Source organism: Lissotriton vulgaris, chromosome 6 (assembly GCF_964263255.1).
Source record: "Lissotriton vulgaris chromosome 6, aLisVul1.2, whole genome shotgun sequence".
In the NCBI taxonomy this organism is placed as follows: Eukaryota; Metazoa; Chordata; class Amphibia; order Caudata; family Salamandridae; genus Lissotriton; species Lissotriton vulgaris.
The window spans coordinates 783,479,786-783,551,874 of record NC_141694.1 but is presented as its reverse complement, the minus strand read 5'-3'; positions in this window follow the sequence as shown (position 1 = coordinate 783,551,874).

Below are 72,089 nucleotides of genomic sequence, written 5' to 3'. Positions count from 1 at the left end.
TGGGAACCGGAGGTATGATTTTTCAAAGTTTTTAATGTTTCTTGAGCAAAAAAGCCATTATCAAAAATGAGTTGACCCAAAAGACAGTCATGGACCAGGGTACAATATGGTATGAAAAAACAGTGGTCCTAGACCTTGATCATAAAAGATTGAAACATAATCCTGAGAAGGCGGTATTTTGATCTCTTATCTGATTACTCTAGATCTAAATCCCCACTTAGGTCGACTGAATCTTTGTTGCCTGTCATAGAGTAAAAAGCAATCCACTACTAGGTTAATCAAACCAATAATTGGCACGACTCTGAAGAACCACTTACCACGAATACGTTTTGAAGTTTTATTATAAAGCCAAAGATAACTGGAGATACAAACGTCTCAATATAAGGTTCAAAAGATATACTGGCACCAAAACAAACATGAATTCTCTGAACGATCTTAGGCGACAGAAGAATATCACCAAAACCAACTCAAATATCAGCAGGTTTACAAGAATAGACACAAGTTGTAACTTAAGCATCATTTACAAAAGGAGAGAAAAATCAGGTTAGACTGTCCCTACACTGGACTAGGTGACATCCCTACTTAGCAGAATCTTAACCTAAAAAGGTGTCAGCCGTGGTGACTTCCAAAGAAGTTCACTCACTTTCCCTTAGTCTCTGATGTAAATCTGTGCATCGCAGTCATGTCCTCTCTGCCTACCCATCCGCTCTCTAAGGGTCCTCAGGCCATCTGCTCTAACTCCACCCCAGGGTGCTGTCCCTAATACAAAATCAACAATTACAGTTGAAACGCCCCTCAGAGACGCCCCTCACGTACACCTCTCACGTGGTTTCGGTTCTGGCTTTTTCCATACTGATACTCCTCTGGGCTTCTTGTTAGCGTTGCCCTTGCTTCCCAGGCTTCTTCTCGGCACGCCGGTACCCCCCAGGAAATTCCTGAGGCCTCCTCCAGGCCTGTGCCTGTCTCCCCGGACAGAGCTCTATTCATCACTCTCTTGATTGGAACCCCCTCACACCTGCAAACAGACACCCATGAATTGGGCCCCAAATTCCGACCTCCAGTTTATCTCTCAAGTCGTAAAACTTCGAACATAGACGGCAATTTATGCCTAACGAGACCGCAATTTTACTAGCACATGCAGATCAAAGAAGCGACTTTATCTTTCCAGGCCTACTAAATTACTTTGCAAGAGCCCTGCACTCTGTGAACCGTTATGTCTTAAACTAAAACAATTCTACCTATTACACTCTGATTATATGAAACACTTCTACAAAACATGATTTCTAACGTATGATCAATAATATTCTAAATAATAGTAATCCATCTTATGTGAAAATGTAAAGGCACGTTTTCGTTCTTCATACATTGCCATGAGGCCTGCACATTTCTACCTTTGACAGCATTAGATCCTCTTCTGCAACAGCCACATAACATGGAGTCTTAACAGCACTCTAGCATTTCTAAACATTACTACATTAGCTTCACACTCTAAAATATGCATTCTACATTGATTAAACACTTGTAAGTATATGTATTTCTATATATTTTCGACACTTTTAAGTGCTTTAACTAAATTTGTGCATCTAACATGTAAATATGGTGTACTTATACATTTTACTCAAATTGCGCTCTCTCAGTTCCCCCCTTTGATGACCTCTAGGGGTCATCACCACAACACCATCATTGAAAGTTTTATTTTAATCAAACAGAACTTGTTGCAATGCTCCCTCGTTTTATCATTTCTAGAGCCCTCAGACTCCTGTATTGGTTGTCCTGCATTGCAGCTAGTCTCTGCTCCTGTTCCCTCATGGATCTTTGCAACCTATTTGACCTATACCATTGGTACAGCCTCACTAATCCCCACAATATGGTTATACAGATCACTATTATGATGATAGGCTTCAGTATGTACCATATAAAGCTTTTCCCTAGATTGGCGAACCAACCTCCAACTTTACCCATTCCGTGACCCACTTTTTCCCACACATTTACTTTTGACAAATCTTCAATTTCTCGGTGTATTTCAGTGATGTTTCGTATGTACTTCTCAAGAGGTTTTGAATTGTCTGGAATGTAAGTGCAACATTCTTGGACCTTCAAAGCCTTACAGACTCTCTTTGGCTAACAGAACGTCTAAAGCAAGTCAGTTCTGAAGAACCATCGCCCTTATCGACTGCATCTCTCCCTCCACCAGCATTAAAGATCTAGCAGTACTGGCGGATAATCTATCTACAACTGTTGCCAATCTCCTGATCTTGACATCATTCAGTATTAACCCCAGAAGAGGGAACATAGCGCCGAATACATCTCCAACTACCTCGGCGTCGCCTACATCCCTTCTCCCTCTGGCTTGAGCTTTTCCCTCTATGATTTCTAAATCCTTAGCATGATATATTTTGGGGAAGACAATTGCCAAATAACATGAACCGTACCAATTATCCGGCAGTTTCACGTAGGCATTTCTTCCACAGACAAAATACACATTTGGGATCACCTGCATTCCTTTTAAGAAATCTTTTGTGTAGTATTCTAATTGGAAGGCATGTTCACAACTTACTTCTCCCACGAATACATTTTCATAGTAGGTCTTACCCCTATATATACATAGCTTCCCTTTTTGTGTTCGATCTAAAGCTATTGGACCGTTACTACCCTTTCTTTTGTGTGACTTTTCCTCCTCGGTCCAATCTGTTTTCCATTGGCTGGAAGCCTTCAGAATCTTCTGCCTCAGGTACCGATCATCCACCTGCCCTATAAACTTTTTCTCAATTTCTGATACCTTGCAGGTCAGATTATTTCTTCGGGCATGTGAAGTATCTAAAGTTTTCCAAGGAATGAAAAATTTCCCTAATCGGTCCTCACTCTTATAATAGTCCCATTTATTCATATGCTTGTAAGCTGGGACTTCTGGTAACACAGCATCAAAATTTGAGAAATAGTATTCAAAGCTATCTCGTCCATAAAATATACTAAGCAACAAACTACATGTAATCCCATAAGTCAATGGGAGATGATGATACCTAATACCTTCGTCTACAGAGGCTGGCAATTGCATACAAACGTAGCAGTCCTTCGCCTCCATAGCGTCAATGTATTCATACAGTAGCTTGGCATAGGCGTTTGATTTAAAGTTTCCCTGTGACTCATCTACATGTAACCTACGAGCTTCTGCTGCTAGCAAAGCCTTTTCCTTCACTGTATTGTCCTCCTTTTTGACAGCAGTAGTAGGTTTCGATGTTACCACAACCTTTGCTTCTGTTGCTTTTGTTTCGTTTTCATGTCCCACTATATATGATACAGTAACTACTAAAACTATAAGAAAAATTACTCCCGCTAAAAGTGTACCTATTATGCATTTCGCTTTGCGGTTCGAGTTGCCGGCCTCCATGTTCTCTAGACAGTGTCGTTTTTAGTTTCCTTTCCAATGTAAAGTCTTTTCTCTTTATTTCTTCAACAGTCTCTCTTTGCTCATTCAGTCTTTCTCGAACTACACCTCAGGAAGCTGGCAATCTCTTTTGACATCAGTCCTTTGAACTGTAACAACAGACAACCCTAGCCCTTCTCCGTCAACTAAATGAAAAGGTCCCTACATTTTTTCTTCTTCCACTTGGCGCTTGGTTATCTTCTCAATCTTGCTTATTTACAAAAGTCTTTAGGTGTCTACAATCACCTGCGTTCCAGCAGCTCTAATCACGTATTCTAACAGTTCTAGGCGAAGAATGGTCTCCTCGAGTACGGATACTGTTGTGCCAAAAGTCGGAAATTCTACTCTGTTTAAAACCAGTTCTCTTATTCTGCTCAGGTAAGGAGGATTGGGAATAGTGAGTGTCAGTAACCCTTCAGCTTCAACTCCAGGCACCAACAACGCCACTTCCAACTTTATGATGGGATCAGTGCTGGTCACTGTCACTTCCCTCACCCTCCCGGATCTCTGTGCACAAGACATCTGCTGCCAGGTAGGTCCACTCAGGAGTGGTGTATCTTCTGCAGGGCACACGCACCCTCCTTGATCTCCTTGGACCCTCCGCTTCTGGATTCTGTGCACCTTCGTCCAGGTCTGAGTCTTCGGATATAGGAGCATGGGTTCTCTCTGGAGTTGACTTCAAGCTCGGCCTCTTCCTTCTTTCAGGCCAACTGGTCTCTCCACGCCTTGTTCTCCTGCTTCTTGTCCTCACACTCGACTCTTGATCACTTGCAGCTTGATCAGTGTCTGTTTCGTACTCACAGCTACTTTCTCCTTCTGTGGCAACGTCAGTTTCACTGTCGTCCTGTCCTTCTTCCACTTGATCTGACACGCTCCCAGCTTCCTCCGACACCCCCACAGCTTGGCTGGTCCCCTCTATTGATTCTTCGTCCACAGCTGGATTTTCATCTGAGAGAGGAGCTGTTTCTTCCAGGGGTGCTGGAACTCTCCGCGTATGGGAGGCGTGAATCCAGTTGGGCAGCCCTCCAACTTTAACAGCAGTATTCGTTGTTAAAATGATCTGATAGGGTCCGCGCCAACGCACGTCTAAGCAATTCTTCCTGACGTGCTTCTTCACCACGACCCAATCACCAGGGCACAGGTCGTGGCACAGGTCTTTGGACGATGGAATTTCAGCAGCCTGCACCTGAAGAGACACAGAATGAATGGCATCAGAAAGTCCCTTGCAATAATCCAAGATCAGATCATCTGTGATATTCAACAAAGCTGCAGTTGGAACTGATGGCAGTCTCATTGCCCTCCCCATTAAAACTTCATGTGGAGAGAGACCTGTTCTCCTGTCTGGTGTACTACGTATACTCATGAGTACTAATGGCAGTGCATCAGGCCAGCTTAAAGATGTCGATGAACACACTTTGGCAATTCGGGACTTTATCGTCCCATTGATCTGCTCCACAATTCCTGAAGCTTCTGGTCGATAGCTACAGTGCAACTTCTGATCAATATTTAATGCTGAGCAGAGCATCTTCACAACTTCGCTGTTGAAATGTGTTCCCTTATCTGATTCCAAAGAGGCCGGCACCCCGAACCGTGGTATTAACTCCCTAAGCAACAACTTTGCTACCGTGAGTGTGTCACACCTGCGTGTAGGGTATGCCTCGACCCATCTGGAAAATATGCAGACAACCACCAGAACATACCTGAGGCGGTTACATTTTGGCATCTCAATAAAGTCTAGTTGCATCCGGTTGAAAGGACCCCCAGACCTCCCTATGTGACTCAATGTGACTGGTGTTCTCTTTCCCACATTCAATTGTTGACAGGTTACACATCGCTGACACACTGCTTCTGCGGCTACTCTAAACTTGGGATTATACCAGGTCTGTCTAAATACCCGAAGCATAGCATCTCTGCCTAGATGTACCGGGCCATGTATCTGTCTCACCATTGGACTCACTAACTCATTTGGTAACACTGCCCTTCCATCTGCTGAAACCCAAAAATCCATTTCACTTTTTACACAACCTGCGGTTTCCCATGTCTTTTTCTCAAAATCTGTTGCATTCTCTTGTATGCCTTTTAAATCATCCCAGGTGTCTACAGTTTCCAGCATCATAGTTAACTCTGTTTTTTCCTGTGTCCCACCCACTTCTACCTCTGTGAAAGAGTATCCCTGCTCTGCACAGTAGCGTGCGACCTCATCAGCGTATCTGTTTCCCTGGGATACAAAATCGGTGTTTTTAGTATGGGCTACACATTTGACAGCGGCAATTGCTGCCGGACCTTGCAATGCTTCCAATAATAGTCTTACAAATTCCCCATTTCGAATAGGTGAACCTGAAGAGGTCATGTAACCTCTTTGAGACCACAATTGCCCATAGTCATGAACTACCCCGAAACCATATTGGCTGTCGGTGTAAATGGTGACTCGAATTTTGCTACCTGCTAAACAGGCGCGTGTCAATGCAATGATTTCAGCTACCTGAGCGGAGTGTACTCCTTCCAGGCAAGCGGCTTCCACAACTCCAGTAATGGTGCAAACAGCATAAGCGGCTCTCAATTGACCAATATTGTCTCTTACACATGAGCCATCAACAAAGAAAATTTCATCAGGGTCAGTCAACGGCTCATCCACAATATCTGGTCTCGGTTTGGTGCATAGTTCAGTTACATCAAGGCAATTGTGATCTTCAGATTCTTCATCTTCTATATCATTGGGGAGTGGCATCAAAGTAGCAGGATTCAAGACAGAGCATCTCTTAAGGGTCACGTTCTCCGCAGCAAGAATAACTTGCTCGTAGCGCGTGAGCCTGTTATTTGTCAAATGCTGTGTCTTGGTCCTGGTCATTAACAGTTCTACAGAATGAGGTACATACACCACTAACTGGTGTCCCATTACAATACTTTCACACCTCTCAATGCTGACACCCGTTGCAGCAACGGATTTGAGACATCCGGGCAACGCTGCGGCTATTGGATCTAAAGTAGCCGAGAAGTATGCAACTGGTCTACGGGCATTTCCATGAATTTGGGCTAGTACTGACAAAGCACAACCTTCTCTTTCACAGCAGTAAAGTAAGAATGGTTTTTCGTAATCCGGCATTCCCAGAGCAGGAGCACGACACAAGTCCTCTCTCAGCTGCAAGAATGCCATCAAACAGTCCTTGTCCCATGGTACCGGATCACTCACCTCCTTGTGCGTCAGTTTTTGTAAGGGCTTTGCTTTCAGGGAAAAGTTAGCTATATACTGTCGGCAATAACCAACCATTCCTAGAAACATCCTGACCTCTCTTTGTGTCGTGGGCGAATTCATTTTCATGATCGCCTCTATCCTGTCTGGTGACACCTTCCGTTTCCCTTTTTCAATTCTGTGACCCAAGTACTGTTCTTCTGTCAGACAGTACTGTAATTTGCTCGGAGACACCTTGTGTCCGTTCTCAGCTAAATGGTTCAGCAAGGTGATGGTGTCTATTTTACAAGCTTCCTCTGTCTCTGACGCAACAAGTAGGTCGACTATGTACTGGACTAGAACCGAGTTCTGTGGCAGTACTAGACTTTCAAGATTTTTCTTCAGCATCTGGTTAAAAATCGATGGGCTTTCTGTATACCCCTGTGGGATACGACACCATGTTAATACGCGATTTTCCAGCTTAAATGCGAAAAGAAATTGGCTCTCTTCATCTAATGGGATTGAAAAGAAGGCCTGGCAAAGGTCTATCACTGTGAACCACTCCGCTTGGAATGGTATCTGAAACAATATCACTGATGGATTCGGTACCACTGGACAACACAAAACAACTATGTTATTAATCTTTCGGAGGTCCTGAACTATTCTGAATTTCCCACTAGGTTTCTGCAAACCCATAATCGGGGAGTTACATGGACTACACACGATTTCTTTCAGTATTCCCTGTTTAATCATGGAGTCGATCACGGGCTTTATTCCTGCAATCGTCTCCGGGGTCAATTTGTATTGAGGCGTCCTTGGATATTCAACATTTGGTTTTATCATGATTTTTACTGGCTCCACTCCTTTGATCAGTCCTATCTCTTCCCCAGTGAAATCCCACACTTCAGATGACACCGTATCTCTTAAGTCTCAAGGGAGTTCTTCCACCGTCAAGATAGGATACAACTCTATGCATACCTTTGAATTTGCAACCTTAAAGGTGGCATCATCGTCGTTAATCTGTACCTCTACTCCCTGAGGCGTGCAGTATATTGTGCAATTTAATTTGCACAACAAATCTCTTCCTAACAGACACACAGGGCTAGAATCACATACTACAAACTGATGTTCATCGCTGTATTTTCCTATTCGCACTAGTACTGGTTCCGTCAAAGGGCTAGTCATTCTCCTATTTGCAACTCCTACCACTTGAATTGTTTCCCCTGACATTGGCAGGTCCGGAACCACTGCTGATCTCAGAGTGGATCGAGTGGCCCCTGTGTCCACCAAGAAGGTCGTAGGACACCCTGCCACTTCTGCCTCCACATACAGTCCCCTTTGGTCCACCTCTAGAACTGCCCCGAGGGTACAGTCTTCCTTTCTACTCACACGCTGTCCAGCCAACGGATCAACATAGTAACACTCTTCTCCTCCTACAAAAAGTGGCATCTGTCTATAGGTCTTTCCCCCTGTCACTATTCTGGGTGGTTGAGGGAACTGGGCTCGAGGAGCTGAGGTCCCCCATTTGACCACCTTACCCTTGGGCATTGTCGTCCCTTTTACTGGGCTGCTCTGAGCTTCCTCCTCCTCTATTTCTAGTTCTCCATTTTCAGGGTTATAGGGACACTCGCGTTTCCAATGTCCCACCTGGTGACACTGGTGACACTTTGTTGTCTTTTTCAAGGTAGCCAGGTCTACTCAAGGTCTCGGATTTTCCTCATTGTCCCTATTCTGATTATTCGACCTCCTTCCCATGGTCCCTGTTCCCTGTTGCTGCTGCCCACCCTTTCCAGCTGACTGCATCTGAACCAACATCAGCTTTTCCTTAAGTTTTTTTGCTTTAGAATCAATTTCATCACTACAATACCTTGCATACCTCAAAATTTCATCTAACGGTTTGTTTTGCCAGCAAATTAAATGTTGCTGAATCATCAAGCAAATAACAGGTCTCAATCCCAAAACGAATTTCGACACAAACTGTCCTATGTCTTTGGGATCCATTACATCTAGTCCACTGTATTGTTTGAACGTTTTCAGTAGTCTCTTATAATATTCATGGACTGTCTCCTTGGGTTCCTGCCTAGTTCGATCTATTTTCACCCAATCTATGTCCTGCGGTGGCACCTTATCTTTCAGCCATGTCATTACCCTTTCATATTTCTCCATGACTCTTTCTGACGGTCCATTAGTCTGAGCATCCCTCTCTGGTTCAGATGTGGGCCATTCTACGCTAACCTTGCATGCTGTCCACAAGTCTCCTGGGACTACGATATCAAATAGGGTGTTCAAATCAATCCACAGTACTTTAGAGATTTTTACAAACCTCTCTACCTGTTTGTACCACTCCACGGGATTTTCTCTCAGTTTAGGAAAGGAATTGGTAAATGCAGCCAAATCTCCCCTACTCCATGGCACATGCACATAGCTCCCATTCGCTACTTCTCGCAAAGGGTAAGCTTCCATCCTCTGTAGCCCTCCCTCCGGGGACATCACAATTGTGCTCCACCTGACAGTCCCTTTCTTAGACCACCTTTCTTCCCACTTATCCAGATCTCTCCATGTCCTTATTCCTGTGATCAGTTCTCTTATGTGTGTTTTCAATCCAATTGTTCTCCTCTCTTCGAGGTCCTGATCTGAATAATGCAACCTATGGTTACCCTGTAATGCCTTTGTTCTCGACAAGTCTACCATGTACTTGTCTGCCAATTCAGATAATTTCTCATGTACTGCTCTCGCTTTCCGAGTGATATCCTTTGCTATAAACAGTACCTCGTCTTGCTCGTACATGTCAATCCTCTCCAAAGGCAACGTGCCATCTATTATCTCACCCAAGTCAGATTTGAAACTGGTCACATCTAGCCTTCTTGCTTTTATCTCAGCTGTCAATGTGTTATTCTTAGAGGGTCCATTGACATCTCTCCCATCCCAGCTCCGAGCCCTGCGCCTGGGCTCAGGCGAGTTATGGGGAGTCCTCCCATGTTCCCATCTTTCTAGGTCCCATGCAGTTCCGTCCCCTCTTGGCATGTGATGAAATGATACTCTATTTCCCACAGTCTCACTCTGTCTATTCTGCTCGGTCTCCCTAAATGCATGATAAGACCCTCCATTGTTCCCCCTGGTTTCGCAATTCCCTTGCTGTCTAGTATCACTCAACACATGGTAAGACCCTTCGCAACTCCCCATGTTCCCGCGATCCCAGTGTTGTCTATTATCGCCAGGTGCATGGTGAGTGCACTTAAAACTGTCTCTGTACTCTTGTGTCCTTCGGTCTCCCTCGCTGTGAATGAGACGAGACGCCCTTCCACACTCTACACTTCTATCCTCTTGCTCCTGTCCATTTCCATTATGAAAATGACGTGTAGCCCCTCTACTCTCCTGACTTTTGCCATCGCACTCCTGACCGCTTTCACTAGCCCCGCAGTGAGACAATGTTCCATCACCTCGACTTCCCCACTCGGCTTCCGCTCCTGACCTATTACTCTGGGTTCCCGTGTTAGCATCCCACTCTCTCAAGTCAGCCCTCAACTCCTTAAAGGACTTCGGCCGTGGTCCCCTCAGATCCATCGGTCCTCTCGGACCCCCCTGATCTATTATGGGATCCACTGCTGGATTTAATGGGGTGCTCCGATCTCTTGGTCCTGGCAACTGCCTTCGAGAATTAATCATATTGTTCCTATTTTCCATTTCTGCTCTCTCTCTGTCTAGCCGTACCTGTTCCTCCTCTCGTGCTTTCTCTGAGTCATAAATCGATACTATAGGACCTATGGTAACAGGTACTTGGAGAGCGTCTGGCAATTGATAGGACTTGGCACGCTCTGTTTCTGGCACCTTTTGTACCACGAACCTTCCGACTACTCTCTGTACTGGACTAGGTTGAGCTGTTTCCTCACCTTTGGCGTGTATTCCCTGTCTGTTATAGGACGTGGTCTATACTCTCCTATGCCAGCCCCATCCCCCCTTTGGAGCTCGGCACCTTCCATCCCTCTATTGTACGGAGGCGGTCTGTCTATCAACAACCTATTTATCAGACTGTCCTCTGTCTCGCTCTCATCATCCTCCTCTGGTGGTCTTTTGTCTCCTGCAACTTCTATCACTGGATACAGTTTATCTACTTCAATAGTCTGCACTCTCCACTTTTTAGCTTCCTCATCCCATTTGGCATCCTGCACTGCTCTTACCGATCGTCTCACTCTTTCTTGACGCCTGTTCTGGTTCCTGTCGTGCACCGCCCTAATCCACGCATTAAGGGCTTCAAACTGTGTTGGTCTGGGCAGAGGTCTCATTGATGTCATAACTGCTTTTAACTGGTGCAATACTTCTAATCTAAACGTTCCGTATTTCGGAAAAGTCAGTTCCTCGTTCCCCTCTGTAATCTTACTCCAATTAGAAATCCACAGTATAGTATGCATCCCAACATTCGTAGCCATATTATGAGCTGGTGTACCCTCTGGCGGGGCCTCTTCCCCGTCAAAGGATTCTCTCCTCTCAAGCATTTAAACACTTCATGATCAAATCTACCAGTTTCCTTATTTCCCTGCGTTTGTTTACTTCCTGATGACAATCCACCAATCCCAGCGCGGTTCTTGCTAACTGGCCTATCACAGCGCGGTTCTTGCCAACCGGCCTATCCCAGCGCGGTTTCACACCAACCGGCCTATCACAGCGCGGCTCTCTCTGACGTCACTCGTCTCCCCTTCGCAGCAGTTCCCCTCCTTTCTCAGCTCGTATCCCGGTCATGCATGCGTCCCATTCATACTCTGAAAAATGATTACTTCCGACCAAGCGATCACTTTTCTTGACTGTACGCCCACAGTCTAACTGTAATTGTCACCTCAACTGACGAAATGTCTTTCCGTAGACGTCCAGACAATCGCCTTAACTGATAGGTTACTTACACACAGTAACTTCCGACCTGCGTCCGTTACCCATACACTCACTCTTGCATTCCCCCTATCACGGTCCTGCGGGCGATCAATGGTACCTCATGACCCCCTTCACGATGGTCGACAATTACTCTGGATGTCCGATACACCCGAACCACTTAAGCTCTTCTCTGAACTTAAGATTTTCACCAGGTTGCGCGCGCTCACAACCCTGCCTCAATCACACTACAGGCATTCAACTCCGCATGACATTACAACACAAATACAACACAAAGCACCGCAATCTGACAACGCATGACCCTTATTATACTCACTCTCGACCGACTCTGCTGCTTTTCTCTCGCACCGTCAGCACCTTCTTCGGCAGGTGATTCTTCTGCTGGTCATCTCTCGATCTCTAGGGGCCTCGGGGTAATCTTAACCTAGTCTAGATCACCTTCCTCTAGAAGGCAACCATCCTAATTCTGCTACCAACTGAGAAGGCGGGATTTTGATCTCTTATCTGATTACTCTAGATCTAAATCCCCACTTAGGTCGACTGAATCTTTGTTGCCTGTGATAGAGTAAAAAGCAATCCACTACTAGGTTAATCAAACCAATAATTGGCACAACTCTGAAGAACCACTTACCACGAATAAGTTTTGAAGTTTTATTATAAAGCCAAAGATAACTGGAGATACAAACATCTCAATATAAGGTTCAAAAGATATACTGGCACCAAAACAAACATGAATTCTCTGAACGATCTTAGGCGACAGAAGAATATCACCAAAACCAACTCAAATATCAGCAGGTTTACAAGAATAGACACAAGTTGTAACTTAAGCGTCATTTACAAAAGGAGAGAAAAATCAGGTTAGACTGTCCCTACACTGGACTAGGTGACATCCCTACTTAGCAGAATCTTAACCTAAAAAGGTGTCAGCCGTGGTGACTTCCAAAGAAGTTCACTCACTTTCCCCTAGTCTCTGATGTAAATCTGTGCATCGCAGTCATGTCCTCTCTGCCTACCCATCCGCTCTCTAAGGGTCCTCAGGCCATCTGCTCTAACTCCACCCCAGGGTGCTGTCCCTAATACAAAATCACAATTACAGTTGAAAAGCCCCTCAGAGACGCCCCTCACGTACACCTCTCACGTGGTTTCGGTTCTGGCTTTTTCCATACTGATACTCCTCTGGGCTTCTTGTTAGCGTTGACCTTGCTTCCCAGGCTTCTTCTCGGCACGCCGGTACCCCCCAGGAAATTCCTGAGGCCTCCTCCAGGCCTGTGCCTGTCTCCCCGGACAGAGCTCTATTCATCACTCTCTTGATTGGAACCCCCTCACACCTGCAAACAGACACCCATGAATTGGGCCCCAAATTCCGACCTCCAGTTTATCTCTCAAGTCGTAAAACTTCGAACATAGTCGGCAATTTATGCTTAACGAGACCCGAATTTAACTAGCACATGCAGATCAAAGAAGCGACTTTATCTTTCCAGGCCTACTAAATTACTTTGCAAGAGGCCTGCACTCTGTGAACCGTTATGTCTTAAACTAAAACAATTCTACCTATTACACTCTGATTATATGAAACACTTCTACAAAACATGATTTCTAACGTATGATCAATAATATTCTAAATAATAGTAATCCATCTTATGTGAAAATGTAAAGGCACATTTTCGTTCTTCATACATTGCCATGAGGCCTTCACATTTCTACGTTTGACAGCATTAGATCCTCTTCTGCAACAGCCACATAACATGGAGTCTTAACAGCACTCTAGCATTTCTAAACATTACTACATTAGCTTCACACTCTAAAATATGCATTCTACATTGATTAAACACTTGTAAGTATATGTATTTCTATATATTTTCGACACTTCTAAGTGCTTTAACTAAATTCGTGCATCTAACATGTAAATATGGTGTACTTATACATTTTACTCAAATTGCGCTCTCTCAATCCTGCAATCGTTATTTGTGAAAACGTTTTAGAGCCTCAACACTTTTTAGGCTCACTGCATTAATCCATTCATTCTACTAAGCAAAACAAAAAGTGCAACAACCAATGGAAATATGTTATCCAAAAAAGGGGAAGGTTTATTAATTACTCCATTGTATTTCAAGATAACATAAACCTGTTACTTGTACAAGTGGAGGTACAGACAACAGGTCACTTCTGAGAATGTGCAAAAGTGGGGTGGAGATAGTGCTCTGGTGAAGAAAGGGGGAAGTAGAAGTTTCAAGAGTGGTGATAGAGGAACAGTTGACAGTTTAGCTTGACTGATCATACAAATCTCAGTCCTATTGCAACCTGGCCACATTAGCTTTAAATATCAATTATTAACCTCATTATGCATTACACAATCTGATTCTTGTGTGGCACGTTTTGAAGGTGGGGGAACTTGTGGTCCAGGTAGGGTATAGTTGGGCGTTGACGTTTTGACCCGACTTGGGGCTCAGGGGTGGGTGGGGGCCTCAGCCTGCGGGTCTTCTTCAGGAAAAAATGAGCAGCCTGGGTACCGGTGACAGACCCAAGGACTCTTGTGGGTGGTGGGGACACATCAAAGTCTAAACAAAATAATAGACCCTCTAGAGCAATCAAATAAGTGTGTGCTGAAACGAAAATTTATACAAAAATCCTTTAATTTATTTATATTTTGTTTTTAGTATATTTTGTTTGTTATTTATATCCTTTAAGCAAAATTCATTTACTTTTTTGATTCATTGTTCACATTTAAAAAGAACCTTGATGTGTATTACATGATATCAAAAACATAAGCATACAGTTAATTATTTGCAATCAAAGATGTATAGAATTAATAAGTGAGAACAGACAAATTTACATAAACATAAATACATATACACATTAACCCAGTGATATACGAAATATTCAGTTGTTGGTATAATTGATGAAGGCAATGCGGTTGAGTGGAACTACGCGCGTTTCGGCCTGAGGCCTTCGTCAGGTGACCGTCATTCGTATATTACACATAAATAAAAATAAAAAAAGTGATATAACCTAAACAGAAAAAACAAGAAAAAACATATATAAATATATCTACAGCTCAGACACACATCTTCATTACAGCTATTTACAACTCAGTTTACATTTCTATATTTTTCGGGTCTATTGCAGTTGCTATAACGATATATATACACTTTTGGTTTTTTGTGCAACCACCAAATTACAGTTAACGCCAGACCATCTAATTTTTATGCTTTCCAGATACATAAGTACATATTTGTTGATTCTTATACCATATTAACTAAACTCAAGGTCACTTAAAGTGTATCTCTTTCACTAACAGTTCTAATTTTGATAGTTTTTTTTGGGGATAGGTTCTGTTACCAGCAGTTCCACATTAGGCACTAGAATTTCATGGAGATAAAAGAGAGTCCAAAAGATAGATATAGACATAGATACAGAGAAAAAAGCCTTATACATTCAACACAGAGATAACTTAACTGATGAGGAAAAAGAAGGGGATTAGGGGTGTAGGTGAGGTAGATTAAAGACCATTTCTACTTACACAACAAGGGACAGGTTGACGTATCAACACTTTTGCTTCTTATGGTGACACATTTAATATCTTTTGTCCACTGTTAGATATTCTGAAAAATAGACATGTACCCATTTTAGTTGATATCTGACTGTGTATTTTTTGTTATAGTATTACCTATTCTATAAGAATACCTTATTTACTCCTGCCACAGGGCTTTCTATCCACCAAATCACATTTTGGTTATGGTGAATCTGGTTGGTTGAAGAGTAAAGCGAATCTTTGGGATCCTTAATCCTGAAAACTGGTTCTAAGTTTAGGCGAGAACAAGAAAGATTACTATTTGAAAATCTGTTCATGCGATGTTAGTTTTTTACTAGGTCCATATTTGATTATATGTTATTCATGCCACAAGACTCTCATTTATCTATTGGGGCAGAGCAATGTGCAGTTGAATACAGATTTTATATCAAAGAAAAATCCTAACATCTTAATATGTCCTAATACTAACTTGATTTGTTTGCACACTTTGCAGTATTAGTCTCTTAACCACACTTTTATTGAGGAATTAAAGCCTACCTTAGATATCTGATATTTGTGAAGTATTGTTTTCACAAGGCAAACCGCCGAAGAGGTACAAGATTTTAAGTCACTTTCTTTGTAGTTAATCTGAATATAAAGAGATATAAAAAAGGACAACTCTATTGTACTATATTGCACTAAAACAATACTTCACAAATATCAGATATCTAAGGTAGGCTTTAATTCCTCAATAAAAGTGTGGTTAAGAGACTAATACTGCAAAGTGTGCAAACAAATCAAGTTAGTATTAGGACATATTAAGATGTTAGGATTTTTCTTTGATATAAAATCTGTATTCAACTGCACATTGCTCTGCCCCAATAGATAAATGAGAGTCTTGTGGCATGAATAACATATAATCAAATATGGACCTAGTAAAAAACTAACATCGCATGAACAGATTTTCAAATAGTAATCTTTCTTGTTCTCGCCTAAACTTAGAACCAGTTTTCAGGATTAAGGATCCCAAAGATTCGCTTTACTCTTCAACCAACCAGATTCACCATAACCAAAATGTGATTTGGTGGATAGAAAGCCCTGTGGCAGGAGTAAATAAGGTATTCTTATAGAATAGGTAATACTATAACAAAAAATACACAGTCAGATATCAACTAAAATGGGTACATGTCTATTTTTCAGAATATCTAACAGTGGACAAAAGATATTAAATGTGTCACCATAAGAAGCAAAAGTGTTGATACGTCAACCTGTCCCTTGTTGTGTAAGTAGAAATGGTCTTTAATCTACCTCACCTACACCCCTAATCCCCTTCTTTTTCCTCATCAGTTAAGTTATCTCTGTGTTGAATGTATAAGGCTTTTTTCTCTGTATCTATGTCTATATCTATCTTTTGGACTCTCTTTTATCTCCATGAAATTCTAGTGCCTAATGTGGAACTGCTGGTAACAGAACCTATCCCCAAAAAAAAACTATCAAAATTAGAACTGTTAGTGAAAGAGATACACTTTAAGTGACCTTGAGTTTAGTTAATATGGTATAAGAATCAACAAATATGTACTTATGTATCTGGAAAGCATAAAAATTAGATGGTCTGGCGTTAACTGTAATTTGGTGGTTGCACAAAAAACCAAAAGTGTATATATATCGTTATAGCAACTGCAATAGACCCGAAAAATATAGAAATGTAAACTGAGTTGTAAATAGCTGTAATGAAGATGTGTGTCTGAGCTGTAGATATATTTATATATGTTTTTTCTTGTTTTTTCTGTTTAGGTTATATCACTTTTTTTATTTTTATTTATGTGTAATATACGAATGACGGTCACCTGACGAAGGCCTCAGGCCGAAACGCGCGTAGTTCCACTCAACCGCATTGCCTTCATCAATTATACCAACAACTGAATATTTCGTATATCACTGGGTTAATGTGTATATGTATTTATGTTTATGTAAATTTGTCTGTTCTCACTTATTAATTCTATACATCTTTGATTGCAAATAATTAACTGTATGCTTATGTTTTTGATATCATGTAATACACATCAAGGTTCTTTTTAAATGTGAACAATGAATCAAAAAAGTAAATGAATTTTGCTTAAAGGATATAAATAACAAACAAAATATACTAAAAACAAAATATAAATAAATTAAAGGATTTTTGTATAAATTTTCGTTTCAGCACACACTTATTTGATTGCTCTAGAGGGTCTATTATTTTGTTTGGATTTTGATTCAGGGAATATTTACGCCCTTAGAGTTTAGCTACACTGTCTTTTTCTACATAGTTTACCTTCCCTACGAGTAGCTAACTGTATACATTGTAGGGGCCCCTTCTTTCTCATAGGACACATCAAAGTCTGGCAGTTTGGGTTTTCCTAAGCAATGGTTCTAGGAGCTGCTGTGGGGCTCCCATGACTTATAGCAGCCATTTTCCCCATGCGGACTCTGGACGCCGGAGGTTACAGAGACGAGAAGCGGCTAATTGCACCTCCCGAAGGAAGATCACACGTTACTCTACATTATTGGATGAGCACGCGCACTTTCCTGCTTCATTCGGATAAGGACGTTTTGCTATAAGTCAAAGAGATGTAGTCTGTTTAACTGGTCACATTTTTCTGTCACTGTTTGAAAAAAGTGTTCGCAATGGCAACAATGAGGTGTTTGTAACACCAAAATAGAGTAAACTCCCGGTTGTATTGTGTGATTTTATGAAAATCATTTTACTGTTTTGTACCCTTTTGAAATATCTTGTTATTATAAATTTACGCTTTTGAAATATAGACACCTGTGTAAGAATTTTTCTCTGAGTCTAGCCTCCAAGGGTATATTGGGTAGCCCACTCTTCTTTACACGTTGCTTAAAGAGGGCATTTTTGCACTTTGAAAATAGCACTAATTGCTGATAGTAAATTGGGGGGGGAAATCCTACCCCAAGAGTCCATTTAGCGAGTGCAAGCGACTGCTTTCGCTTGATATTCATGTTCTGTTGCATTTAGCATTATTTTCTTAGAATAAAATGTATCTTCGCTTCAATTTTGGACACAAGGGGGTATTGTGCTAAGAAATAGCACTAAATGGATAATTACTCTTCTCGCTTATTTCAAGCATAATCTTGTGGCATTCTTAGGTAATTTCTCATGATTACGGTACACGAAATTACTCAAGTTACTCCCACCCCTAATAATGATGTAGAGGTGATTTGCCCAGTTTCTTCAATGGATCATGTGCTGCATATCAGCTGCATTGGTTTTAAATGTTGTCTTGCATTGGTCAATGTCCTAAGCTTGAGGAAGTGAGAATAAATTAAAGAGTGAATGGTGTTGAAATGATCCTTCGAGTACTACATATTGAATTTCATAGACTTACCTCTTGCGTTTCCCGCTCTGCGGGAAACGCTCGCTGATGGGGGCATTACCGGCCAAGAAGGAGGTTGAACTTCAAAGCCCAAAAGCCATCTGGGCTAGGAGACACCTTTCCGCCACGCCCTCCACAGGTGCTTTAAAATCCGCATCATTACTGCGCTCCGCAAGACGCGCGCGAGACAAGCCGGGCGAAGCCCGGGCAAAGGGCGGCCGTCTGTGGCCGTCCGGGGCAGGAGGAGGCAGGGCTGGGCCATCCCCTTGAGATCGGATTCCTACTTAGAAGCGTCTATAACGTAAGACCCTTACCTAATGACACTGACTTTTGGTTATTGAACTTTTTGTGTGGACCCTTATCACAATTAACATCGTACCCAGTCCTTGACATTATATTAGATTCCACTGTGATTGGGGTAAAAACCCTTATAAGGGAAATGAATCATCGCCCAAGTCCACGTAGAATATCCCTCGTGGGAGGGACTGTACAATCGACCTTAAATCAGTTTATAACAAGGGCAGCAAATGTACTTGAACGGGAAATTGCAATCACAGAGAAACGCTTCTCCACTGAATTGTCGCAAAATAAGCACTCGTCTCTGGGCCCTATCAAATATGTTACCACCCCTCAACCAATAGGCATGGAAAGGGTTGCATATGAAGAAAAAGGGATCCCTTTGCAACTACAAGACAAGTACATATTGACTGACACAAGTAGGGAGTCCGAAAACTATTATTCTAATATAGAATCCCCAATTTTAACTAGTACTGAGGGAATACACCATCCTAAACTTGCCCCTACTAAAAGGGTGGATAACTTATCAAGACAAGGGCAGGTAAACAAAAGAAAGCGCAGGGGAAATTGTCGTGGGCAGGCGTACTAAAATTATTAAAACCATTTCGAGCTCTAAGAAGGCTTCAAATCCAGAGGATAAGGAAAAAACACCTCACTGCCCAACCATACCCACTAATTCCCAACCAGATATAATTAGAGCCATGGAACATTTATTGAAATCTCTCTTACTACCCTTAGTGGAGAGAGTAAAATGGCTGAGTGACCAAGTGGGATCCCTAAAGGATGCAATTATAACAAATACAAATCGACCCCATGATGACCTTCCACCCCCAAACCCAAACCCGACCTTACATGTGCCACAGAGAGAGAGTCAAACCACAAAATCACAAACCCATAATGTTAGTACTATTAGCAGCCCACAAAAGACTAATTCGGCCCCTCTGGAAATTAGCAATGTACCTACCAGAGGCAAAGAAGGAAGTGTACCGGCTCCTAAATCTGTACAGGGAGCTAGGGACTACCTATCATGCAAGACTACTCTTGGTGCCTTGCAATGTATAGATCTCCCACCTGAAGCAGCCCCATACGTTATAGTTCTTACTGGGGTCCCAGAACTGGCTGCTGGGATGAAGGAGGGCTACCAAGAACTTAAAAATAAGGTGGTCTACTGGCTTCGGAATAATCGACCCCTACCACCTAACCTAGATGGAGAGATACTGCACGTTAGACGTCTGGGCTGGGTGGGGTAAAAACCCAAGGACAAAGAAGGGGATGTCATTATAATAAACTTTAGGGACCGCAGGGTCGTGGCACAATTGAGGGATTGGTATCTGGAACGTGGTGGGGAGGAATATCCATGTACGATCTTAGCTATTTCTACTCCCTATCACTGGTGGGAAACATACAAAGACCCAGGAATACATACACAAGAAACCTAGCAGGCTGTGGTTTTAATATTCCAACGTTTAATCGTTTTTCCACGCCGCCCGGTCTAGAAGGGGTTGACTGACTTGCTAGAGGGATGACCACTAAGCCTTACGCCCTAACCCAGGTTAAAACCCCACTAGCTTCCCCAGGGGCAGGTGAAGGGGATAAGGGAGACAACAATAGTTCTCTCCCTAAGCTCGATTATTCTATCTATATGCAGGACCCAGAGTTGGGTGGGGATTACAGGCCTGATCTACGTTGCAACGATCAGTCTATTGTGTCCGTTGCTCCACTAAGGAATAAAGAGCTGCTAGGCAATACCCCCCATGGTAAATCCCTGCAGGCTACCAAGTGTACATGCAACAGTATGCCAGCTCACTCGATAGTCTCCTGGAATATTGCAGGACTTAAGAGCAAGTTAACGTCCTTAGATCGGTTAGCGTTTATAGATTTATACACGGTCATACTACTCCAAGAGACCTGGCAGGTGGACACCCAGTTTAGGAAGGGATATTTGAATTTTTCTATTCCCGCAACCCAAAGCAGGAGAGGTAAACCAATGGGAGACCACTTGGGTTAAACAGAACAACAGATTTAAGGTTGCCCAAATAGACTCTGGCTGCAATGACATACTTACCATCAAGATACAGTGCCCAAACGTTAGAGACTTGTATGTTTTTAACGTGTATTCAAGGGGCAAACCTGGAGGTAAACAGTCAGAGGTAGTTTCCAAGTTGTCATCACATTTGGATTACTATAACGGCAAAGCAAACCTGCTCATTGCGGGAGACTTTAATTGTTGCTTTGAGCCCTTTGATCATAATGACATTAATTTAGCAAAGGAGGAACATCGCACTTGGGACATCCCGCAATTGGCCATCCCCCCGATAAAACGCTGAACTGAGGTTGCACTCCAGCTTAAAGCTCTATGTCTAGAGCAAGGAATACGTGCAGTAAATGGCAGGACAAGAGCAGATAAGGAGGGAGAATCAACTTTTGATAACGGGGTATGTAACAGTAGAATAGACTACATACTCGCCAACCTAGAGTTCTGGAAATCAATCAACGATATGTCCATTGTAAAAAGAGTAGAGAGCGATTATAACCCCCTAAGCTTAACCCTGGATCAGTATGGAGTATTGCAGGTGGACTCCGGTCCACGAACTATTGATATATTCCAGACAAATGACACACGGAAGGTGAAATGGTCCGAATGCCTTCCGAAGCAAGAACACATCCTAGCGATGGGGGAACTGGCCGGTAGGGCAACTATGAAGCTCCAGGAGTGTGTATCTAAACCTGACTTTCTGTCTAAAGTTGTTCCAATTCATCTAACACTTTTTAATAATCTTAAAAACTTTTTTACTAAGAAGGTGATGGGACCTAGACATAGCAATAAAAAGAAGCAGGCAGCCTCTTGGTACGATAAGAGCTGCAGGGATTCAAATAAATTACTTGCTGTAGCCGTAAAATCGAAAAGTAGGGTTGCAATCCAAGAAGCAAGGTCCAAGTACAAACATGTCCAGCTGGAAGCGAAAAAATCTTTGGACGAGAAATACTGGCAAGAATGATATGAAGCCAGTAAATCTAAAAACATGTTAGGCTTTTGGGATTTGGTAAAATGGGGCAAGGGCTGTCCTAGAGCCCAACCAGAAAACAATGTTTCTCCCGAAACATGGGTGATGCATTTTAAGACGCAATTTGCATCCCCGGCCTTTGGACTAGGGGATACCAACCAATATCTCCCTTGTAGATGCCTCTTTTGTCCCTCTACAATTCAGTCTAAAAGAAGTAGAGAGCGTCTTAAAAACGGTCCCGAAAGGTAGAGCGCCAGGACTGGGTACTATACCAGCGGATCTTTTTATCCATGGAAAAGATCTTTGGGCAAAATATATAATGTCCCTTGCCAACGCAATTGCTAAAGGCTCACCAATCCCAGATTCCTGGAAGGGAGCCGAAATAATACCTATTTTCAAGAAAGGTGACCGCTCGGATCCCGCTAACTACAGGCCCATCAGCCTAATAGATTGCATTCAGAAAGTGGTTGCCAGACTAGTCTTGACCAGGATTCAGAACTGGATAGACAATGCTGATGCCTTATCACCCCTACAAGCTGGGTTTCATTCACATACGAGTACGGTGGATCAGGTCTGTAGATTCGTTGCTATTTATTGGAGGTGGGTGGTCCTCGGAGGTGGCACACTATATGCTGCATTTGTCGATCTAAAATCGGCTTTTGACCTGGCCCCTCGAATGAATATGGGCACGTATATCAGGAACAAGATATGCCACCTGAATTACTTGCGTTCTTAATTAAACTTCATGAAAATAACTTTGCCCAGGCCCGGTGGGGCCAACAAGGCCAGGTAACAGATAGGTTTCCAATCCTGAAAGGTGTAAGACAAGGATGTGTCTTGGCCCCAACATTGTTTTCTCTGTGCATCAACAGGGTTATCGACTAATAGGGGAAATTGTACATCAGGATCAGAGGGGATTTATCAAAGGGCGTCAGCTATCTGACCTGACGTACGACTTGGTGGGGTCAATAGATATTACTTCAACCTTTTCTCCTCCACTGGCTACACTCACCCTAGATGCGACCAAAGTATTCGATAGGGTCAATTGGCCCTATCTGGCCGCAGTGCTGAAGAAGTTTAACTTTGGGGAGAATTTTTGTCGGACCGTATCCCTCATGTATAATGCTCCATCGGCAAGGCTGCTAATTAATGGTGCTTTGACAGATTATTTTAAAATTATGAGAGGTACGAGGCAGGGCTGCCCACTCTCCCCCCATCTCTTCAATCTGTACATCGAACCGTTTGCGCAAATCTTAAGGGCCGATGAAAATATTCCATCATTCAGATTTGGGGAGTGGGAGAGGCGAGTCGCACTCTATGCAGATGACATCCTTATTTTAACATCAGATCCGGAGACATAATTCCCTGTGGTTATTAAGAGGGCTGAAGAGTTTGGTCGCATCTCGGGTATGAGATAAATGCTAGTAAAACCGACATCATGGCATGGAACATCCCTAATTACAGTTGGATGTGACCAACTCAATGCGATATCTGGGAATCTGGGTGATTCAAGATGTTGGAGGCATCGCTCAAGCTAATTTAGAGAGAGTGTATAATGAATGTAGAAAATTGTTAAAAACTTGGTCCAATCTTCCACTAACCATATTAGACAGAGTGAGTCTGATAAAGATGTCTATCCTTCCTAAATTTAACATTTATTTTTAACACTGTTCCCCTTGCCTTTGATGGTAAAACCTTGGATAAGTGCCAGAGAGAGATAAATTCCGTCATTTGGAAATATAAATCGGCGAGGGTGGCATGGAAGAAGTTGAGGAGGAGGAGGGAAAAGGGGGGCAGCCTTGCTGGATCTGCAGTACTATGCATGGGCTTTTCAGCTGTCCCACTCTAGAATGTTTTTAAAATCACCGTCAACTTCATCTGCTGGGACAATGTTTAAAGCCATGCTGGTAGGTGCGGCATTACCAACCGACGGATAATAGTTCAAATTTGGGGACCAAAAAAACTTTAAAAAGTAAAGTTAAAAATCCTTATGTCTAAGGCGAAGGCCTGGCTACAGATAAGGAAAAGATTAGGTCTGCCGTATTTTTCAAACTATGCACCTATCTGCGACTCCCCGGGCTTGCCACTATGTCTGAAAGACAGACTAGCAATTCCGGTGAGGGATGGAGGAATAACAAGATGGGGAGAACTGATGGCAGGAAGGTCCTTGAGGTCTTGGGAGGAGCTACGGGAACAGTTGGGCCCTGGGTTCTCTAGTTTTAAGTTCTTACAATTAGACAGTTGGGTCAAGGCTCTGTGTAGGACAGGGGTATCAATTGGGAAGATTAGTACCATGGAACAACAGTTGGTGGAACAACAAGGGGGGGGATAAGAGGTGACTCAGTGGTAATGGAGCTTGCTAGAGGAGGCTGATGGAGAGTTCACTCTCCCGGAGGAATTGTGGGGGGAAGAGTTAGGTGCCCAATGTACAGAATCTTGGAAAAGATCTTGTATCCTCCTGTACAAAATTGTTAAACCAGCATGGCTGAGACGTAATCATTTTTTTACGATACACCGAGCCTACCTCTCACCCTTGAAACTGTCTAAATTTATCCCAGGTAAGAAATGCAATAAGTGCAACTACATCGAGGCCTCGGACGTCCATATGCTCAAGGACTGCCCTTGCTTTGCCCAGTTCTGGGAGGAAGTGAAAGTAACTCTAGAATCAATCTTAAACATATCTGTGTCCATCACACTGCCACTTATTATCTTTGGCTGGGATGCTAGTATAACTGGTCATGCAAGGTCTTTTTTTTTTTTATGCAGTTTTGCTGGCCAGGAGACAAATATGTAAATTCTGGGCAGAAAATACGGCACCATTACACGCAAACTGGTTGTCATCTATGTACGAAACATCTAAAGTGGATATGGCCAGATCTTGCAGTAATCGCAACTTGGCATTTTGGGACCTTTTGGTTCAGTGGAAATAGCTGCCGGGGTTTTTTCCCCCCCCGGTCTTATGATTATGCCATTCAACTCCAAGGACAATGGTCCCTTCCCTTCGTACCATGGTTGGTCCTACAGGCAATTAATACCAAGATGGAGTAAGTGCAGGCCCGCTCCTGTTTATTCCCTATACCTCTTAAGGTCCATCTACTGCCAATCTTCAGAAATCGTGTCACCGAGTAGGCAACAGTAAACACCTCATATCTCGGAGCACGACACGCATGGTGGTTGGCGGCTTACTAAGAGGAGGGCAAGGCAAATGAGGACAAAAGAAAAAAAAAGAAAAAGGGAAAACCCCCCCCCCAAAAACAGGGTTATCGACTACTACAGGGATTTTCCAACGGATGCACCCAAGCACTGTGGTGTGTCGATACCACTGTTGATGTTCGCAGATGACACTCTTCTAATATCCAAGACCCAAGAAGGGCTCCAGAGAGCAATCAGGCATTTTGAGATCTTCTGTAGCGATTATGGCCTTACCATCAATGTGTCTAAAACCAAATTTATGGTAATGCATAGGTATAAGCAAGTGAAAGGAAGAGCAATAATGAATGGGGAGTTGCTAGAGCAAACCCATTCGTTCTCATACTTGGGTATCACACTGGGTTCAAGGCTGGATTGGAAACCACACATTAATCAACTAGCTATTAGACATGCCCAGCTGGCGGGAGTACTCTTAAGAGAACTGCGCTCTTCGGCCACCCAACCCATACCTCCGGCACTAAAAATCTATGACACAAAAATACGAGCATCTATATTGTATGGGGCCTAACTATGGGAGTCATGTAACATCTCTGAACTGACAAATGCCCAAAATAAATTTGTAAGACAAATAGCGAGGCTCCCACCATCTACCCCGCTTTTGTCGCTCTATCTTGACCTGGGCTGCCAGAGAATAGAGGATGTAGCGCGCTTTAGACCCATAGCATACTGGCTGATGGACGGAATGTTGCACAATGGCAAAACTTTCACCCCCAGTCAGAGATCTGGGTTTAATCCATTGTTATTTTGCTCACCAAGCCACCCCAGTTCAGAAATGGCCATATGCAAATCAGTCTTGACCCTGTGCCTCATGGGAACAGTCCAGCCCGAACTGCCAAGCCATGTCTTCCCTGGACCGGAATCCAGCATCCTAGGACCGGTTTCTGGCTATCAGCCGTCTTCAGCCAGGATAGCTTGACTCCAGTGGCATAGTGAGCACGGGACCCACACGTCTGGGCATACCCTTCCCACATAGGGTGAACAGCAAAACACACAAGATGATGGACGGAATGTTGCACAATGGAAAAACATTCACCCCCAGTCACAGATCTGGGTTTAATCCATCGTTATTTTGCTCACCAAGCCACCCCAGTTCAGACATGGCCATTTGCAAATCAGTCTTGATCCTGTGCCTCATGGGAACAGTCCAGCCCTAACTGCCAAGCCATGTCTTCCCTGGACCGGATTCAAGCATCCTAGGACCGGTTTCTGGCTATCAGCCGTCTTCAGCCAGGATAGCAGGGCATACCCTTCCCACATGTTTTGCCATTGTGCAACATTCCGTCCATCATCTTGTTCGTTTTGCTGTTAACCCTATGTGGGAAGGGTATGCCCAGACGTGGGTCCCGTGTTATACTTGGTATATATCTATCTATATATATCTATCAATATATATCGCTCTCTCTCTCTCTCTATATATATATATATGTATATATATATTCACTGAAAAAACCATAGGTTATAGACCATATATAGTTAGGAATTTGCATTTACAAAACCTTGAAAATTCACTGAAAAAACCATAGGTTAGAGACCATATATAGTTAGCTGGACATTTTATTGACATAAAACCAATGAAATTCCATATATAGTTAGTTGCACTAACTATATATCGCGCACCCGCAATCCACTGCTGATGATGTCACATATTACATCATTCATGACATGGTCAGTGACATCACTGATGACATCACTGATGACATCTCAAATGACATCACTGATGACATCACTGATGACATCTCAAATGACATCACTGATGACATCATCTAGTGTCTGTGTGTTTTTGTAAAGTTTAAATATGTTTTACATATTGAAGAATGAGTGGATGTATGGAAGACTGAGTGTGTGTGTGGCTGGCTGGGAGGTGTGTGACTCTGTGCATATCAATGTGTACTTGTATCAGTGATTGTATAAGAGAGTAAGTATGTGTTAGTATATGTGTGAAAAGTATGGTGTTCTGTGTTTAACTGTGTAGATGAGGAAATCGAAGTGTAATTGATTCTTCACAGGACTGACTAGGTGTATGAGTGCATATGATAGTCTTGTAATAATGAGTGACTGTATGTATGAGTGATTGTATGGGTGAATGAGTGAATGTGTGTGTAGACGTAGGAATCAGTGAGTGTGTATGTAGTAACTGGTATTGGTGTGTCATGATGTCATCAGTGATGTCATTTGAGATGTCATCAGTGATGTCATTTGAGATGTCATCGGTGATGTCATCAGTGATGTCACTGAAGTATGGTGTTCTGTGTTTAACTGTATAGATGAGGAAATGGAAGTGTGATTGATTCTTTACAGGACTGACTAGATGTGTGAGTAACTCCATGGATGAGTGGCAGTGTGTGAGTGTCTGCATAGGTGTATGAGTGCATATGATAGTGTTGTAATAATGAGTGACTGTATGTATGAGTGATTGTATGGGTGAATGAGTGAATGTGTGTGTAGACGTAGGAATCAGTGAGTGCGTATGTAGTAACTGAAATTGGTGTGTCATGATGTCATCAGTGATGTCATTTGAGATGTCATCAGTGATGTCATCAGTGATGTCATTTGAGATGTCATCAGTGATGTCATCAGTGATGTCACTGACCATGTCATGAATGATGTAATATGTGACATCATCAGCAGTGGATTGCGGGTGCGCGATATATAGTTAGTGCAACTAACTATATATGGAATTTCATTGGTTTTATGTCAATAAAATGTCCAGCTAACTATATATGGTCTCTAACCTATGGTTTTTTCAGTGAATTTTCAAGGTTTTGTAAATGCAAATTCCTAACTATATATGGTCTATAACCTATGGTTTTTTCAGTGAATTTCATTGGTTTTTTAAAAGCTAATATCTATAGCTGTAAAATATATTCTTTATTACGCGACGTATCACGTAGCCACGTGAGACGCCTCATGACGCGTCGCATAACCGTGACGTATCGGCTCTGCAGCGCAAACAAAACCCGTAACGTAAGCGTGCCGGAGCACGCTTACAGATATATATATTTTTTTTAACCTTAATTAGACAAAATCCACACGTGCACATATCTTGAGGCCTTGCAAAGGCACATCAAACAAACAGTCCCTACAATTTTGTCAAGTTTGCTGGAAATCTATTCCCTTAATTTTTTTTTACTGTTTCTCTTGGTTTTCCCCTTGTTACGCTTACCGGGACGCTACCCGGTACGCGAACCGGACGCTCCAAAAACACAAGATGGCGGACTCCCGTTACGCTGCCGGTTAGCTGCCCGGTTCGCGTACCGGGAAGCGCCTCTGCCGCGAAAAATCGCGGGGGACTTTAATATCCCCCTCATCAATCCTAGGGGGTCAGGAGGGGTTTACCTTGCCCCCTTTCCTTCATTTCCCCCTTCTTTTTTCACCACATCTTGTCTCTCGAACCTACCGAGAGACAAGATGGCGGCCGCTCCGGTCTGTTTACAATGTTGACAGCTACGCTGCCGGTTAGCTGCCCGGTTAGCTGCCCGGTGAGATGCCCGGTTCGCGTACCGGGACGCGCCTCTACGGCGTAAAATCGCAAAAAAATTATTTTATTTTTTTTTGCCCCGCGGGGCACTTTAATATCCCCCTCATCAATCCTAGGGGGTCAGGAGTGGTCTACCTTGCCCCCTTTCCTTCATTTCCCCCTTCGTTTTTCACCACATCTTGTCTCTCGATCGTACCGAGAGACAAGATGGCGGCCGCTCCGGACTGTTTAGAATGTTGACAGACACCGGAGAGCCAATCAGCTTCACTTCGCGAAGTTCCGTTACGCGTCAGGTACGCAAACCGGGGCGCTAACCGGAGCGCTGTCACAGATATATATTTTTTTTTAAACGTTAATTTCTCAAAATCCACTGGAGCACATATATTGAGACATAGCAAAGGCACGTCGGGCAAACCATATCTACAATTTTGCCAAGTTTCATGTAAATCTATTCAGCCGTTCGAGCTTAAAGTGAGTCCAACCGCCCTATGGAAAAATGAATGGGAAAAACGTGTTTTGGGACCCCCCTTGTTTCTCGCCCCCCCCCTTGACGAAACCCCCCCAAATTTTCAGGGGCTGCTCAGAAACGAAATGTGCCATTTTCCTGAAAATTTCAGCCAATTCCGTCCACAAACGCCAAAGTTATTGGACATAGAATTTTCAGAAATCCCATAGAGAAAAAATCCTAACTATATATACCCACTGGCTATCGCCAGTAGGTAATATACATATATAAACATATATAATCTGCATATCTATATAAATATAAATGCATGCATACATATACATATATGCATACATATGCATGTTATTTACATGAAAGTTTTAAAAACACTAATAAAAGCAAAGCTAAAAAGCCACCTCATTACAAACAGAATGGCTTTAACTTAAACGAGGGCGAGATCTATTGCATTTTCAATGCTTGTTTACTTTGGTTCTATCAAGAAGGCATTCAGATGTTTCACACATTTGCCATAAATTCTGAATGTTAGCACTCTAGTTGCTCATTAGATCACTGTAGTAAAGCTAGTGCTCACCAGGGAAGTTTGCTGCTAATCATGGTTTGCAGCCATTTTCCCGCATTTTTTATCCCGCAGACTTTCAGTCCGCATACCATTATCCCGCAAGGTCATTGACCTCGCATACCATTATCCCGCATTTTTTCAAAACGCATGTGCATTTATCGCGGATGCCTTTACAAAGAATTACGTTTTAAAGGCATGTATGGTAAATGCATTTGCGTTGTGAAAACCACGATGACGAGAGAGGTAAGTGGGTTTGTGTTAATTTTTTCGTGGGTTAGTGATTGTGTAGTGTAGTGTAGTGTTGTGTAGTGTAGTGTTGTGTTAGTGTAGTGTAGAGTTGTGGTGGTTGTTTAGTGTAGGGTCATGCTGGGGGTAGTGTTTTAGGGTTTAGGGTTGTGTTGTAGTGTTTGCGTAGTGTAGGGTCATGCTGGGGGTAGTGTTTTAGGGTTTAGGGTAGTGTTGTAGTGTTTGCGTAGTGTAGGGTCATGCTGGGGGTAGTGTTTTAGGGTTTAGGGTTGTGTTGTAGTGTTTGCGTAGTGTAGGGTCATGCTGGGGCTAGTGTTTTAGGGTTTAGGGTAGTGTTGTAGTGTTTGCGTAGTGTAGGGTCATGCTGGGCGTAGTGTTTTAGGGTTTAGGATAGTGTTGTAGTGTTTGCGTAGTGTAGGGTCATGCTGGGGGTAGTGTTTTAGGGTTTTGGGTAGTGTTGTAGTGTTTGCGTAGTGTAGGGTCATGCTGGGGTGTAGTATTTTAGGGTTTAGGGTAGTGTTGTAGTGTTTGTGTAGTGTAGGGTCATGCTGGGGGTAGTGTTTTAGGGTTTTGGGTAGTGTTGTAGTGTTTGCGTAGTGTAGGGTCATGCTGGGGGCAGTGTTTTAGGGTTTTGGGTAGTGTTGTAGTGTTTGCGTAGTGTAGGGTCATGCTGGGGTGTAGTGTTTTAGGGTTTTGGGTAGTGTTGTAGTGTTTGCGTAGTGTAGGGTCATGCTGGGGTGTAGTGTTTTAGGGTTTTGGGTAGTGTTGTAGTGTTTGCGTAGTGAAGGGTCATGCTGGGGGTAGTGTTTTAGGGTTTTGGGTAGTGTTTGCGTAGTGTAGGGTCATGCTGGGGGTAGTGTTTTAGGGTTTTGGGTAGTGTTGTAGTGTTTGCGTAGTGTAGGGTCATGCTGGGGGGTAGTGTTTTAGGGTTTTGGGTAGTGTTGTAGTGTTTGCGTAGTGTAGGGTCATGCTGGGGGTAGTGTTTTAGGGTTTTGGGTAGTGTTGCAGTGTTTGCGTAGTGTAGGGTCATGCTGGGGGTAGTGTTTTAGGGTTTAGGGTAGTGTTGTAGTATTTGCGTAGTGTAGGGTCATGCTGGGGGTAGTGTTTTAGGGTTTAGGGTAGTGTTGTAGTGTTTGCGTAGTGTAGGGTCATGCTGGGGGTAGTGTTTTAGGGTTTAGGGTAGTGTTGTAGTGTTTGCGTAGTGTAGGGTCATGCTGGGGGTAGTGTTTTAGGGTTTAGGGTAGTGTTGTAGTGTTTGCGTAGTGTAGGGTCATGCTGGGGGTAGTGTTTTAGGGTTTAGGGTAGTGTTGCAGTGTTTGCGTAGTGTAGGGTCATGCTGGGGGTAGTGTTTTAGGGTTTAGGGTAGTGTTGTAGTGTTTGCGTAGTGTAGGGTCATGCTGGGGTGTAGTGTTTTAGGGTTTTGGGTAGTGTTGTAGTGTTTGCGTAGTGTAGGGTCATGCGGGGGGTAGTGTTTTAGGGTTTAGGGTAGTGTTGTAGTGTTTGCGTAGTGTAGGGTCATGCTGGGGGTAGTGTTTTAGGGTTTAGGGTTGTGTTGTAGTGTTTGCGTAGTGTAGGGTCATGCTGGGGGTAGTGTTTTAGGGTTTAGGGTTGTGTTGTAGTGTTTGTGTAGTGTAGGGTCATGCTGGGGGTAGTGTTTTAGGGTTTAGGGTAGTGTTGTAGTGTTTGCGTAGTGTAGGGTCATGCTGGGGTGTAGTGTTTTAGGGTTTTGGGTAGTGTTGTAGTGTTTGCGTAGTGTAGGGTCATGCTGGGGGTAGTGTTTTAGGGTTTAGGGTAGTGTTGTACTGTTTGTGTAGTGTAGGGTCATGCTGGGGGTAGTGTTTTAGGGTTTAGGGTAGTTTAGTTGTTTAGTGTATGCTAAAGGCATATTCGTTCTAAAAGTTTTCGTTATTTTAATTTGCGGCCTAATAGTACATGCAGGATTTTTTTTGCGGACTGATGGTATGCGGGATTTCGTCATATATTCGCTAATCATACTTTCTATGGCAAAATGAACCCCCTCATTTTGTTCCTTTTTAAATTAAATGTTTTAAGAGTTACCACTTTATTCCAATCAAGATGGCTTCAGGTGTGCCATACCTTTGTAATAAGTAGAACTGTTAGCACGCTAGTTGTTCTTTAGAACACTCTGGGACATTCTGTCATTGGGCTATAGTTGGGCTACATCTGGCTGATATTTGGGCTACATTTGTTTTTTTTGTCTCTGGTGGCCATCTTTGGGCTACATTGGGCTACATTGGGCTACATTTGGGCTCCAACATATATATAGCCCAATGTAGCCCAATATATATTTTTCAAAGTTAATTTTCGTAAAAACCACTGGAGCCTATATCTTGAGACATAGCAAAGGCACATTGGGCTACCAGTCCCTACAATTTTGCCAAGTTTGGTGTAAATCCATTCAGCCGTTCAGGCTAAAAGTGAGGCCAACCGCCCTATGGAAAATTGCATGGGAAAAACATGTTTTGGGACCCCCCTTTTTTCTCGGCCCCCCCTTGACGAAACCCCCCCAAATTGTCAGGGGCTGCTCAGAAACAAAATGTTCCATTTTCCTGAAAATTGCAGCCAATTCTGTCCTCAAACGCCAAAGTTATTCGACATAGAATTTTCAAAAATCCCATAGGAAAAAAATCCTAACTATATATACCTACTGGCTATCGCCAGTAGGTAATATATATATATATATTCACTGAAAAAACCATAGGTTATAGACCATATATAGTTAGGAATTCGCATTTACAAAACCTTATTTTACTCACACAAAACCATTGAAATTCCATATATAGTTAGTTGCACTAACTATATATCGCGCACCCGCAATCCACTGCTGATGATGTCACATATTACATCATTCATGACATGGTCAGTGACATCACTGATGACATCACTGATGACATCTCAAATGACATCACTGATGACATCTCAAATGACATCACTGATGACATCACTGATGACATCTCATTTGACATTACTGATGACATCACTGATGATGATATCATTCATGTGATAATACGATGAACCTCTTCAGACTCTAATATAACCTTAGATACAATCAGTGTAAACAGACACTCACAGACTGTCACTCATCCATGGAGTTACTCACACACCTAGTCAGTCATGCAAAGAATCAATCACACCTCCATTTCCTCAACTATACAGTTATACAAACTTTACTTATTCAAACATATACTAACATATATTTACTCTCTTATACAATCCCTGATACAAGTTCACAATGATCCATACAGCCACTCACACATTCACTGGCTCTTATGCACAGTTATTTATATATGTCAACTCTCACATGTACTGTGTTTTACATATGTACTTACTTTGACATGTAGCACTGAGATATCCATTCACTCACCAATACACTCATGCACACAGTCAACCACCCATACAGCTGTTTCCACATGCACTTTTGAAACCATACATCTAGTGAATCAACTGCTCACACATCTATGCACAGAGTCATACACCTCCCAGCCACCCACACACACACTCAGTCTCCCATACAAATACTTGGGCAACCAATCAATAACCCATATAGTTACTCATATAGCTACTTATCAACACATGCACCAGTTTACAGAACAACAGACATAATGATGCACAAATTAAGACAGTTTAGTCACTAACCCATGCACTCAGTGAGACACATTTAATCACTCACTCATACAGTCAGTCATGCACCTACTAAATCCTTCATCCAGACACTTATACATCCACTCATTCTTCAATATGTAAGACATATTTTAACTTTACAGAAACATACAGTCACTGGATGTTGTCATCAGTGATGTCATCAGTGATGTCATTTGAGATGTCATCAGTGATGTCATCAGTGATGTCACTGACCATGTCATAAATGATGTAATATGTGACATCATCAGCAGTGGATTGCGGGTGCGCGATATATAGTTAGTGCAACTAACTATATATGGAATTTCAATGGTTTTGTGTGAGTAAAATAAGGTTTTGTAAATGCGAATTCCTAACTATATATGGTCTATAACCTATGGTTTTTTCAGTGAATTTTCAAGGTTTTGTAAATGCTAATTCCTAACTATATATGGTCTATAACCTATGGTTTTTTCAGTGAATTTTCAAGGTTTTGTAAATGCTAATTCCTAACTATATATGGTCTATAGCCTATGGTTTTTTCAGTGAATATATATATATATACATACATATATAAACATATATCATCTGTATATCTATATAAATACAAACATAAATGCATGCATACATATACTTATATGCTTACAGATGCATGTTATTTACATGAAAGTTGAAAAAACACTAATAAAAGCAAAGCTAAAAAGCCACCTCATTACAAACAGAATGGCTTTAACTTAAACGAGGGCGAGATCTATTGCATTTTCAATGCTTGTTTACTTTGGTTCCATCAAGAAGGCATTCAGATGTGTCACACATTTGCCATAAATTCTGAATGTTAGCACTCTAGTTGCACATTAGATCACTATAGTAAAGCTACTGCTCACCAGGGACGTCTGCTGCTGGTATTCAAAGTGCATGTTTCAGTCTGCATGTCAGAATTTTTTTAATGAAATAGAAGAGGATTTGAGAAGTCACTCAAAATGATCCCTAATTTTTCTTTCTGAAGCACTAATCATACTTTCTATGGCAAAATTAACCCCCTCATGTTGTTCCTTTTTAAATTGAGTGTTTTCAGACTTACCACTTCATTCCAATCAAGATGGCTTCAGGTGTGCCATACTTTTGTCATAAGTAAGACTGTTAGCGCTCTAGTTGTTCTTTAGAACACTCTGGGACATTCTGTCATTGGGCTATACTTGGGGTACATCTGGGTGATATTTGGGCTACATTTAGGCTCTTTTGTCTCTGGTGGCCATCTTGGGAGACTGTATGTCAGAAATTTTTAATGAAATTGAAGAGGGTTTGAGAAGTCACTCAAAATGTGCCCTAATTTTTCTTTCTGCAGCACTAATCATAATTCATATGGCAAAATATACCCCCTCATTTTTTTTCCTTTTTAAATTAAAGGTTTTAAGAGTTACCACTTTATTCCAATCAAGATGGCTTCAGGTGTGCCATACCTTTGTAATAAGTAGGACTGTTAGCGCTCTAGTTGTTCTTTAGAACACTCTGGGACATTCTGTCATTGGGCTATATTTGGGCTACATCTGGGTGATATTTGGGCTACATTTGGGCTCTTTTGTCTCTGGTGGCCATTTTGGGAGACTGCATGTCAGAATTTTTTAATGAAATAGAAGAGTATTTGAAAAGTCACTCAAAATGTGCCCTAATTTTTCTTTCTGCAGCACTAATAATACCTTCTATTGCCTAATATACCCCCTCATTTTGTTCCTTTTTAAATTAAATGTTTTAAGAGTTACCACTTTATTCCCATCACGATGGCTCCAGGTGTGCTATACCTTTGTAATAAGTAGGACTGTTAGCGCTCTAGTTGTTCTTTAGAACACTCTGGGACATTCTGTCATTGGGCTATACTTGGGCTACATCTGGGTGATATTTGGGCTACATTTGGGCTCTTTTGTCTCTGGTGGCCATTTTGGGAGACTGCATGTCAGAATGTTTTAATGAAATAGAAAAGGATTTGAGAAGTCACTCAAAATGTGCCCTAATTTTTCATTCTGCAGCACTAATCATACTTTCTATGGCAAAATATACCCCCTCATGTTGTTTCTTTTTAAATTAAATGTTTTAAGAGCTACCACTTTATTCCAATCAAGATGGCTTCAGGTGTGCCATACCTTTGTAATAAGTAGGACTGTTAGCGCTCTAGTTGTTCTTTAGAACACTCTGGGACATTCTGTCATTGGGCTATACTTGGGCTACATCTGGGTGATATTTGGGCTACATTTGGGCTCTTTTGTCTCTGGTGGCCATTTTGGGAGACTGCATGTCAGAATGTTTTAATGAAATAGAAAAGGATTTGAGAAGTCACTCAAAATGTGCCCTAATTTTTCATTCTGCAGCACTAATCATACTTTCTATGGCAAAATATACCCCCTCATGTTGTTTCTTTTTAAATTAAATGTTTTAAGAGTTACCACTTTATTCCAATCAAGATGGCTTCAGGTGTGCCATACCTTTGTAATAAGTAGGACTGTTAGCGCTCTAGTTGTTCTTTAGAACACTCTAGGAGGCTGCAGTAGAACACAAAGGAATCAACTGACAGTCTCTGTCCTTGTTGGATGTACATGTTTTACTGAGAATGTCAGACTTCATTTTCACATGACTGAGAAAGATAATGTGAATTTACAGAAAATATGCTTTCAGTTTAGCTTATAGATCCCCTTCCAAACCACTGTGGGAAAATCATGAGATATTAGTTTTCTTTCAAACAATATTCATGATATCACAGCAGAAGGTTTTTTCACATGGTAAAATCACCTTAGAACCCACCACAATTCCTAAAACGAGTATGGTACCATCAACAAATGATTTATAATGTAACTAAAGTCCTAAAACCCTCTATTAACTACAATGCTTTTTAATGAGGTGCTATCATGTATATTGGTCCCAAGATGGCTGCCAACACTTCTTGGATGAAGTGCTGACAGCCAATCAGATCAGATGTGTGGTTAGGCTACGCCCAGATATATATCTTTTTTTTAACCTAAATTACTAAAAATCCACTGGAGCACATATATTGAGACCTAGCAAAGGCACATCGGGCTAACAGTCCCTACAATTTTGCCAAGTTTCGTGCAAATCCATTCAGCCGTTCGAGCTAAAAGTGAGGCCAACCGCCCTATGGAAATTAACATGGGAAAAGCGCATTTTGGGACCCCCCTTTTTTCTCGGCCCCCCCTTGATGAAACCCCCCAAATTTTCAGGGGCTGCTCAGAAACAAAATGTTCCATTTTCCTGAAAATTTCAGCCAATTCCGTCCACAAACGCCAAAGTTATTAGACATAGAATTTTCAAAAATCCCATAGAGAAAAAATCCTAACTATATATACCTACTGGCGACCGCCAGTAGGTAATATATATATATATATATATATATATATATATATATATATATATATATATATATATATATATATATGCTCAAAACAACTCGAACCAAAACTCTGACAGTCCCACAATCTTCAGGATGTCGCCGGAGGAGGAAACGAGAGCGGACCCAGCTTGCAGGTGAAAAGATTATTTATTCATTCTACCCGCCATCAGCATAACTTTTCGGCCTACCCAGAGGCCTTGTTCACACAACGCTAGTCAGGGAACAGGTGATTTTTAAAGTGCAAGTGCTCAGAAAACCTATTGCGTGATTGGTTGCAACACCGAGTTCGCCCATTAGACATAGAAAATTTCATTGCATTTCTAAAAAGCCTATTTTTTTCACATCGAGGAACATAACCCCTATAAATAGTGTTAATCAACATATAAATATATTATTTGCGATAAAAATGCTTACATAAAGTTCAAAGCAAAATGTCAGCAATAAAACACTAATAAAGAGGGAACGTGACTGTCAGAGACGTTACATACATCACATTGTCATCATGTTAACACTGTGAACCATCCTCATTTGATATAACCCAAGTGGGTAAATTCATGGTAATAATGCTAAATTCAAGAATAAAAAATGCAATACGGGCATCGCAGTGTTGGCAAAACGCAACATAGTGCAAAGGAACTGTGTAAATGGTGCACTCAATATAAAAATTCCTTTATAAAGAACAGTTACAACCAGATTAAAAACCGAAAGAACCATTGTACTTTGCTAATGAGAACAGGCAAGAGCCTCCGAACTTCCCGTGGGATAAAGTTGTTAATACAGTAAACAGGGAAGTAAATGATCTAAACAACAAGAGAAGGCAGTAAGGATTTAGAGGTTGCACTACCCCAATATACACAAAAGTCAAAGCAAAACCGTATTTGCCAAAGTTGCCCACCTCTTAGGTCCACTGCCTGAGGACCTCAATTTTACAAGAAAAGAAAGAACAGAGAGGCAACAAGCAATCAAGTACGGTACATCAACATTTTCAAGAGAAGTATACATAAGCGTTCACAAATGAGTAGTAGTCCTTCATTGATGTTCTTCAGATATTTTTATTGCAATCTTCATAAAGTATCTTGAAATCAATACAGCCAACGCGTTTCGCCCAGATCGGGCTTCCTAAGGGCTGTAGGTATAACCATACAATAATCAGGATATATGCATCCATAATTAAAACACATTTGATTAAGACATCACAGTATTACTAAAGCAAACCGCCAACACGAATTTTTATATAAATATTTTTTTTTATTTAGTTATTTGTAGTAACACAATTATTAAAAATATATATTTTACATTATATACATTTTATTTCTTAATTGTTCTAATTAACTACTATGAAAAGCATACAGCTATAGATCTATAAATATATATATATATATATATATATATATATATATATTACCTACTGGCGGTTGCCAGTAGGTAGTTATAGTTAGGATTTTTTTCAATGTTAAATCTCAAAATTCTATTTGGAATTACTTTGGCACCGGTTGACGAATCTGCCTGAAAATTTCCTGAAAATGGCCTCGTCGAGCTCCGGTCCTTCCTTGAAAGTTTGGGGGGGATACGTCAAGCGGGGGCCGAGATAAAAGGGGGGTCCCAAAACGCGTTTTCCCCATGTTAATTTCCATAGGGCGGTCGATTTCACTTTTAACCCGAACGGCTGAATGGATTTCCACCAAATTTGGCAAAATTGTAGGGACTGGTAGCCCGATGTGCCTTTGCTATGTCTCAAGATATGTGCTCTAGTGGATTTTGAGTAATTTAGGTTAAAAAAAATATATATATCTATAGCAGCGCACCGGTGCGCGCACCGGGGAGCGCTCCGAGCGCGTGACGCGAGGTGCGCATGGAAAGCTGATTGGCTCTCGGGTGTCTGTAAACATTCGAAACAGTCCAGAGCGGCCGCCATCTTGTGTCTCAGTAAAATCGAGACATAAGAGGTGGCTAAAACAAAGGGGGAAATGACCATAAGGCGTCAGGGATAGACCCCTTTGACCCCCTAGGTTTGATGTGGGGGCTATAAAAGGGCCCCGCGGGGCATTTAAAATATTTTTTTTTTTTCGTTTTGCGCGGGGGAAGCGCCCGGTGCGCGCACCGGGGAGCGGCCCTGGGAGCGTACTATGAGGAAAAAAGGTGACAGAGTTTTTAAAAAATGAAGTTTTGATTTAGAAATTGGAGGTAGTTCTAAAAAGAACTTTTTTTTTCTTCTTTTTGTTGTTTTATATTTTTTTTGTGTTTTTTGAACTTTTTGAACTTTTTTTGGCTTTTCAAAACAGTTTTATATTTTTTTTGTATTTTTTTAGGGGGAGAAACAAAAAAAGGGAATTGAAACTGGCTCAACTGGAGCAAAAAAACAAAAAACCCCAAAAATTACTTCTTTTTGGGGCACTTGTGATTATCACCTGCAAGGACGATGAGCTTAACGCTTTTTTCGCCATAGGCGATAAGCTTGCCACATGCAGAACAAGTGATTTTAAAATCAGCAAATCTCGGCTGAATGCAAGGCATCACCTCGGATGTTTCTGGTTCTGATGAAGTGGGTTGGTTTCTTTGGGAGGGGGTCCTTGATGACTGGGGGAGGTTACTGGCCAGTTCCCTGAACTCTGCACGAGAGTAGTTGTTTGGGTGCTTTCTGGTCATGTGCCGAATCATGGTATAGTTACCAAAAGAATATTTTTTGTTTGGGTTGCCCCGTGAAAGTTCATCATTGCAGATGAGGCAAGTCACCTTGGGCGCATTCACCTTTTTTTCCCCTCTGGGATTGAAAAAAACTGCCATACAATGTGTGGTTTGGGTTTGTAAGGTGTATTTTCTTCTGGCAGCCATCTTCTTCTCCCCTCCTCCTCTTCCTCTTCCTCCTCCTCCTGTTCTTGACCACCAATATAATTTGGAGCTGGTCCTCTTGGTGGTTGTGGTGGTGGTGGTGGGGCAGATGCACCAGCTGATGCTACTACTGAAGCCATTATTTGGAGCAAAAAAGTAGAGAGAGCAACAAACAGGTCTTCCTCAGTCAAAGGACAAAGTCAGAATAAGGAAAAAAGGTGGGGTCTTTCATCATTTAGAAAAAAAAACTGTCCTGAACCAATGAGAAGTGTTATTTTCAGGTCACAAGACCAGGGGCTTCATCATTATGAAACTAAAACTGTTATGAACCAATGAAAAGTGTTATTTTCTGCTCACATGACCCGACGCGCTTACGCTACGCGCCCGGGGCGCGCCCGGGGGCGCGCCCCGGGTCGCGCAGCGTAAGCGCGTCGGAAGTTTACGTTGTGCGATCGTATTCGCTCGAGTACTTCCGGGTGCGCTTACGCCGTGCGTATCACGCGGTCGCGGCTACGCGATACGTCACGATCATGTTTTCGTTTGCGATATTGGCGCTCACGGGACGCTCCCCGGAGCGCGCCCCGGGGCGCTTTTCAGAAATACGCTTTTCGGGGCGCTCCCCGGGGCGCGCTCCGGGAGCGCTCCCCCCAAAAATTTAAAAAAAAAAATGGGATAATTGTAGGGACAGGTAGCCCTATTCTGAAGTGGTTTGTAAAAAAAATTAACTTTAGAAAAATATGTATTGTGCTACATTGGGCTTAATATATGTTAGAGCCAAAATGTAGCCCAAATGTAGCCCAAAGTAGCCCAATGTAGCCCAAAGATGGCCACCAGAGACCAAAAATTGTAAATGTAGCCCAAATTTCAACTAGATGTAGCCCAACTGTAGCCCAATGACAGAATGTACCAGAGTGTTAAAAAGAACAACTAGAGTGCTAACAGTCTTATTTATAAAGTGAAACTTATAGTTAGGAATTAGCATTAACAAAACCTATGAAATTCACTGAAAAAACCATAGGTTTCACACCAGTTATAGTTAGGAATTAGCATTTAAAAAACCTATGAAATTCACTGAAAAAACCATAGGTTTCACACCGGTTATAGTTAGGAATTAGCATTTAAAAAACCTATTAAATTCACTGAAAAAACCATAGGTTTCACACCAGTTATAGTTAGCTGGAAATTTTACTGATATAAAACCATTGAAATTCCCACGTTATAGTTAGTCGGACTCACTATAACTTGCGCGTGCAATGCACTGCTGATGACATCACATATTACATCACTCATGACATGGTCAGTGACATCACTCATGACATCACTGATGACACCATCCAGTGAATATGTGTCTTTCTGAAAAATAAATATTAGTGAGTTATGTTTAAATATTTAAATACATATATTAGTGTTTCACTTTGTGTATAAGTGGCTACATGTGTTGATAAGTAGCTACATGCGTATGTATATGGGTTATTTGATATTTTTATTAGTATCAGTATGAGTGTCTATATGGTTTGGTGGGGGTATTACTTAGCACATAGATGCATGAGTGACTGACTCTTTGTTTGTATGTGTTTTGAAGACAGCATATGCACAGGACTGTATGGGTGGATGAGTGTCTATATGTGTTTGTTAGTGAGTGAATGACTGTCTCACTAGTGTCTTTATCAGTAACTACATATGTTTTAATCTAGTATATATGAATATTGATGTATATAAGTGAGTATATGTGAGAGTAAGAGATTGTAAGATTTCCTGTTTAAATAAGTATGTGTTTGTATAAGTGATTGTTTAAGAGAATAAATATGTGTAATTTTCAATAGAAGTAAGGTGGAAGTGTGTGTATAACTCTATATTCAAATAAATGGTTGTTCAATAGTTTATTTGCACGTGTGAATATGTGTGTGAGTAACTTTTGGATGAATGTCGGTGTGTAACAGGATGTATAGGTGTATCTCTTCATATGATGAGTGAGTATATGTATGAGTGACTATATAGAACTGTTGGTGAATGAGTGGATGTGTATATAGATAGTGGAAGTACAGAATTGCTTGTTGTAACTGATATAGGTATGTCCATTTTTTAAAAATTTCAGTTTCTATTTTTGAATATGTGTCTCAAGGGTTACTTTACACTGAGAGGAGGTCTGTCACTGTGTCACAAGGATGGTGTCATCAGTGATGTCATGAGTGATGTCACTGACCCTGTCATGAGTGATGTAATATGTGATGTCATCAGCAGTGCATAGCACGCGCAAGTTATAGTGAGTCCGACTAACTATAACGTGGGAATTTCAATGGTTTTATATCAGTAAAATTTCCAGCTAACTATAACTGGTGTGAAACCTATGGTTTTTTCAGTGAATATATATATATATATATATATATATATATATATATATATATATATATATATATATATATTACCTACTGGCGATAGCCAGTAGGTATATATAGTTAGGATTATTTCTCTATGGAACTTTTGAAAATTCTATGTCTAATAATTTTGGCGTTTGTGGACGGAATCGGCTGAAATTTTCAGGAAAATGGCACATTTCGTTTCTGAGCAGCCCTTAAAAATTTGGGGGGGTTTCGTCAAGGGGGGGCCGAGAAAAAAGGGGGGTCCCAAAATGCGTTTTTCCCATGTTAATTTCCGTAGGGCGTTTGGCCTCACTTTTAGCTCGAACGGCTGAATGGATTTGCACGAAACTTGGCAAAATTGTAGGGACTGTTAGCCCAATGTGCCTTTGCTGGGTCTCAATATATGTGCTCCAGTGGATTTTGAGAAATTAACGTTTAAAAAAATTTATATATCTGTGACAGCGTCCCAGATAGCGCACCAGATCGCGTCCCTTTCGCGTCACGGAGCTTTGCGAAGTGATGCTGATTGGCTCTCCGGTGTCTGTCAACATTCTAAACAGTCCGGTGCGGCCGCCATCTTGTCTCTCGGTAGGATCGAGAGACAAGAAGAGGTGAAAAACGAAGGGGGAATTTAATGAAAGGGGGCAAGGTAGACCCCTCTTGACCCCCTAGGAATGATATTGGGGTTATTAAAGGGTCCCGTGGGGCAAATAAAAAATAATTGATTTTTCGCGGTAGAAGCGCTTCCCGGTTCGCGAACCGGGCCGCAAACTGGTAGCGAAACGGGAATTCGCCATTTTGTGTTTAGGTTTAATTAAATTACAGGGTATAAGGGGGTACGGGAGACGTATCCTGATCCCTTATGTTTTCTGAGGGTGGCTGAGGAGGCTCATATATGTTGATACATGTCTTCCAGCGGCTGTGCGTGAGCGTTTTATTTTTTTGCTGCGTGACGTCTGTTAACGTTCGATTCGATGGAAATCAGGAAGTGTTGACCGCCATTTTTTCACTGCGAGTAAATATTTTATTTGTTATAAATAAATCATTATTGATAAACATTGTCTGCATCATCTTGCCTTTTTTGCAATGCCACACTTTTGTCGAGCACAGCAGCCATTTTAGATGCCTTGACCAGACCCACTGTCTGCACCCTCGCAAGCATCTCCCCCATGCACTGGTCACTCCTGCTCTCTTTCTCATGTATGGGCTAGAAACCTCCTCCCATCTGCGCTGTTCTTTTCTGAGAATCACACCCTGTGCCCGCCCGACACCTGCCTTTCACCCTATTCACTACCGCACCCTCTGACACTCCTCTTCCTCTGTGTCCGATTGTCCAGGCCCGTCCCAGGCTATCACCTAGCCCTGCAGATGTAGTTTATGGCCTCAACTGTAAAGAATCACCCCTCTTCAAAGAAGTTACAGTAGATCAAGGCCCCCACCCGATGAGATCCGTCACACTACACGCGTTCCTGCAATCTGATAACCATCCAGTATTGTGATTGGAGAGGGGATTCTCACTGTGAGGGTGTGTGGGACCGAGCCTGAAGCGGAAGATTCCAGGGATGCCTTTTTGTACATCAAAGTCTTCACAATTATGTGTCACATTAAAAATATATAGCACTCCAACAAAGTAGAAGGAAAATAACACTTTAATAACTTATAAATATATACATCGCAACAAAAACAGTAAACACCTTCAAACATTTTTTATTAAAACAGAAGCAACAATGGTCAGTAGCGGTCTGTTGTGCGAATAGTCCCAAGGCAGCATATTTACCTAGAGTGGTGCTGTGTAGGACATTCTGAATGGAAATTAACCAGAACTATAACCATCTACTTCCAATAATATAACTTTTATGCCCAAATTACGCAAAGATTTAGCTAATCTGCTAAAGGGGGAGTCGCCATTTCTTTACAATAATCAATAATGAAAAATCAACATCAATAGGGTTGTCCGTATTCCTGATGCAGCACTATAGTGCAACATACACAGCACCTGGGGTGTCAAGAGTGAACAGGTCCTAGCTGCTTAACCAATGACTGACAAATGCTATATTAAACACTTACTATGTATAATACTTGCGTTCACAATAGTTTTACTTTACAAAACAGAACAAAAGATGTCCCCTGTAAGTAAACCCATATTAGCTGTTTCAGTTATTGAACATCCTAAGGTTTTATGACATGGGGAACAGTAGTGATATCCTGGGCGGGTGATGGAACTGGGTTTGTTAATGGAAAAACATCTACAGAGAAAACTATTGGTAAATTATACTTCTCCGGAAATTTAAAACTCACAAATGTTTCATTTGTGTAATCGTTTTATGAACACGTACATTAAAAAACTAAAAGAAATGCCAAGAACGTCCCATGTGAAAGTGAATTTTATCTGCCAATTTTTTTCTTTTCCTTCTCATGAAAAGAAAGTTAAAGCCAGGTTCGTTACCTGCCTCATCTGCAAAAAAAAAACTCTTGAGAGGGACCGAAAAAAAATATAGCTATGGTAATCATACCATGCATCGGCACATGGAGAGGTGGCACCCTCTTAATTATTCTAAAGCACAACTTCGAGATTTGGGGGATAACCCCCGACCGGCAAAAACATCCACCAATGACTTAGCAATAAGTGAGTCAGAGGCAAGGGAAACGGTCCCAAATCTGCAAAAGAACTTTGGGCAGATGAGATTGACTTGTGTAGCATGTGGAAAATTAATTTCATGCGGAGAGATCAGTATTACTTCAATAAATACAGTAATCAATGAGGCATTAGAACTTAATATCAATTCATTTTCCGAACGTGTAATCAGTACCTGTCCCATGTCAATTCATTGTTCGAACGTATATTCAATACCCATCCCGGATCAATTCATTGTCCGAACATATAATCAGTAAAAAGTGCGACAAGTGCAACAAAATCATATCGATAATTCATTGTGAGCAAGTACCAAAAGTGTCGACAATTCTAACCTTCAATAAATACAGTAATCAATGATGCATTAGAACTTAATATCAATTCATTGTCCGAATGTGTAATCAGTACAAGTCCCATGTCAATTTATTGTTAGAACGTATAATCAATACCCATCCCGGATCAATTCATTGTCCGAACATATAATCAGTCTTATCCCATATCAATTCATGTGCTAAAAACTGCATACATATCTCATGATATCAAGGCTGAGCAATCGGGGCACAATAGTTTCATTTGTACCGGCGCCATTTTGGGTGAGGTCAGGAAGGTCCAAGTATAGTCAAAATGTCTCCACCAACTCGTGGTTGGACCGGGACCTCTTTCGGCAGTCCAAAAGTTTTCGTTGAAGGGTAGTAGAGGGGACTGGTGACATGAACCATCAGTCAAAGAGGGGTGGGAGGCAAAAATCTCTCCTACCGGGTCATACTGGTTTCCCACCGGAACTAATCAAGTTGGTAGTCTTGCAGGATTTTGGTGATTTCAAGACTGAGGCCGGCGCCGGCATGAGCGCGCCGACGTCCCGTGGCTACGTCGTGGTCGTTCCGTGGGTGATCATGGCAGTCATTCCCCATCGGGGGTCGGGGGCCCCCGTGGCTCTTATAGAATCTTCAAAGTTGAGGAGAACGTTTCTGGATGCAGGACTCATTTTCTAGTTGAACTCAGAAGCGCTGTTGCACCGCAACAGTGGACGAGACCCCCGCTGGGTGAGCGGAGCATCATTGCCTCGCAATAGTGGACGAGACCTTTTGTCGGGTGAGTGCAGCGTCGCTGCATCGCAAGAGTGGAGGAACCCTTTTGTTGGGTGAGTGGAGCGTCGCTGCATCGCAAGAGTGGAGGAACCCTTTTGTTGGGTGAGTGGAGCGTCGCTGCATCGCAAGAGTGGAGGAACCCTTTTGTTGGGCGAGTGGAGCGTCGCTGTATCGCAAGAGTGGAGGAACCCTTTTGTTGGGTGAGTCGAGCGTTGGGGGTGCAGCTGAGGGGCCCCCACCTGGGGGGGTGGGAGAGGCTCGTTCGCGCCGCCTCTCCCTCCCAGCGCACCCCACGCCGACACCTGGCGTTGATATCCGTGATGTCCGGACCAGGCGATAAGAGGGGGGGGGTCGGAGGCAGAGGCAAGACACCCCCCCGTGGCCTGCAGGGCGCCGCCTCAAGCCCGAACGGGGAGCTCATATCAAGCCGGGGCCAGACCAGGAGATACGAGGGGGGGGGTCGGTGGCATGTGCAAGACATCCCCCCCGTTGTCGCAGCCATTATCTAAGAAAGAAGAAGAATCCCTCGGCCTCTGCTTCTTTCTTGGCCCGGAGATACGAGGAGAGGGGGGGGGTCGGTGGCATGTGCAAGACATCCCCCCCCGCGTATTGTCGCAGCCATTATTGAAGAAAGAAGAAGAATCCCGTCGGCCTCGGCTCCTCTCCTGGCCCACCTTACGGGATGACCTCCCCGGCCGACGGCTGCCAGCAGGACTCGCCCTACACGTGCCGAAGGCCTCGTCTTCCGGATGGGCGTAGCCGCGAACCTGTTGCACTTCGGGAGTTTCCGGAATGGGGGTAGGTATCTGCTGATTTGTATTTATTTCATGTTACCGTTATTGGGTGTGGCGGGCGGTGGGACAGACATGCTTGGAGCAGTGGGGGGGGGGTGGCGGAGCCTAGCTACCTTGTGGCTGCCGTAACGTCAAGCTTGGCTTCTTTCACCACTTTCATGTTTCTTATTTCTAGCGAAGTCAAAAACTCATCAGAGGCCTACTGATTTTGTTCGATTTCTTTCCCTTCCTTTTCAAGTGTGTTTCATGCTAAAGTTTCTGTTTAACAGGATACAGGGATTACTTCGTATTTTACATATGTCTTCTTTATTAGGGGTTCTCTCCGGTTGAGTCAGATGATGTACCTCTAATAAATGGTCCGGGTGGAACTAGTTTCTCAATCAGTGGGGAGTAGATGGGCATGACAGATTACAACGGGGGACAAAGGTCCGCATTACCCACCCTTCACTACTTGCAAAGACTAGACAGAATATTTCTATTCCACGTTATTTGCAAACAGAGAGTACCTCGAAAGAACTATTCCTTGAACAATAAATGTCCAGCCAATCAATCAATCAGGCATGACGGATTACAACGGGGGACAAAAGTCTGCATTACCTATCCTTCACTATCTGCAAAGGGAGACAGAATATTTCTATTCTTCTCTGTTTGTAGACAGGGAATATCTCAAACAGCAATAATCGATAAAAAAATTAGTAGGATTATAACACTTTAATAACTTATAAATATATACATCGCAACAAAAACAGTAAACACCTTAAAACATTTTTTATTAAAACAGAAGCAACAATGACAACTAACAGTAGTGATATCCTGGGCGGGTGATGGAACTGGGATTGTTAATGGAAAAAGATCTACAGAGAAAACTATTGGTGAATTATACTTCTCCGGAAATTTAAAACTCACAAATGTTTTATTTGTGTAATCGTTTCAGGTCAAACGGATTGTGGGACAATGTTCACAATGGAAGAGTCACCAAAAGGCACTTGGATCGATGTTGCAGCAGGCTGCCATGTATATAGTTATTTAATAAAACGTTTTACCCTGTTACTTTGCTGCTGTGTTGTATATATTTATAATATTTGCATAGGGTTTGTCGTTATTTTGGGTGGGGTGGGGTGGGCGGCGGAGTCGAGCTGTCTTGCAGCCATCATGGTGTGGAGCTAAGTTCATCTTACTAGTTTCGTATTTCTCATGAGGGGTTGTTCTTAATGTTTCTATTTTAGCGAGGTCAAAAACAGATCCCATTAGTGGCCTACTGATTTTGCTCGATTCCTTTTGTTTTTTTAAACGATTTTTCACTATCTGCAAAGACTAAACAGAGTATTGCGACTCTGTGCTTGTTTGTAAATACAGAATGAACCAAAGAGAACCAATTCTAAAACAGTAAATGCTTGGATAGCAATCAATCAAATAGAGAGAGAAGCAGGCACGACGGATTACAACGGGGGCAAAGGCCTGCGTTAACTACCCTTCACTATCTGCAAAGAGAGAGTACTGCTAAGAGAAAAGAGTGGGGGGGGAGGGGGGCAGCGTTCAAAGCACATCAGCGTGCATAAACACGAAAATGTTTTTACCTATCATGTACTTGACATTTGACAGCATTTGATATTTGGTATTAAAAAACCATTGAAATTCACTGAAAAAACCATAGGTTATAGACCATATATAGTTAGGGATTAGCATTTACAAAACCTTATTTTACTCGCATAAAACCATTGAAATTCGCATATATAGTTAGTTGCGCTAACTATATATCGCGCACCCGCAATCCACTGCTGATGATGTCACATATTACATCATTCATGACATGGTCAGTGACATCACTGATGACATCAATGATGACATCTCAAATGACATCACTGATGACATCACTGATGACATCTCATTTGACATTACTGATCACATCACTGGTGACACCATTCATGTGATTATACGATGAACCTCTTCAGACTCTGATATAACCTTAGATACACTCAGTGTAAACAGACACTCACAGACTGTCACTCATCCATGGAGTTACTCACACACCTAGTCAGTCATGCAAAGAATCAATCACACCTCCATTTCCTCAACTATACAGTTATACACACCTTACTTATTCGAACATATACTAACACATATTTACTCTTTCATACAATCCCTGATACAAGTTCACAATGATCCATACAGCCACTCACACATTCACTGGCTCTTATGCACAGTAATTTATATATGTGAACTCTCACATGTACTGTGTTTTACATATGTACTTACTTTGACATGTAGCACTGAGATATCCATTCACTCACCAATACACTCGTACACAGTCAACCACCCATACAGCTGTTTCCACATGCAGTTTTGAACCCATAGATCTAGTGAATGAACTGTTTGCACATGTATGCACAGAGTCACACACCTCCCAGCCACCCCCACACACACACTCACTTTCCCATACAAATACTTGGACAACCAATCAATAACCCATACAGTTACTCATATAGCTACTGATCAACACATGCAGCAGTTCATAGAACAGATATAATGATGCACAAATTAAGATAGTTTAGTCACTAACCCATGCACTCAGTGAGACACATTTAATCACTCTCTCATACAGTCAGTCATGCACCTACTAAATCCTTCATCCAGACACTTATACATCCACTCATTCTTCAATATGTAAGACATATTTTAACCTTACAGAAACAGACAGCCACTGGATGATGTCATCAGTGATGTCACTGACCATGTCATGAATGATGTAATATGTGACATCATCAGCAGTGGATTTCGGGTGCGCGATATATAGTTAGCGCAACTAACTATATATGCGAATTTCAATGGTTTTATGCGAGTAAAATAAGGTTTTGTAAATGCTAATCCCTAACTATATATGGTCTATAACCTATGGTTTTTTCAGTGAATATATATATATATATATATATATATATATATATATATATATATATATATATATATATATATATATATATATATATATATTATTCCAAAGTGCCCATGCATTCAGAGGCGCACTCCTCCAGCCGGTGAGTAACAACCCTTTTATTTCACAAAGCTGAATTACAACTCTGGCTATTTCCGTCCATCTGCCTTACGCGTTTCAGAGCAAACGTGCTCTTTCATCAGAGGCAGTTTTTAAAAGGCACAATCGTTTCTGGATTCCACAGTTCCTTGCATTGCAATTATTTATAGGCTTCAGGTGTGCCTTTTCCGGTTAGTCCGGTCACTTACATTTGTATGCATGCTGGTGGTTGTGTGCTTTTTAAAACATGGCATGGACACCTGAAGCCTATAAATAATTATATTTGTGTATAAGTGGCTGCATGGGTTGGTGAGTAGCTACATGTGTGTGTATATGAGTTATTAGATGTTTTTTTTAGTATCAGTATAAGTGTCTGTATGGTTTGGTGGGAGTATTACTCAGCACATAGATGCATTAATGACTGACTCACTGTATGTGTTTTAAAGACAGCATATGTGCAGGACTGTATGGGTGAATGAGTGTGTATATGTGAGTGTTAGTTTGTGAATGACTAGTGTCTTTATCAGTAACTACATATGTTTTAATCTAGTATATGTGAGTATTGATGTATATAAGTGAGTATATGTGAGAGTGAGAGATTGAAAGAGTTCTTGTTTAAATATGTATGTGTTTCTATAAGTGATTGTTTAAGAGAGTAAGTATGTGTAAGTTTCCTTAGAAGTAAGGTGGTAGTGTGTGTATAGCTGTATATGCAAATAAATGGATGTTCAATAGTTTATTTGCATGTGTGATTATGTGTGTGAGTAACTTTTGGATGACTGTAACAGGATGTATAGGTGTTTCACTACATATGTATGAGTGACTATATAGAACTGTTGGTGAATGAGTGGATGTGTATATAGATGATGGTATTACTGAATTGGTTGTTGTAACTGGTATGGGTATATCCATTTTTTTGAAAATGTTAGATTCTATTTTTGAATATGTGTTTCAAGGGTTACATTACACTGAAAGGAGGTCTGTCACTCTATCACAAGGATTGTGTCATCAGGGATGTCATGAGTGATGTAATATGTGACGTCATCAGCAGCGCATTGCAGTCGCGCAAGTTATAGTGAGTCCAACTAACTATAACGTGGAAATTTCAATGGTTTTATGTCAGTAAAATTTCCAGCTAACTATAACTGGTGTCAAACCTATGGTTTTTTCAGTGAATTTCATAGGTTTCTTAAATGCTAATTCCTAAGTATAACTGGTGTGAAACCTGTGGTTTTTTCTGTGAATTTCATACGTTTTTTAAATGCTAATTCCTATCTATAACTGGTGCGGAACCTTTGGTTTTTTCAGTGAATTTCATAGGTTTTATAAATGCTAATTCCTAACTATATATAGGGCCTCAAACCTATGAAATGTAATAAGTTTTATAATGAATCCTATATTGTATATTTATATAATACTATTTTATTATTTATTTATTTTTTTTATTTTTTTTCCCTGGTGCGCTCCCGGGGCGCGTACCAGGGAGCGCCCCGGTCAGCGCAATTTTGCCACGCGCCCAGGGGCGCGTACCGGGGAGTGTCCCGTTAGCGCTATTGCCGCGAACGAAAACATCATCGTGACGTATCGCGTAGCCGCGTCCGCATGATACGCATGGCGTAAGCACGCCAGGAAGCACCCACGCGTATATGAACGCGCTACGTATGCGCCGCGGGCCGCGCCCCAGGCCGCGCCCCGGGTCATGCACCGGGGCGCGTACCGTAAGCGCGTCGCGTCATGTGACCTGAAAATAACACTTTTCATTGGTTCAGATCAGTTTTGGTTTCCAAATGATGAAAGCCCCCACCTTTTTTCCTCATTCTCACTTTGTTCTTTGAGTGAGGAAGACCTGCTTTTTTCTTACAGATATGGCTACAGTACTATCAGCAGCTGGAGCATCTGCTCCACCACCACCACCACCACCACCACAAGGACCACCAGAACATCACATTGGTGGTCAAGAGGAAGAGGAGGAGGAGGAGGAAGAGGAGGAAGGGACAAGGCATTTCCTGCCTGAAGACACTCCACCATACAAACCTAGGGAGCACTTCATATGGGAGTTTTATAAAATCCCAACTGGTTTCAAAAAAGTAAATGCTGCAAAGGTGACCTGTCTCATCTGTGGTGCTGTGCTATCCAGGGGGAACCCTGCTAAAAAATATTCCTTTGGGAATCATACAATGATTCGGCACATGCAGCGTTTGCACCCTATTAACTATTCTGCAGCAGATGTGAGAGAACTCTGCAAAAACCTACCCCAATCATCTGGCACAACCTCAACAACCAAAGAACCCACTCCATCGGGTCCAGAAGCAAGTCAGTTGATTTCAAGTATACAACCAAAGTTTGGGGGATACAAAATTGTTTGTGCACATTATGGGAAATTAATTACTTATGGTGAGCAGAGCATTACACTCATCATGCTTGCTGGTGATAACCACAAATGCACAAAGAAGCCTTAATTTTTTCCTCTTTTTTTTGCTCCAGTTGAGCCGTTTACAAATCCCTGTTTTGTGTTTCTCCCTATAAAAAATACAAAAAAAATATAAAACTGTTCAGAAAAGCCAAAAAAAGTAAAAAATGTTCAAAAAACAATAAAAAAATATAAAACAACAAAAAGAATAAAAAAAACAGTTCTTTTTAGAACTACCTCTAATTTTAAAAAAAACTAATTTTTAAAAAAAAAAAATGTCATTCTTTTTTCTCCATGGTACGCTCCCCGGTCCGCTACCCGGTGCGCGTACCGGGCGCTCCCCACGCAAATCGAATAAAAAATATATTTTTTTTGGTCCCCCGGGGCGCTTTTATAGCCCCCACATCAAACCTAGGGTGTCAGGGGGGTCTACCTTGCCCCTTTTTGGTCATTTTCTCCTTTGTTTTTGCCACCTCTTGTGTCTCGATCCTACCGAGACACAAGATGGCGGCCGCTCCGGACTGTTTGGAATGTTTACAGACACCCGAGAGCCAATCAGCTTTCCGCGCGCAAGTCGCGTAGCGCGCCCGGAGCGCTCCCCGGTGCGCGTACCGGAGCGCAGCCATAGATATATATATTTTTTTGAACCTAAATTACTCAAAATCCACTGGAGTACATATCATGAGACATAGCAAAGGCACATCGGGCTACCAGTCCCTACAATTTTGCCAAGTTGTGTGTAAATCCATTCAGCCGTTCGAGCTAAAAGTGAGGTTGACCGCCCCATGGAAATTAACATGGGGAAAACACGTTTTGGGACCCCCCTTGTATCTCGGCCCCCGCTTGACAAATCCCCCCCAAACTTTCAGGGAAGGACCGGGGCGCCACGAGGCAAATTTGAGGAAACTTTCAGGCAGATTCCTCAACCGGCGTCAAAGTTATTCACAATAGAATGTTGAGATTTTGCATTGAAAATAATCCTAACTATAACTACCTACTGGCGACCGCCAGTAGGTAATACACACATATCTATATATATATTCACTGAAAAAACCATAGGTTTCACACCAGTTATAGTTAGGAATTAGCATTTAAAAAACCTATTAAATTCACCGAAAAAACCATAGGTTTCACACCAGTTATAGTTACCTGGAAATTTTACTGACATAAAACCATTGAAATTCCCACGTTATAGTTAGTTGGACTCACTATAACTTGCGCGCCTGCAATGCACTGCTGATGATGTCACATATTACATCACTCATGACATGGTCAGTGACATCACTCATGACATCACTGATGACACCATCCAGTGAATGTGTGTCTTTCTGAAAAATAAATATGTTTTATATTCAACTGGTTTACATCTTTTCTTGAGGGCCGCCGACAAACAGTCTGGGCCTCCCCGAGCTCCGCTAAGATGCCGCCTTTGGGAGCCGGAGTTCCGCAGGGTTCTGTGTTGAGCCCGACTCTTTTTAACATCTTTATGACACCTCTGGCGGCACTGGTGGAGTCTTTTGAGGCCCAGATCGTGTCCTACGCTGATGACACTCAATTGCTCTTCACGTGTAGGAAAGATCAGGCTTTTGATGGAGACAGCATTCGGGGCTGCTTGGGGATGGTCTTCAACTGGTTTCAGCGGAACAGCCTCAAAGCTAATTCCACAAGTCGGAGGTACTGTTTTTTGGCTGTGCCTCGGACCCTGATTGGCGGGCCTGGTGGCCAATGGATATGTGTCCCCCCGCTCAGGCATCCCAGGTGGCAAAAAATCTGGGAGTCAAGATTGATAATAATCTGACGCTGAGATCACATATTCTTGGTTTGACGGGCACGTGCTTTGGCATTCTGAAGATGCTCCGAAAGTTCCTACCTTTGCTCACAGAGGAGCATAGAAAGATTACAGTGCAAGCCTTAATTGGCTCCAGACTGGACTAGGCCAACGTCCTTTATTTAGGTCGTCCAGACTATCTTGTTCAGAGGCTGCAGGTTGTGCAGAACTCTGCGGCCCGCGCCATTTTTGGCCTCCATAAGCGAGCGAGAGTATCCAGGTTGGTGCAGTCGCTTCACTGGCTGCCCATCCGGAAGTGGATTATGTTTAAAGCATTGACCCTGGCTCACAAAGCGGTGTTTAGCTCGGGAGCAAGGTACTTACAGCGTAGGCTCGTCTTCTATCGCCCGGTGCGATCTCTGCGATCGGAATCTTTGTTTTTGGCCGTGGTCCCCCGAGTGAGGAAGGCCCGTACCGGGGGTCGCTCCTTTGGTTTAAGGGACCCTCAGTTGTGGAACACCCTGCCTCTGGCCTTGCGGCGCACTCTCAATTTGCTCCTGTTTAGGAAGAGCCTTAAGACCTGGCTTTTTAACCTTTAGGTTCTCTTTCTTTTCCTTGTCTGTTTCTGTTTTATGGTGTTATGTTGCTACACTGAGTTGCCTAAATAAGGCGCCGGGACACTCTTACTGAGTAGCCGTGCGCTATAGAAATGATATATAACATAACATAACATATGTATATGTAAAGGTCGATGGAAGAATAAATGTTTAAATAAGTGTTTAAATGGATGTTTTTAAAAAAAAAATGATTGATTAACTGGCTTTTTTAAGTGTATCTTAGTGAATACATATATTAGCGAGTAATGTTTAAATATTTAAATGTTTGTATCAGTGTTTCACTTTGTGTATAAGTGGCTGCATGGGTTTGTGAGTAGCTACATGTGTGTGTATATGGGTTATTAGATTTTTTTTTAGTATCAGTAAGAGTGTCTGTATGGTTTGGTGGGGGTATTAGCACATTGATGCATCAATGACTGACTCACTGTTTGTATGTGTTTTGAAGACAGATTATGTGCAGGACTGTATGGGTGGATGAGTGTGTATATGTGTGTGTTAGTGAGTGAATGACTGTCTCACTAGTGTCTTTGTCAGTAACTACATATGTTTTAATCTAGTATATGGAGTATTGATGTATATAAGTGAGTAAATGTGAGAGTGAGAGATTGTAAGAGTTCCTGTTTAAATAAGTATGTGTTTCTATAAGTGATTGTTTAAGAGAGTAAGTATGTGTAAGTTTCCTTAGAAGTAAGGTGGTAGTGTGTGTATAGCTGTATATGCAAATAAATGGATGTTCAATAGTTTATTTGCATGTGTGAGTATGTGTGTGAGTAACTTTTGGATGACTGTCGGTGTGTAACAGGATGTATAGGTGTATCACTACATATGATTAGTGAGTATATGTATGAGTGATTATATAGAACTGTTGGTGAATGAGTGGATGTGTATATAGATGGCGGAATTACTGAATTGGTTGTTGTAACTGGTAGGGACATCTCTATGTTTTTGAAAATGTTAGTTTCTATTTTTGAATATGTGTTTCAAGGGTTACATTACACTGAAAGGATGTCTGTCACTTTGTCACAAGGATGGTGTCATCAGTGATGTCATGAGTGATGTCACTGACCATGTCATGAGTGATGTAATATGTGACATCATCAGCAGTGCATTGCAGGCGCGCAAGTTATAGTGAGTCCAACTAACTATAACGTGGGAATTTCAATGGTTGTATGTCAGTAAAATTTCCAGGTAACTATAACTGGTGTGAAACCTATGGTATTTTCAGTGAATTTAATAGGTTTTTTAAATGCTAATTCCTAACTATAACTGGTGTGAAATCTATGGTTTTTTCAGTGAATTTCATAGGTTTTTTAAATGCTAATTCCTTTCTATATCGAGTTTGTAACCTACGATTTTTTTTTAATTTGCTGTTTTGTGTGAGTATTAATTAGTATTATTTTTTTATAATAATATTTAAAAATGTTTTTTTTTTACTAGTTTTTCTTGGGGCGCTCTGGGTCCACGCACCGGTAAGCTCTCCGGAAAGCGCACCCAGAGCGCTACTTGCGTTTGTGTAAAAAAATATGAATGAAAAGTAAATAATAACGCAAGACATTTAGTACCATACATATAAAAGCAGTTTTTTTGAATAGGAAATGAAAATAATTTTGCATTTCCGTGAAACTATCAAAACGTCACTTCGGCGCTCCGCGTAAGCGCCCCCGGAAGCACCTACGTTCGCGCCGCGTATGCGCCCCCGGAAGCGCCTACGTTCGCACCGCGTATGCGCCCCCGGATGCGCTCCGGTGCGCGCAGCGTCAGCGCGTCAGCGCGTCAAGTCATGTGACCTTAAAATAACACTTTTCATTGGTTGCTAACAGTTTTTTTTACAAAGAATGAAATCCCCACCCATTTCCTTTACTTCTTCTTTCACTTTTGTGACTGAAAGACATGCCTTTTTTCTCTTCGATCTTGCTTGGTTAATCATGGCTACCAGACCATCCAGCAGTGAAGATGAGCCTGAATTCATTGATGAAGAGCCTCCTCAGCCAAAGGTGAAAAAACATTTCATCTGGAATTTTTTTTCCATACCAGATGACCAGAAAAAGGTGAATGCTCCAAAAGTGGAGTGCAGGATCTGCCATACAGTCCTGTCACGGGGTGACCCCACTAAGAAATATTCTTTAGGGATCTCCACAATGCTTCGCCATGTGGAGAGGAGGCACCCCCAGAATTTTGCCCGGGAAAGTGTCAGGGCTCTGGCACAAGAGGTTCCCACATCCACCGGAGGAGCAACTACTTCTGTGAGGGGGCGATCGCAGGAGCTGGTTCCAAACATTCAGCCTGCATTCAACAAAGGTGTCCTGAAATGCAGATACTGCGATCAACTACTTACCTTTGGGGAGCAAAGTGTCCTGCTCATGGTTCGAGCATTGGAGAACCATCGCTGCCGTTCCCAGCCCTAATTTTTTTGTTTTTTTTGCTCCTGTTGAGCAGTTTCCATTCCCTGTTTTTGTTTCTGTTCTAAAAAAAGAAAAAAGAAGAAAAAAAAGTTATTTTCAGAACTACCTCCATCTCTCATCAAAGAGCTATTTTCTTAAAAAAATGAAAAAGAGTAAGTGAAGTGGAGTGCATTGATAATGGAAAGGAAAATGAGTAAGAAAGAACAGAAAGATATGAGAGAAGAAAGGAAGTGAAGTAGGGGGACTGAAAGAAGGTGAGTGTTGGGAAGGAAAGTAAGGAGAAGGAGAGTGAACATGGGGAATGTGGATATTCAAAGAAAATGTTGAAAAGGAACGGGGGTGTGGAAGGGTAAGAAAAGATGCATTGCTGGAGTTGCATCACTTTTGTGACACACTCCAGCAATGCATCACTTTTGCGCTTACAGATACGTCTGAAATACTGACGTATCTGTAAGTACTTCTGACATAATATGTCATATATTTAACATGACGCATGACTAGAAGACTGAAGGCCTCATTTATTAGGCCATGCGTCACTTTAACGCCACCGGTGCGTCACTTTTTGTGACGCACCACGAAATGTAAAAAATGCACCTTATTCAGTCATATTTACAAAGTGACGCATCTAGGTAGATGTGTCACTTTGTAAGCCCTTGCGCCACATTATACCTCAGGTGTAATGTATGCAAAAGGGACGTATTGACGCAAGAAAGGGTCGTAGAGGTGACGCAGTGAAATCTATGAGATATCACTGCGTCACATTTATGACGCTGTTGCGTCCAAATCTTGTGCCTGTATCACAACAGGTGTAAGACTGATGCAAGCCCTTTCACATGGGGCCTGGCCCCTTGTGAAAGGATGCATTGCTGGAGTTGCATCATTTTTGTGACACACTCCAGCAATGCATCACGTTTGCGCTTACAGATACGTCTGAAATACTGACGTATCTGTAAGTACTTCTGACATAATATGTCATATATTTAATATGACGCTTGACTAGAAGACTGAAAGCCTCATTTATGAGGCCATGCGTCACTTTAACGCCACCGGTGCGTCACTTTTTGTGACGCACCAGTGCTGTAAATAATGCACCTTATTCAGTCATATTTACAAAGTGACGCATCTAGGTAGATGTGTCCCTTTGTAAGCCCCTGCGCCACATTATACCTACGTCAAGTGTAATGTATGCAAAAGGGACCTATTGAGGCAAGAAAGGGTCGTAGAGGTGATGCAGTGAAATCTAAGAGATATCACTGCGTCACTTTTATGACGCTGTTGCGTCCAAATCTTGTGCCTGTATCACAACAGGCGTAAGACTGATGCAAGCCCTTTCACATGGGGCCTGGCCCATGTGAAAGGATGCATTGCTGGAGTTGCATCATTTTTGTGACACACTCCAGCAATGCATCACTTTTGCGCTTACAGATACGTCTGAAATACTGACGTATCTGTAAGTACTTCCGACATAATACGTCATATATTTAATATGACGCATGACTAGAAGACTGAAAGCCTAATTTATGAGGCCATGCGTCACTTTAACGCCACTGGTGCGTCACTTTTTGTGACGCACCAGTACTGTAAAAAATGCACCTTATTCAGTCATATTTACAAAGTGACGCATCTAGGTAGATGTGTCACTCTATAAGCCCCTGCGCCACATTATACCTCAGGTGTAATGTATGCAAAAGGGACGTATTGACGCAAGAAAGGGTCGTAGAGGTGACGAAGTGAAATCTATGAGATATCACTGCGTCACTTTTATGACGCTGTTGCGTCCAAATCTTGTGCCTGTATCACAACAGGCGTAAGACTGATGCAAGCCCTTTCACATGGGGCCTGGCCCCATGTGAAAGGATGCATTGCTGGAGTTGCATCATTTTTGTGACACACTCCAGCAGACGCATCTAGGTAGATGTGTCACTTTGTAAGCCCCTGCGCCACATTATACCTACGTCAGGTGTAATGTATGCAAAAGGGACGTATTGACGCCAGAAAGGGTCGTAGAGGTGACGCAGTGAAATCTATGAGATATCACTGCGTCACTTTTATGACGCTGTTGCATCCAAATCTTACGCCTGTTTCACAGCAGGCGTGCAGGCCCTTTCACATGGGGCCTGGCCCCATGTGAAAGGATGCATTGCTGGAGTTGCATCATTTTTGTGACACACTCCAGCAATGCATCACTTTTGTGCTTACAGATACGTCTGAAATACTGACGTATCTGTAAGTACTTCCGACATAATACGTCATATATTTAATATGACGCATGACTAGAAGACTGAAAGCCTCATTTATGAGGCCATGCGTCACTTTAACGCCACCGGTGCGTCACTTTTTGTGACGCACCAGTGCTGTAAAAAATGCACCTTATTCAGTCATATTTACAAAGTGACGCATCTAGGTAGATGCGTCACTTTGTAAGCCCCTGCGCCACAATATACCTACGTCAGGTGTAATGTATGCAAAAGGGACGTATTGACGCAAGAAAAGGTTTTAGAGGTGACACAGTGAATAAACTGGGTTTTCCCCATGCTACGCTCCCCGGTCCGCTCCCCGGAGCGCGTACCGGGCGCTCCCCCCGCGCAAATTGTTTTTTTTTTTTGCCCCGCGGGACCCTATTATAGCCCCCACATCAAACCTAGGGGGTCAGGGGGGTCTACCCTGCCCCCTTATGGTCATTTTCCCCTTTTTTTTTGCCACCTCTTGTGTCTCGATCCTACCGAGACACAAGATGGCCGCTCCGGACTGTTTCGAATGTTTACAGACACCCGTGAGCCAATCAGCTTTCCGCGCGCAAGTCGCGTAGCACGCCCGGTGCGCTCCCCGGTGCACGTACTGGGCGCGCCTATAGATATATATATTTTTTTGAACCTAAATTACTCAAAATACACTGGAGCATATATCTTGAGACATAGCAAAGGCACATCGGGCTACCAGTCCCTACAATTTTGCCAAGTTTGGTGGAAATCCATTCAGCCGTTCAGGCTAAAAGTGAGTTCGACCGCCCTAAGGAAATTAACATGGGAAACACGTTTTGGGACCCCCCTTTTATCTCGGCCCCCGCTTGACGAATCCCCCCCAAACTTTCAGGGAAGTATCGGAGGTCCGCGAGGCAAATTTGAAGAAATATTCAGGCAGATTCGTCAACTGGCGCCAAAGTTATTCACAATAGAATTTTGAGATTTTGCATTGAAAAAAATCCTAACTACAATAGGTAATACATATATATATATATATATATATATATATATATATATATATATATATATATATATATATATATATATATATATTCACTGAAAAAACCATAGGTTATAGACCATATATAGTTAGGAATTTGCATTTACAAAACCTTGAAAATTCACTGAAAAAACCATAGGTTAGAGACCATATATAGTTAGCTGGACATTTTATTGACATAAAACCAATGAAATTCCATATATAGTTAGTTGCACTAACTATATATCACGCACCCGCAATCCACTGCTGATGATGTCACATATTACATCATTCATGACATGGTCAGTGACATCACTGATGACATCACTGATGACATCTCAAATGACATCACTGATGACATCACTGATGACATCTCAAATGACATCACTGATGACATCATCTAGTGTCTGTGTGTTTTTGTAAAGTTTAAATATGTTTTACATATTGAAGAATGAGTGGATGTATGGAAGACTGAGTGTGTGTGTGGCTGGCTGGGAGGTGTGTGACTCTTTGCATATCAATGTGTACTTGTATCAGTGATTGTATAAGAGAGTAAGTATGTGTTAGTATATGTGTGAAAAGTATGGTGTTCTGTGTTTAACTGTATAGATGAGGAAATCGAAGTGTGATTGATTCTTCACAGGACTGACTAGGTGTATGAGTGCATATGATAGTCTTGTAATAATGAGTGACTGTATGTATGAGTGATTGTATGGGTGAATGAGTGAATGTGTGTGTAGACGTAGGAATCAGTGAGTGCGTATGTAGTAACTGGTATTGGTGTGTCATGATGTCATCAGTGATGTCATTTGAGATGTCATCAGTGATGTCATTTGAGATGTCATCAGTGATGTCATCAGTGATGTCACTGAAGTATGGTGTTCTGTGTTTAACTGTATAGATGAGGAAATGGAAGTGTGATTGATTCTTTACAGGACTGACTAGATGTGTGAGTAACTCCATGGATGAGTGGCAGTGTGTGAGTGTCTGCATAGGTGTATGAGTGCATATGATAGTGTTGTAATAATGAGTGACTGTATGTATGAGTGATTGTATGGGTGAATGAGTGAATGTGTGTGTAGACGTAGGAATCAGTGAGTGCGTATGTAGTAACTGGTATTGGTGTGTCATGATGTCATCAGTGATGTCATTTGAGATGTCATCAGTGATGTCATCAGTGATGTCATTTGAGATGTCATCAGTGATGTCATCAGTGATGTCACTGACCATGTCATGAATGATGTAATATGTGACATCATCAGCAGTGGATTGCGGGTGCGCAATATATAGTTAGTGCAACTAACTATATATGGAATTTCATTGGTTTTATGTCAATAAAATGTCCAGCTAACTATATATGGTCTCTAACCTATGGTTTTTTCAGTGAATTTTCAAGGTTTTGTAAATGCAAATTCCTAACTATATATGGTCTATAACCTATGGTTTTTTCAGTGAATTTCATTGGTTTTTTAAAAGCTAATATCTATAGCTGTAAAATATATTCTTTATTACGTGACGTATCACGTAGCCACGTGAGACGCCTCATGACGCGTCGCATAACCGTGACGTATCGGCTCTGCAGCGCAAACAAAACCCGTAACGTAAGCGTGCCGGAGCACGCTTACAGATATATATATTTTTTTTAACCTTAATTAGACAAAATCCACACGTGCACATATCTTGAGGCCTTGCAAAGGCACATCAAACAAACAGTCCCTACAATTTTGTCAAGTTTGCTGGAAATCTATTCCCTTAATTTTTTTTTTACTGTTTCTCTTGGTTTTCCCCTCGTTACGCTTACCGGGACGCTACCCGGTACGCGAACCGGACGCTCCAAAAACACAAGATGGCGGACTCCCGTTACGCTGCCGGTTAGCTGCCCGGTTCGCGTACCGGGAAGCGCCTCTACCGCGAAAAATCGCGGGGGACTTTAATATCCCCCTCATCAATCCTAGGGGGTCAGGAGTGGTCTACCTTGCCCCCTTTCCTTCATTTCCCCCTTCGTTTTTCACCACATCTTGTCTCTCGATCGTACCGAGAGACAAGATGGCGGCCGCTCCGGACTGTTTAGAATGTTGACAGACACCGGAGAGCCAATCAGCTTCGCTTCGCGAAGTTCCGTTACGCGTCAGGTACGCAAACCGGGGCGCTAACCGGAGTGCTGTCACAGATATATATTTTTTTTTAAACGTTAATTTCTCAAAATCCACTGGAGCACATATATTGAGACATAGCAAAGGCACGTCGGGCAAACCATATCTACAATTTTGCCAAGTTTCATGTAAATCTATTCAGCCGTTCGAGCTAAAAGTGAGTCCAACCGCCCTATGGAAAAATGAATGGGAAAAACGTGTTTTGGGACCCCCCTTGTTTCTCGGCCCCCCCTTGACGAAACCCCCCCAAATTTTCAGGGGCTGCTCAGAAACAAAATGTGCCATTTCAGCCAATTCCGTCCACAAACGCCAAAGTTATTAGACATAGAATTTTCAGAAATCCCATAGAGAAAAAATCCTAACTATATATACCCACTGGCTATCGCCAGTAGGTAATATACATATATAAACATATATAATCTGCATATCTATATAAATATAAATGCATGCATACATATACATATATGCATACATATGCATGTTATTTACATGAAAGTTTTAAAAACACTAATAAAAGCAAAGCTAAAAAGCCACCTCATTACAAACAGAATGGCTTTAACTTAAACGAGGGCGAGATCTATTGCATTTTCAATGCTTGTTTACTTTGGTTCTATCAAGAAGGCATTCAGATGTTTCACACATTTGCCATAAATTCTGAATGTTAGCACTCTAGTTGTTCATTAGATCACTGTAGTAAAGCTAGTGCTCACCAGGGAAGTCTGCTGCTAATCATGGTTTGCAGCCATTTTCCCGCATTTTTTATCCCGCAGACTTTCAGTCTGCATACCATTATCCCGCAAGGTCATTGACCTCGCATACCATTATCCCGCATTTTTTCAAAACGCATGTGCATTTATCGCGCATGCCTTTACAAAGAATTACGTTTTAAAGGCATGTATGGTAAATGCATTTGCGTTGTGAAAACCACGATGACGAGAGAGGTAAGTGGGTTTGTGTTAATTTTTTCGTGGGTTAGTGATTGTGTAGTGTAGTGTAGTGTTGTGTAGTGTAGTGTTGTGTTAGTGTAGTGTAGAGTTGTGGTGGTTGTTTAGTGTAGGGTCATGCTGGGGGTAGTGTTTTAGGGTTTAGGGTTGTGTTGTAGTGTTTGCGTAGTGTAGGGTCATGCTGGGGGTAGTGTTTTAGGGTTTAGGGTAGTGTTGTAGTGTTTGCGTAGTGTAGGGTCATGCTGGGGGTAGTGTTTTAGGGTTTTGGGTAGTGTTGTAGTGTTTGCGTAGTGTAGGGTCATGCTGGGGCTAGTGTTTTAGGGTTTAGGGTAGTGTTGTAGTGTTTGCGTAGTGTAGGGTCATGCTGGGCGTAGTGTTTTAGGGTTTAGGATAGTGTTGTAGTGTTTGCGTAGTGTAGGGTCATGCTGGGGGTAGTGTTTTAGGGTTTTGGGTAGTGTTGTAGTGTTTGCGTAGTGTAGGGTCATGCTGGGGTGTAGTATTTTAGGGTTTAGGGTAGTGTTGTAGTGTTTGTGTAGTGTAGGGTCATGCTGGGGGTAGTGTTTTAGGGTTTTGGGTAGTGTTGTAGTGTTTGCGTAGTGTAGGGTCATGCTGGGGGTAGTGTTTTAGGGTTTTGGGTAGTGTTGTAGTGTTTGCATAGTGTAGGGTCATGCTGGGGTGTAGTGTTTTAGGGTTTTGGGTAGTGTTGTAGTGTTTGCGTAGTGTAGGGTCATGCTGGGGTGTAGTGTTTTAGGGTTTTGGGTAGTGTTGTAGTGTTTGCGTAGTGAAGGGTCATGCTGGGGGTAGTGTTTTAGGGTTTTGGGTAGTGTTGTAGTGTTTGCGTAGTGTAGGGCCATGCTGGGGGTAGTGTTTTAGGGTTTTGGGTAGTGTTGTAGTGTTTGCGTAGTGTAGGGCCATGCTGGGGGGTAGTGTTTTAGGGTTTTGGGTAGTGTTGTAGTGTTTGCGTAGTGTAGGGTCATGCTGGGGGTAGTGTTTTAGGGTTTAGGGTAGTGTTGTAGTGTTTGCGTAGTGTAGGGTCATGCTGGGGGTAGTGTTTTAGGGTTTAGGGTAGTGTTGTAGTGTTTGCGTAGTGTAGGGTCATGCTGGGGGTAGTGTTTTAGGGTTTAGGGTAGTGTTGTAGTGTTTGCGTAGTGTAGGGTCATGCTGGGGGTAGTGTTTTAGGGTTTAGGGTAGTGTTGTAGTGTTTGCGTAGTGTAGGGTCATCCTGGGGGTAGTGTTTTAGGGTAGTGTTGCAGTGTTTGCGTAGTGTAGGGTCATGCTGGGGTGTAGTGTTTTAGGGTTTTGGGTAGTGTTGTAGTGTTTGCGTAGTGTAGGGTCATGCTGGGGGTAGTGTTTTAGGGTTTAGGGTTGTGTTGTAGTGTTTGTGTAGTGTAGGGTCATGCTGGGGGTAGTGTTTTAGGGTTTAGGGTAGTGTTGTAGTGTTTGCGTAGTGTAGGGTCATGCTGGGGTGTAGTGTTTTAGGGTTTTGGGTAGTGTTGTAGTGTTTGCGTAGTGTAGGGTCATGCTGGGGGTAGTGTTTTAGGGTTTAGGGTAGTGTTGTACTGTTTGTGTAGTGTAGGGTCATGCTGGGGGTAGTGTTTTAGGGTTTAGGGTAGTTTAGTTGTTTAGTGTATGCTAAAGGCATATTCGTTCTAAAAGTTTTCGTTATTTTAATTTGCGGCCTAATAGTACATGCGGGATTTTTTTTGCGGACTGATGGTATGCGGGATTTCGTCATATATTCGCTAATCATACTTTCTATGGCAAAATGAACCCCCTCATTTTGTTCCTTTTTAAATTAAATGTTTTAAGAGTTACCACTTTATTCCAATCAAGATGGCTTCAGGTGTGCCATACCTTTGTAATAAGTAGGACTGTTAGCACTCTAGTTGTTCTTTAGAACACTCTGGGACATTCTGTCATTGGGCTATAGTTGGGCTACATCTGGCTGATATTTGGGCTACATTTGTTTTTTTGGTCTCTGGTGGCCATCTTTGGGCTACATTGGGCTACATTGGGCTACATTGGGCTACATTTGGGCTCCAACATATATATAGCCCAAAGTAGCCCAATATATATTTTTCAAAGTTAATTTTCGTAAAAACCACTGGAGCCTATATCTTGAGACATAGCAAAGGCACATCGGGCTACCAGTCCCTACAATTTTGCCAAGTTTGGTGTAAATCCATTCAGCCGTTCAGGCTAAAAGTGAGGCCAACCGCCCTATGGAAAATTGCATGGGAAAAACACGTTTTGGGACCCCCCTTTTTTCTCAGCCCCCCCTTAACGAAACCCCCCCAAATTTTCAGGGGCTGCTCAAAAACGAAATGTTCCATTTTCCTGAAAATTTCAGCCAATTCTGTCGTCAAACGCCAAAGTTATTCGACATAGAATTTTCAAAAATCCCATAGGAAAAAAATCCTAACTATATATACCTACTGGCTATCGCCAGTAGGTAATATATATATATATATATATATATATATATATATATATAAATGCCTGGAGGATGCCCAAGGGTAGAAGAGACTTCAAGGACACCGTGGGGGTACAGAAGGGATTTCTTTATTCTTTATAAGTTGCTCAGCGTAATGCATTTCGGCTTCTCTGCCTTCATCGGACGCTTGCTCACAACAGAATGGTGCCGTTTCCCTCCATGAAGATACTCCGGTGCTCCTAGTAGTAGGAGATCAGCTGACCCCGCCTGATTTGGAACAGCTGTAGTAGAATTCGAAACTGCAGTTCCCAGAATGCAACAACTTGGTAAGTTTCAGCGCGGGGTTTGATAGCTTGTATACCGAGTCAAGGGGGGGCCGTGTAGTGGCAGGCAGCATTCTCAATTGAAAAGTCAGAAGTCCCTTGGGTCCCCAACGCCCCAACCACGTTTGCAGGGAGAACAGAGGCAGAGCTGTGGAGAGCGCTTGGTTAACCCTATCCTCTGTGTAGTTCACAGATTGCAGCCTGGCAGCAGCCCCATCTCTGACCTGTTCCCGTGGCGGCCCTGGGTGATTCGATACCTCGAACAGGAGAAGCAGCAAAGCTGATTGCCAGTAGCTCCCAGGGCTCTTTGTAGGGCGGGTCCTTGTGCCGCGTTTCTGGCTTTACGCGGAAAATATGCCTGGAGGAAGCCCAAGGGTAGAAGAGACTTCAAGGACACCGTGGGGGTACAGAAGGGATTTCTTTATTCTTTATAAGTTGCTCAGCGTAATGCATTTCGGCTTCTCTGCCTTCATCGGACGCTTGCTCACAACAGAATGGTGCCGTTTCCCTCCATGAAGATACTCCGGTGCTCCTAGTAGTAGGAGATCAGCTGACCCCGCCTGATTTGGAACAGCTGTAGTAGAATTCGAAACTGCAGTTCCCAGAATGCAACAACTTGGTAAGTTTCAGCGCGGGGTTTGATAGCTTGTATACCGAGTCAAGGGGGGGCAGTGTAGTGGCAGGCAGCATTCTCAATTGAAAAGTCAGAAGTCCCTTGGGTCCCCAACGCCCCAACCACGTTTGCAGGGAGAACAGAGGCAGATCTGTGGAGATATGTATATATTACCTACTGGCTATCGCCAGTAGGTATATATAGTTAGGATTATTTGTCTATGGAACTTTTGAAAATTCTATGTCTAATAACTTTGGCGTTTGTGGACGGAATCGGCTGAAATTTTCAGGAAAATGGCACATTTTGTTTCTGAGCAGCCCCCGAAAATTTGGGGGGGTTTCGTCAAGGGGGGCCGAGAAAAAAGGGGGGTCCCAAAACGCGTTTTCCCCATGTTAATTTCTATAGGGCCTTTGGCCTCACTTTTAGCTCGAACGGCTGAATGGATTTGCACAAAACTTGGCAAAATTGTAGGGACTGTTAGCCCGATGTGCCTTTGCTAGGTCTCAATATATGTGCTCCAGTGGATTTTGAGAAATTAACGTTCAAAACAAGATATATATCTGTAACAGCGCTCCGGGCTGCGCTCCGGTCCGCTTACTTTTCGCGAAACGGAACTTTGCGCGCAGAAAGCTGATTGGCTCTCCGGTGTCTGTCAACATTCTAAACAGTCCGGAGCGGCCGCCATCTTATCTTAGGGGGAATTTAATGAAAGGGGGCAAGGTATACCTCTCTTGACCCCCTAGGAATGATGTTGGGGTTATTAAAGGGTCCCGTGGGGAAAATAAAAAAATATATATTTTTCACGGTAGAAGCGCTTCCCGGGCCGCGAACTGGGCCGCAAACTGGTAGCGAAACGGGAATTCGCCATTTTGTGTTTCGTTTTAATTAAATTACTAGGTATAAGGGGGTGCGGGAGACGTATCCTGACCCCTTATGTTTTCTGAGGGTGGCTGAGGAGGCTCATATATGTTGATACATGTCTTCCAGCGGCTGTGCGTGAGCTTTTTTTTTTTTTTTTTGCTGCATGACGTCTGTTAACGTTCGATTCGATGGAAATCAGGAAGTGTTGACCACCATTTTGTCACTGCGAGTAAATATTTTGTTATAAATGAATCCTTATTGATAAACATTGTCTGCGCCATCTTGCCTTTTTGTCCAATGCCACAATTTTGTCGTGCACGGCAGCCATTTTAGATGCCTTGACCAGACCCACTCTCTGCACGCCGTCGATTCTCAGCACGGCTCCCCACCCTCGCAAGCATCTCCCCCACGCACTGGTCACCCCCGCTCTCTCTCTCATGCATGGGCCATATACTTCCCCCCATCTGCGCTGCTCTTCCCTGAGAATCACACCCTGTGCCCGCCCGACACCTCCCTTTCACCCTATTCACTACCGCACCCTCTGACACTCCTCTTCCTCTGTGTCCGATTGTCCAGGCCGGACCCAGGCTATCACCTAGCCCTGCGGATGTAGTTTATGGCCCCAGCTGTAGAGAATCCAGACATACCAATCCTCCCGATTCAGGCGTGAGACTACTGATTTCAGTGCTAGTCTTCCGCCTCCCGATTCCTGCAAGGAAAAACCCGGGGGCATATTACCAACAACTAGCGATAATTTTTGTCTCTAACTTGTTTAGAGACAAAAATTATCGCCGCACATCGGCGAATTTTATCGCAGATAAACCTTGCTATTAGCAAGGTTTATCGCAAATGCGATAAAAAACGGCCGCAATGCATGAATATCGCTGAAAAGTCAGCGATATTCATGCATTATCCAGCAAATGCTCTTAGCCATGTTATCCACCTTCCATTGGATAACATGGCTAAAAACTGCTCAGGGCAGGTGTTAGCTTTTGGAGATAGCGATGGTTAGGGACTGTTTCCAGTCGCTAACATCTTGGCACGCCCACTTTGCATGTCATTAGTGATAAATATCACTGACATGCAAAGCGGGGCCCAATGAATCCTTATTGATAAACATTGTCTGCGCCATCTTGCCTTTTTGTCCAATGCCACAATTTTGTCGTGCACGGCAGCCATTTTAGATGCCTTGACCAGACCCACTCTCTGCACGCCGTCGATTCTCAGCACGGCTCCCCACCCTCGCAAGCATCTCTCCCACGCACTGGTCACCCCCGCTCTCTCTCTCATGCATGGGCCATATACTTCCCCCCATCTGCGCTGCTCTTCCCTGAGAATCACACCCTGTGCCCGCCCGACACCTCCCTTTCACCCTATTCACTACCGCACCCTCTGACACTCCTCTTCCTCTGTGTCCGATTGTCCAGGCCGGACCCAGGCTATCACCTAGCCCTGGGGATGTAGTTTATGGCCCCAGCTGTAGAGAATCCAGACATACCAATCCTCCCGATTCAGGCGTGAGACTACTGATTTCAGTGCTAGTCTTCCGCCTCCCGATTCCTGCAAGGAAAAACCCGGGGGCATATTACCAACAACTAGCGATAATTTTTGTCTCTAACTTGTTTAGAGACAAAAATTATCGCCGCACATCGGCGAATTTTATCGCAGATAAACCTTGCTATTAGCAAGGTTTATCGCAAATGCGATAAAAAACGGCCGCAATGCATGAATATCGCTGAAAAGTCAGCGATATTCATGCATTATCCAGCAAATGCTCTTAGCCATGTTATCCACCTTCCATTGGATAACATGGCTAAAAACTGCTCAGGGCAGGTGTTAGCTTTTGGAGATATTCGCGCTTAGCGCGAATATCTCCAAAAGTTGGTAATAGGAGATAGCGATGGTTAGGGACTGTTTCCAGTCGCTAACATCTTGGCACGCCCACTTTGCATGTCATTAGTGATAAATATCATTGACATGCAAAGCGGGGCCCAAGATGGTCGCTATCTCCTTTTAGCTGTCACTAACTGGTGTTAGCGACAGCTTGGTAATAGGGAGATAATTTTATCTCCTTTTTTTTGGCTTTTAAAGCCAAAAAAGCGGAAATAAACCCCCTTGATAATATGCCCCACGATTCCTCGGGGGTTTCAGCTGACAGGGCTTGGTATTGTGTTACGTGCTAATTCTTCCAGGAAACGTCAGAGGGTCGATGCAGGGGTTCTAGAAGGGGTGATAAACCATTTAAGCCTCATGAACAAGCGCATGGTCTTTTAAAGATTTGTGAAGTACTCGGGGCGGCGGTGTGTGTGTGCCCTCTTTCAGGAGCGGGCGGGGGGGCACTGCCAGCAACTTGCCAGGTCAGGCAGTGTTCAACACGTGCATCACCCTTTCTCTGCCTGCTATTGCGCTCCATGCTTCGGAAAGGTAAGAAAAAGAACGTGCATTTGAGTTTGAAATGTCCGATCCTGTAGCAGTACACTTGCAAAGCCCACACATGACAATAACCTGATTCAAGGCCCCATTCACCCGATTTAAAAAAAAAATATAGTACTCCAAGAAAGTTGGATTATAAAACTTTATTAACTTTTAAATATAACGAACGCAACAAAAACTGTAAATATATTTAAACATTTTTTGATAAAAAAAAACAACAATGGTCAGAAGCTGTCTTTTGTGCGAATAGTCCCAAGGCAGCACAACGTGCTGAGTTGTGGTAGGCACCCAGGTGAAGAACCATCCCTTCTTTAAACCCCATGGTGACCAGCTATAGTTTCAATGAGTGCTATGTCCCAGGTTTTACATAAAGTAGTGTTTACCTAGAGTGGTGCTGTGTAGGACACTCTGAATGGAAATTAACCAGAACTATAACGATAACAACAACAACAACAATAATATAACTTTTATGCCCAAATTATGCAAACATTTAGCTAATCTGCTAAAGGGGGGAGTCGCCATTTCTTTACAATAATCAATAATGAAAAATCAACATCAATAGGGTTGTCCGTATTCCCGATGCAGCACTATAGTGCAACATACACAGCATCTGGGGTGTCAAGAGTGAACAGGTCCTAGCTGCTTAACCAATGACTGACAAATGCTATATTAAACACTTACTATGTATAATACTTGCGTTCACAATAGTTTTACTTTACAAAACAGAACAAAAGATGTCCCCTGTAAGTCAACCCATATTAGCTGTTTCAGTTATTGAACATCCTAAGGTTTTATGACATGGGGAACAGTGGTGATATCCTGGGCCACCCATTCGTAGCCTCTCTAATCTCCATTACAATGTGTTTCTTGCTGTCGCTAGCTGATGAAAAAACTAAAGTGATAACTTCCTCATCCTTATTTTGTCTTTCTTTGTTCCTTAAGATGTTATCTGTGTCAACCTCTTCCGAGAATGCTGATGCGTTAGGGATTTCCTTGTGTTTCTTAATAGCATTGGTGTCTGCACACTTCTTTGTCAATTCTGTGAACATGATAACTGCTTCATAAACAGACGATATCCTTGTTAAGTCATTAGTGTTAAGTGTGTCTGAAACTACAGTGCCCTTCTGTTTTTCTTTCTTCAGGCTCTACAGAGTTTTGTGTGTTGTTCTTTTGAGCGACAATTATTCCAGAGGTTTCAGGTTCACTTGTTTTGTCCTGCAGTGAGTTAACAGCTTTAGAGACTTCATGTTTATTTGCTATGTCCTGCTGTGCGTCAACTGCTTCAGAGACGTCAGCCTCATTTGTTATGTTTGACTAGATCCTGGACCTGCCCGGCCGCGCCCAAAATGGCGCCGGTGTAAATGGGACTCGTAACTGCTTGTTGTGTACTGGTTGCCCAACCTTGATATCACGAGATACGTATGCAGTTTTGAAGCACATGGCGGAGGCTCGTCTGCTGTAGTGGGGCGCCCCTTTATCGTTTCAGTCGCCATTCCGCCCGCTTTTGCTACACTGTGCCTTTTCCGCCATTCAGCTGTTTACCGCCCGCTCTTACGGCTACAGCGTCTCGCTCACCATGTAGTTGAGTTGCTCCCACTCTTGCGGTGCAGCGATAGGCGGCTGCCACAGGACTCTTAAAATGGCGGCCGGCTCTTCGGATTTGGGCCTGGTCCAGTAAAATGGCCCTGGGACACCTTGGAACTTGGGCGCTTGTCTGCCAGGGCTTGGGTCCCATTCTCGAAAGCGTCCCCTCAGCCTTGAAGATTGTACAAAAGTCTTGGGGGCCCTCGACTCCGGCAGGCTTCCGGTGGGGAGCGGCTGCCATGATTGCTTGCGGAATGGCCACGACGGAGCTACGAGATGGTGGTGCTCTCATGGTGACGCCAGCTTCAGTCTGAAACATCCAGAAACAAGGTGGGGCTTTCATCGTTTGGGAAAAAAAAAATTTTAATCCAATGAAAAGTGTTATTTTTAGGTCACATGACCTAGTCTTACATCATTAGGAAAACAAAAGTAAAATGAACCAATGAAAAGTTTTATTAACAAGTCACATGACCTGTTATGCTTACGTTACGCGCTGCGCGGCGCGCTCTGGATCGTTTCCGGGAAGCTGCGCCTTGCGCACCGGAGCACTTCCGGGTGCGCTAACGCGGCGCGTCATATGACGCATTACGTGACAACGCAGGTCCAGAATATAGTCAAAATGTCTTCACCAACCAGCGGTCGGAATACAACCGCTTTCAGCAGTCCAAAAAGTTCGGTTAAATCTTAAGAGCGGGAGCAACTCAACTACATGGTGAGCGAGACGCTGTAGTCGCAAGAGCGGGCGGTAAACAGCTGAATGGCGGAAGAGGCACAGAGTACCAAAAGCGGGCGGAATGGCAACTAAAACGGTAAAGGGGCGCCCCACTACAGCGTGTCCTCAGGTCAAACGGATTGTGGGACAAGGTCCAGAATGGAAGAGTCATCAAAAGGCAAAAAATTCCGCCGGACCCCGGGAGCCGGCCGCCTATGTCGGGGGC